Source organism: Lichenostomus cassidix, chromosome 2 (assembly GCF_008360975.1).
Source record: "Lichenostomus cassidix isolate B80296 chromosome 2, HeHo_3.0, whole genome shotgun sequence".
NCBI lineage: Eukaryota > Metazoa > Chordata > Aves > Passeriformes > Meliphagidae > Lichenostomus > Lichenostomus cassidix.
This window is the reverse complement of record NC_139482.1, coordinates 80,330,696-80,388,554: the sequence shown is the minus strand read 5'-3', so window position 1 is coordinate 80,388,554 and position 57,859 is coordinate 80,330,696. Positions and strand designations below refer to the sequence as shown.

At 43.0% G+C, this 57,859-nt stretch overlaps 2 protein-coding genes across 3 annotated transcripts; both read right to left on the bottom strand.

The window, feature by feature from the left end:
• Positions 1–14,282: 14,282 nt before the first annotated feature.
• LOC146441670 (serine/threonine-protein kinase SBK2-like) lies at positions 14,283–25,436 on the bottom strand. The gene is made up of 6 exons (XM_085049843.1): positions 25,348–25,436; positions 24,661–24,764; positions 23,073–23,128; positions 17,622–17,820; positions 16,746–16,948; positions 14,283–16,488 (listed from the first exon to the last, which is right to left on the bottom strand). Exons 1-6 carry the CDS (start codon positions 25,434–25,436, stop codon positions 15,934–15,936), a joined length of 1,206 nt encoding a protein of 401 aa, XP_084905969.1. The 3' UTR covers positions 14,283–15,933.
• Positions 25,437–38,706: 13,270 nt separating this feature from the next.
• On the bottom strand, positions 38,707–46,602 carry LOC146441669 (carboxymethylenebutenolidase homolog). 2 transcript variants are annotated; one of them, XM_085052153.1, is made up of 7 exons: positions 46,321–46,602; positions 44,128–44,171; positions 43,579–43,801; positions 42,685–42,792; positions 41,438–41,580; positions 40,210–40,301; positions 38,707–39,200 (listed from the first exon to the last, which is right to left on the bottom strand). In XM_085052153.1, the coding sequence occupies exons 3-7, from the start codon at positions 43,791–43,793 to the stop codon at positions 39,021–39,023; spliced, it is 738 nt and encodes a 245-aa protein (XP_084908279.1). In that variant the 5' UTR covers positions 43,794–43,801; positions 44,128–44,171; positions 46,321–46,602; the 3' UTR covers positions 38,707–39,020. The 2 variants fall into 2 exon arrangements, with proteins under 2 accessions (XP_084908279.1, XP_084908278.1); XM_085052152.1 differs by lacking the exon at positions 44,128–44,171 and having other exon boundaries at positions 46,321–46,601.
• Between the last annotated feature and the right edge of the window lie 11,257 nt (positions 46,603–57,859).

Below are 57,859 nucleotides of genomic sequence, written 5' to 3'. Positions count from 1 at the left end.
TTTCCTGTGAACCAATGGGCAAGAAAAAAGTGGTAGACCAGAAATAATGTACAATTTCTTTGAAAGATTTCAAAAGTGAGGGAAGTGTTACAAATACCAACTCAGCATTACTTGAGTTACGTAGGGCAGAGGGAAGTCTTTACTGGCCAGTTTTTGCTTGCAGGTCATGTTCTGATTGGTTTTTGCTGTGACTGTACCTCACTTGAGTCAAACAAAACCCTTCAGTGAGTGTTGATAGAGGAAGAAGGGTAGAAACAAGTTTACTGATTACAGGACTAGTTACATTTGTAGAACTGAGGACAAATCGTGTGCAGCTTTATTGTCACTGAGAAAATTTGTAGTGGGTATTTCATTATTACTCTTGCCTTTTTCCAAATGAGCTTCATTTACGTGCAGTTTAGTGGACAACAGTTAATCAGTTTTACTGCTGCTGAACTCTGGCATTCTGATTCTGTTCAGGTTGTAAGTGTGACTCTAAAAACCCATAAATACCTGGGCTCACATAGAGCCATCTCTTACTTTGTTCACTAACACAAAAGGAAAACAGGTGTAGCTAGAACATAAAAGGGAATACTGTAGTTGTACTAATGTACCCCTTTCGTCTCATAGTGAAGTTGTGCATGTGATAGAAAGGAAGTGAGAAAACAGTTATTCCCATTTTACTGGTTTTTCCTTTCACCTGTCCCCTGATGCGGTTTAACTCCATTTGCCGTCTAAGCCCCATGTAATTACAAGTTTCGACTGTAAACTGCTGCTTAATTCAGAAGCCCCTACGAACACAGGATTAATTACTTGAAATTATGGCTTTACAGATGTGATTTACAGAAGTAAACATTTTGTGCTCTGTATATAAATATTTGTTAATGTTCAACTAAATCTTAAGATGGGAAGTCTGAAGCTTGGTAATGGATCTTTGATAAAATTGTAAGAAATGGAAGTGGTTAATTTTTCAGGGGCTTGTATTTCTGTTCTTCCTCATAACAAATGTATAGCATTAGCAGTGTCACTCATTGCTGCATAGAGGTAATTGGAGGACGAATGGCCTTCATCACAGCATGCAACATGCAACTGGAAGTATTATGCCAAATTAATGAAACAACCCCAGCTCAAGCTCGTACACTTTCAGAGCAGGAATAATTAAATTTGTGCTTTGACAGAACAGTGGAAATACTTGTATCAGGAGTTTGTGTGCTGGTCTGGCTCTGGTCAAACAAAACAGGAAACATCTCAGTAACAACAACGTTGAGGCACACAAACACTGGCGTTCAAATTAATCATGGTGCATTTGTAACCAGTGGGAAATAAAAGCCTGGCCTGGTGGTGTGTTTGGAAATGAGGGCCACAGGCCCCACAATTCACGCACTCCTCCATGCCTCCTGGGAGAATGCAGGGTTCACCACAGGAGGGCAACATCCACCCATCACTGCTGTGCAGACTGCATCCAGGTATTTTAAAAGTGAGCTGAGGCACCTGGCAGGCCTTTCCCATCATCATTGACATGACACATGGATGTCATCAGCAAGACATGAATCTTTACAACTTCCCCTCAAAGCCTCAGTTGAGCTAATTTCATAACTAGTTCCATGCACCCTCTTGCATCCAAGTTTTCACATCTTCCTTGGACCCTTGCCCTGGCCCTACCTCTCTGTCCTACTTCTAGTTCCTTTGTTACCAGCTGGCTTTTCCTAGCCTCGTCTGTTGGTCTCTCCTGCTGCATTCCCAAGCCTGGGCTCCTTTCCTCCTCTGATTTCTCACATCTCCATGCTGACACACTTGCCTTTGCAGGGGCACAAGTCAAGGCTGCCAGGAAACCCCTCTTGTTCCCTCTGTGTCACACTTGGACCACAGCTGCTGTGGGAGGCCGTGCATCACAGGCTTTTGACTTCAGGTGCACCACAGTCTGGATTTTTTCAGCAAGAGGGTTAAGCAGAGCTGTAAAGCAACTTACTTGTTTCTCTACAGACACTTTTTAATACAAATGCATTCCTTGTTTAGAAAAAACTTGATAATTTCTGCATATTCCATGAGGAAAGATGCCTTTTTAATATGCATGGTTGTCATCCCAATGACCCAATCAAACAAGTTTACAGATAAGGTCATAAGTGGAGCAAGTCAAGCAGGTCTTGCTAATGCACAGGTCTGTTAGTACTTTCGCTAAGGTCAAGACAATTGGATATTAGGATACCTAGGCCAACCTAATCTGAGTGGCTCCAGAACCTGCCTGGGTTGTATGTCTTTATGCTAAGTCTGCACAGAAAAGAGGGCACTGTGGTAGCTGCTGTCCTCTGTGTCAGGCTGGCAGGACTGTCCCTTGCAGTGTTAAATACTGCTATTACATCGGCCATGGGGATGGTTATTACACCCTCTGGACTCTTATCATGATCTGAGGAGCAATGATTCAATTGTGAGGTTTGGGTCTGGGAGACTAGCCTTGTTTGCCCTCCCTGCACAGAAGTACCTCTCCATTTCACATCTTGGAGGGTTTCCCAGGAACTCTCTGCCAGAGAACATTTCTCACCATGTTAAAGAGCTAATTAAGTGGACTGACAGTGTTTGCTTTATAAGCAACTCATCTCTGTGATACAAGAGAGATACTTTGCTAAACTCAAATGACTATGGATTAAAGTCATTCTCCATAAGACATGGACTCTGTGATACCTGCCTGGTGTACGTGCACTAGGATCCATCTTCCTTGTGAGATTTCTCCCCAGGCTATTTGGGACCAGTAGTTGTGTGGTGAGGCTCCTGGCTCCCACAGCTCAACGCAGCAGGCACTGAGAGAAACAGGTCTCTGCCAGCTCTCTGGTGCCTGGGTGCTCATTGAACATGGAAAAGTGCTGGGGGTGTGAAAGCTGGGGAGAAGCTCTCCCACTTCTGCTCCAGAGCTGCATTTAAGCTCAGCCTATGCCCTTGCTCCTTGCCTGAGCTACATCTCAGCTATGCCTTGCTGATAATTGATGCTGGTTTGGCTTTGCAGCTTCTCCTTAGTCTTGTCAAGTTGGACTTGTGTGGTGATCTTGACTTTTCACTGACTCTGGGCACTGTGGCTGAACCTGCTCTGCTTTTTTTTTATTTGGGTACACTGAGCCAAGGACCTCTGGAAGAGAACAGTGGCCAGAAGTTGTCTGGAAAGAGAATTTCAGAAGGCCATTGAAGGAGTCCTTACTGTTTGGCATGGGCAGCTCTCCTGCAGTGTACAAGCAAGAAGGTCTGTTCAAGTAAAAGTAGAGTGAGCAAAGGAAAGATGGGGAATCTCAAGGAAATCAGCACAATGTGATAACTTGATTAAGGGAATGGTGGGCACTTGTAACTTTAGTCAGGATGTAAAGAAATATGAAATATTAGAATTAGGAAAATAGATGTCATTATGAGTAATGCTGTCATGGACTGCTAAAGACACCAGCACTGAGGAATGGGGTACTAGCAGAAGCTCTCTCTCCCTCTCAGCAAAGTCAAGCAGCTGAGTAACACAGGGTTTTAAACATTCGGTGTGTATTCTAACTCTTTTTCTGTTTGAAGTAGGGCCCATAACGGGAGACAATGGTTTTTTACAAGAAAATACAATGATTCTTTCAGTGTCATCTCCAAAGTATTCCAATGCAGTGGCTAAAGAGGCAGCAGCAATGAGGAGCTTCCTCCTCTGCACGAACCAGCTGTGCTGTCAAGGACAATATATTCCCTTCCGCGGACTACAACATACAGTTTCCCTCTCAAATCCATGGGGGAGGGAAAAATATCTATCAAGGACCACTGCATTTCAAAGTCTCCACCCATCTGCAGCCTCCTTCTAAGTCAAAATCTGCTGAAAGCTGGGAATTGTCTTTGAAGAATTGTGACTATATGCTTGCCCTGTTTTTTTTTTTTTTTTAAGAGACAGGATATTGGATTAGGTTAAACCCTCAGTATAATGTGGAAGTATCACTATGTTGAGACAAGCTCTTCAAACTTTGTGCTATAGATAAAACTAGCTGATGTAAAGAGCAAGGAGTAACTGGCTAACACTGGTGAACTGGCAGATTGTTTCTGATTCTCACAAGGCAATTGTCAACATTATGTAGCTGTCGAAGACCTTTAAAGAGGCCTTTAGATGTCCCTCTTTCCCTGGAACACCATCCAAAGTTACAGGAAGAGTACATTCTTCCCATAGCCTAATTTCTGTGAGAAAACAAATAATTTTTTTTTTATCTCTGGGGCAATCTTGTACAAGTTCAATAACAAAAAATACTTTAAGTCATTAAATCTTACAGAGATGACAGTGAAGCAGCATTACTTTCCGTCTTTAAATCTTTTGATTAGTTGGATATTAAATGAACTGTCTTGAAAATATTTCCTTGAATTCACATTTAATTTGAAAATATTTGGTTTTAAAGGAAAAATAAATATAAGTCAAATATTTAAAAATCTGTTTTGAATTTAAATATTTTGTGATTTCTGATGCACTATGGTGCCTTTTTATACCATGTGAACAAAATCATCTGTTTCTCTAAAACTCGTAAGTAACCAAGCTGATTCCTAAAAAATGTCATTTATTTTTTCACTCCAGATCATGAGGGAGTGGTTTCCCTGCTGGGACATACAGAGCTCATGTACACAGGGAACTATCTAGTGTCACCTCAGCTGCTCTGATCTCAGGGCATCAGGGTCTCACACTGTCTCAGTTTCAAGATTTGATTTATGTGCCTTATGGCACCTAGTTCTCAGAGTATCATAAAAAAACTGCCCAACATTAAAATCGCTGAGTTCCCACTCTCTAAACTGAACTGTCTCGTGGTGAAATTCTCTACCAGCTGCTCGTACTCATCACTCACTGGCTGTTCTCATCACCCAGCTCACAAGTGAGAAGCCCTCTGCAATCTCCTGTCCATTTCCCCACGTGTGCACCACTGACTCCCCACCTGCCTGCTGCCAGGTGTACCTAAACCCACTGGCAGGAGCTGATGGTCCCCACACTCAGCTGGGTTTTCCAAGAACCCTTGAGCCATGTCTTGATGTGCTTTCCTGAAGTGGTCATGGATTCTCCCTGCTCTCTTCTGCTCTTTGAATTTGAGTCTTGCTCTGAGCTGACATTAGCTGGTTTCTTTTTTCCACATCCAGCTACTGTGCTGGCTGGCATTTTGCAAGTGCCTTGACTAGACAGTTAGATATGAGTTCTGCTCATTAACGCGTCTGTTGTAACTGGAAGAAGGCCAAAGGCTGGGAAAGGCAAGTTTCCAGCACTGCCTTTGATTTAAGGGCAGCACTTACAGTTCAGGTTAAGTGAGTGCAAGTGCTAGTGGCTGGGAGTGAGCACAGAGGGACAGAAGGTGATGTATGGCGAGCAGTGGGGAAGAAGGAGTGACTGAAATGACTGAAAATTAGGAAACATCCTTAGCTGAGTAACTTCAGCACAAGGCTGCAATAGTACATCCTCTTAATACTTGCTATGGTGCCTCGTTTTTCAGCTACATTGACTCACTCCTAAGCAAAGCTGCTGCTACAAATCCCATAGAAGCTCCATTTCTGACTCCCCAGGATCTGAGTCAAGCTCTCTGTCTTGTGGTTGCATGCAGGGATCATGCAAGTGCACAGGAGATGGACAGATCAGCACAGCCTTGCCTTCTCTTCCTTGACAAAGAAAGTTGGCAGAAATTTCTTCTCTTTTGGTAATACAGAAGGTATGTTACCTCCAGCTCCTGATTGTTTCAGAAGAGCAGAGAACAGAAGATGTAGCTATTCCAAAACTAAGCAGTGAATATTAATGCTTTTGAGCAGAAGTGCAGAAGCTAACAGGGACAACCAAGTTCAGTGGCTGTCGCAGTGATTTCATTCCTTGGCTGAAACTAAGTATGGGAGAAGATGAAACTCAGTTCTGGAGGGAGCACTTTAGAGCTGCTGGAAAACAGGTCATGTTACTAAGTCCCAGGCAAATCTGGATTCCTGAGGCAGGAGTTATAGTGGGTATGGGTGTTTGAATCCTTGGCACACTCCCAGCACTGGAAGCTTCAGCTACTGCAATGCAGCAGTGTGAGCATCCAAGGGACTGAGATGTGGCCTTGAGAATCCCTGTAGTGAAGCAGTCCCTTTAAGGTAATGCAAAAAGCAGACCATACCTTGCTCCAAGAAATTACTCTGCAGATAAGGCAGAATGGGGGCAGAACCACACACCACCAGTAGTTAGTGTGGGAGTATAATCCTTACTTCCAGCCCTGAGCTGTAGTCTCTGCACCAGGTCATTGAAGGAAGGTGGGCCAGATCCTATGAGGGTTTAAGTAGTGCCACAGATGAGCTAGCAGAGATCTTGTGGACCACACAGTGAGGTTAAATCAGTGGATCTGGTGTCTTGATGGTCCACATCAGAGACCTGGTCCTGTTGGCTTCTGCTCTGTGTGCCAGAGTTTCTGTGGAAGTCAGGGCCTGAGTGACCAGCAAAGTACACACCCAGGCTGTGCTCCATCATGGAGGAGGGATAGAGAAAGGATGTGCAGGAAATCATTGACACATACCCCAGTTTACATGCTACCCCAGTTTACATGCTACCCCAGTTTACCAGCCCCTAATCTAATGCTGAATTTATCTAGTTCAATTTACTCACCTACAGAAACATGTACATTTATCCTCTCTGCATTCTAACATAGTTAAATCTCAGGGCAAACCTGTAGGCCTGAAAAAGTGAGAATATTAGAGAAGGCTATAAAGCCCCTTCTCAGCAACTATTCTCAGCTATTCCCTAATCACTAGCCTAGTGACAACACTATGAGGAAAGAAAATGCCGGGGGAGTGAAGGCAATCCAACAAATTCCTCATCTCTGAGGCTGTGTAAACATGTATTGGCTGATTTTCTGTTCTTAAATGCTTCTTTTCAGCCCCATGATACAGGCAAGAAATTATCTGCTCTAGTAACTAACTACCCAGATATGACTGGTGTGCTGGTGCTTGCCTGACAAGCTATACATAAGGGTGAGATTTACTCCTTTAATCTAAACTTTATGTGTTTACATAAGCTCTTCCCTTGTCTGCAGCCTGCCAGGTAGTAGCCCTTCGCTCCAAATTGCAAAAATATTACCTATCACTGAAATAGTGACCAGATTGATTTCTGAAGTAAATACATGTTCAAATCACAAACACAATGAAGCTGAGGCTAATGAGGGAGATTTGCAAAGCAATAGCTTTGTGAACAGCACGGAAATTTCTTCCAGGATCTCATGATACCCCAGAATAAAGGGAAGAGCTGGAAAAAAGAGCTGAACACTATCCAACCTAAAGAAAGCCAGACTTGCAAATGCTCTGGTTTTGCTCTTGTTAAGGAAAGGTTTCTCTCCTCTAGCAAAGAGTTTCTAATTTCTCTTTCTTTTTTTTACCATCATGTAATTCGGATTACCTATGGGAAAATAACAGTTTCTCCATGCCATTCTCCTCAAACCTTAAGAAGAAGCTGAAAGTTTAGAAGCAGGGATGTGAAATCCAGCCTAATCCAACCTGAGCATTGGTCCTGGCCTGCTACTCTCCCCTGCATAATTCTAACATATGCATGATAGCCAGCCATCCTGTCTCTGCTAGCAAGCTGAAAACAGTCCCATGAGCCACTAAAGAGCAACCAAATGTGTATCAGAGCTTGGCAAAATGAGTAGCCGTGCCAAAAACTGGAAACACAGGAAACAGGACCTGGGTCCACACAGGTATTATTGCCCTGCTTTCCCTAACATGGGGTAAGAAGGGAATGAGTGGAAAGGACAATGAGCAGTCAGGGTCAGGACCTTCAATTCTTTGCCTAACTCTGGGAGAACAGTGATACGTCTAATGCTTAAGGGGACCTGAAGCCAGGATTACTGAAGTATTGTTTCCAGTCTGCTAGGTGACCCACATTGCAGCTCAAGGCTTTGCTTTGTGTCCAAACTTCTTATCAGTGAGGTTTCCACTCATTGAATCAAACTGCTTTGTGGTGGTGGGTGGCAAGCTATCCTCTCGAGGTGCCACCATTCCTTTCGCCAGTGCCACTTGGCAGCCCCCACACACCACATGCCATAAACTCATTTCTCTCCTGTCACAGAAAAAAAGGAAAGGACAGGGGCATCCTGTTACAGCCAGGTCTCTGCCAGCCCAATCCAATTCCTGACATGCCCTCGTGTAGCCAGGAACCAGTGGGAGGGTGGCAGGCTCAGGGGCAGGGCAGAATCACTGCCTATCATGCCTCCCACTTCATCCCCAGATTTCCATTGTGGAGCAGTAGGGAAGAGACCAATCAGTTCAGCAGTTCCTGGGGCAGCCCAGCAACAGTAAACTCAAACAGAGATTGACAATGGATACCTTCAAAGATATGCAGAGAATCACCAGGAGGTCCAGCTTCCCTCTGCACTCATCTCCTCCGGTGCTGGGAATAGAAGCCAAGCAGCCTGTCTGCTGAAGTCCCCTCCTACCTCACTACCAGCAGTATCCAAACAGCAGCTGCTCTTTGTGCAAGTGTTCTCTTATGTTTCCAGCTGAGGGATAAACAGTCCTGTTGGGATAAAGGTACTGCAGCCTTCTCTGAAGTACTGTGAGCACTATGGGTGTGAGAGGGGGAACCTGAGGACACAAGCTCATGCTACCTCTTGCTACAGTCCCCAGCTCAGTGGTTCAAGGAGGTGAACTGATCCCAATGAGTGGCACCTTTCCCAGATGGGTGAGAGGAGCCACTGAGCTGTACACAGAGTGCCCTGTGCTGCTTCTTGAGAACATAAAGTCTTCCAGGGTTAGGTATCAAGGGATATTTCTTTTGTACCAGGATGATCCCAGCAAGGTGAAAATGTGTATGGGCAAGTGATACAGAAACAGAGCTGAAGGAGTGAGAAAGACAGAGTAAAAAGCAAGAAAAGGTGAGTAAATAAACTGTATCACTGAAGGAAAATCCCTGGAAGTTCCTCAGAGCTGAAGGAGGAAGAGTCCCTGGTAACTTCCTTTCTTCAATGTATGGGATGTTAGTCCATAGCAGCATGAGCACGGTAATCTTACCAAACCTCCTATCCATGGAGCAGCTCTCAACACCCACCCGGGATAATCTGTACCTTTGAGCATAGCACAGCTATTCCTGTCATGGCTCCATGATACATGTATGGCTGTATGAAACAATGCTGAGTCCTGGACTGGGACAGATGTGTCTGTCTGTAGTTCTATCCTTCACATAAATCTGGTGTATTGTGAAATTCACTTAATCTGTATTGTCCAGTTTAAAGGCATGGAGGTTTACCATTTGCTCATCTTGCTCACTTCCAAGGGTTTGGACAGGTAAACAAATCCACACTTCAGGGAATTGACCTGTAGTCAACAAAGGGCTTATCATATGATAATACAAACAGTTAAATGTGTTTTGGTTCCTTCCAAGAGGGCTGAGCAGCCAGAAGTTGTTCAGCAGCTGCAGAGAGGAGTGCAGGGTAAAGCAGAGAGAAGCTCGGCTGAAGGAATTGTCAGGAGTTATGACTGTACAGGATGCCCCTGGGGAAGACTCTTATGAGTTAGCTCTGCATTTGGCAACCTCTGTGAGATTTACTGTCCTGAAGAGGAAGATAAAATATTATTTCAAGGCAAATGTCAGCTGCAACAACTGTTAATGGCAGAACAAGGTGATGTGAAAGCTGCCACTTTTTCCCCACCTGAATTTGGAAAGAGCAGATTCAGCATACGTCAGCCAACATCCGGACATTTTTGTCCTTGCTCTGTTTCCATATCCCACTGCACCAGTGGAAGGGAAGATAAACAGCTGAACCAGGCACTGGGCAGCACTGAGGACAAGGACAGAGGACTATTCAAGCCACAGTTTGAAGATATCTGTACAACCTCTAATCATGGTGACATGGCTGCTTTGCTTGAAGCCAGCTCTGTATAACTAGAAGTCAGATACACACTTTAATAAAACACTGTTTTACCACTTAAGAAAAATTTTCTCCTAAGCACCTCAACTTACATAAATTTGTCCAGTCATGCATTATTTTTTTCTGCTATGCCCTAAGAAATATGTCAGCAAAGTTCAGGTGGAAGCTGCACACTGAGTTAGCACACAGAAGGTGGCTACCAGGGAAGCCAGAGTCTTGTGTGAGTACCCTGAGACACAGGTGCCAGCCAGAGCCACGAGTCCTTGGTGGGGGGCAGCTTGTAAACAGCCAAGAGGGTTACAAGTGCAATTAGTCAATGTGACAACTGTGACCGCCTTCTGTCACCACCCCAGGCCAGGCCAAATCCCCTTTCCTCCCTCTCTTGCACAAAGCTGAGCCAAGGCACAGGGCTTATAAACATGCCCAGCTGCCTGTCAGCCCAGGACAAAAAAACAAATGCACCACGGCAACAGGCAGACCTGTATATGGGCAAGCCCAGATTATTGGCTGGTGTGCCTGGCTGTCAGACTTTGGTGCATCCTAAGTAGGGAAGTTTAGGATAGTGGCTGATATTGGCTATTAGGGGATTTAGAAGTGGTCACTTCTTGTGGTCAGCAGCAACACAACACAGCACAGAACAAGGGGAACTTGTTAAAATTACTGTATGGGTAGCAAGGTACTGTGCAGCCCAAACTATGGGATGTAAAAAACACTGAGACAGTTCCTTTGATCTTGCTGTGTAAAGCATTTCTCTCTGGTTTGGTCATCTCCACCCAGGGATACAGGATAGAGGTTAAAAAATGCTAGAAGGTGAAACTCTATGTCATGGACCAGGTATCTGGTGATCCAGTTCCTTTCCATCCTGCAACTCTTTGGCATGACAGTGGTACTTTATGACTTCTCAGCTACAGGCAGCTCTAGAAGACATCAGCTGGGTTGTAATTGTCACCAACAGGCCCCTAAATGAGTAACAATGAAAGGTAACAAAACCACCGTTTTTATTCCCCAACTTCTTTCTCTCTCCATCCCTGTGCTCAGAAGGAGAGTTGCTCATAACAGGGCCATGTTTTATGGTTTCTATCAAAGCTCTGGCCTGATTTGTCTTGGAAATGAAAGTCAAAACTTGAGAACAACTAGTGTGGGAAGAGTCAGGCTCAGGCACCATGCAGTCCTGCATCTGTCCTGTCATATTCCCTGGCCTGAGATGCTTTCCCCCACTCATTTTTGGTAACTGGTGCTCAGTCCTCTCGCAGTCTCAAGACCTGACATTTGTGTGCAGAGTGGGAAGGGTCACACAGGGTGGTCAGCATGTGGTCTTGTTCAGGGAATGCTGGGGAATGCCACCTTTCCTAAGAAACCTCAGTCACAGTAATGATACTTAAGGGGGATTAAGTGGGAAGGGATGGAAGTAACATAGTGTTGGAGTTGATAAGGCAGATGGAAAGTTATATGCAAGCATCTAGAATTTACTCCAGAAGCCTAACTGCTAAATTCCTGAAGGCTGAGCCTCTCCCCTGCCTTTAGTCACTGCTCCAGCATCCAATAGGGTGATTTTCATTATTCTTCTTAAAGAAACAGGAGATAATATTACCTCCACTATGCAATCTGGCCCTACCCTGCCTTTTATGTCCTGAGTCCAGCCAGTATCACAACACAGTCTCTATGCTAGGGACACTACTGACCTGTGGTTAGCAAAAATAATTTGCCTACAGGCTCTCTTTAACATTCAGTATTTTAATTCTGAGATTATTAATCTGGGTCACTGTTAAACCATTCTCACTACTTGGGTCATCACTTTTAAATCTACCTGAATTTTCACATCTCTGTAGCAAACATCTTTCACTTTTGCTTCTTCCTAACAACACTTCCTAAATCAGAGAAGAGTTGCAATCAAGGTATTTGTTCAGTTAACAGATCCAGGCTCAACCCATCACCCATCCCCCTGCAATACTGAAATGCTGGCCCATGCCTTCCCTACAACCTGCAGTCTTTGAACTGTGCTATATTCCCCCGACTGCTGCTGAGTGTAACTATTGAGGAGCTGTGTGGACTGTACAGAGCAGAAGTGGAAGCAGAATCCATAGTGAGGGGCACAAGGGGATCCAGAAATACAGACCATATGTCCCACCAAAAGCCACAGAATCCATGCTCCCAGCCTGTCCATGCAGTGTGCTGCAGCAATCAGGGCACCCAGGCCTGGATTCACACTTCTTGGACCTGCAGTCAGAACTCACATAGTGTGGTGAGCTCAGTAATTACCCAATTTATCTCTTCATTCCATCCCAGAGAGGAGTGAAGTGCCACATTTTTCCCTCCCCTTCAGAGCCACCTGATGCTCCTTTGGGGATGACACCAGATCCAGCCCATCCCTACATGAGCTGAAATGTTGCCCTTTAGGGTGCTGGGCACCTGGCCAGCCCTCCTGAAGCCAGAAGCTGCGCGTGCAAAGTGCCGGCGTGTTTGCACACAGCTCTGTTCCATTCAGCCTCTCCCAACAGCTGCTCCGGGGGTGATGGGGGCAACCAGATCCTTTTCCAGATCCCCTGGGTGTAGTCTTTGCCAGATCTGTTTATTCATTGATTTAAGAAATCCAGCTGCAGTTGTGATCAAGCCACTGAGAAAAGGAGCCCAGGCTGGGAACTCAGCTCAGGGCAGGGCTTTTTACCACAGTGCTCAAATCTGAACTTGCTTCACTGCTTCCCTGTCCCCACCACCATCCCAAGCATGATGCAGTCACTGTACTGATTTCATCACTTTGCTACGCAACACACAGCTTTCTGGCAGCAGAAACCTCTTCTACCAAAATCTCAAGGCTCTGTGACAAAGGAGACAGAGAAACAACCCTGGTCATGCCACTTCTCACTGCCATTAGCCTCTGTCACATCACCTTTATCAGGCAGCACTGAATCCCTGATCCTCATTGACATAATTGGCTCCTGCAAAAAAACAGCCTGGGTCCTGATGGCATTGGGCAGCTTGATCTATTTCCCCGAAGATGTCAGTGTTCCATCAGTTCAGGCTTATTTTAATTTGGAATAAACCCTAAAATCTTGCCAATCCATTCTTGTCAAGCCAGTTTTGCATGTGGTGCCAAGCTCTGCTGAGCCCATGCTGAACAATTCCAAAGGAGAGACATTTGGGAGCCCTAAACATCCTTAGCTACAACACAGAGTGTCTTCAAAATGAAAAATGTGGAATCACAGCATGGTTGATACCACACACGATGTTTGACGATTGCCTACACCAATCTCCCCAAAAAAGAGACAGCTAGAGAAAGCTCACCAGAGCCTTGTCCAATCATCTTTTGAATGTCTCCAAAGACATAGACACACAACCAATGTTACGAAGTTTGGCCACCACCGTGGTAAAGCCATTTTTCTTATGTTTAAATACCTCTCCTTTCCCCATTTGTACTTGTGCCTGAAAGTATAAAGAAGTATAAGATCCACCCTGACTCTTCTCCTCTCCAGGTTGAATATTCCTCATTCTCTCAGGCTCTGTTCATATGATGGTTTCTTTCAGTAGGCAAGAGCCTCACTACCAGAGTAGTTTGGTTCAACCTCTCATGGTTGCTCTTGGATTGTTCTTAAATTAAAATAGGTCATTAGTAGGTGGTATTTTCTTCTCAATATTCCATACCATAATCAAATCACCATCCAGTCTTCCTACATTAGATATTTTAGCTTGTTGCTTTCTTTAAGGCTTTCTTACAGCCTTAAACCACAGTCCCACTATGGTTCTTTTCTGAGCTGTCTCCCATTTTCCAGCTTGCCTGCAAATGTGATGCCACACCCAGGATCTCCCCAAGAGATATCAAATACTGATCACTCACTCCTACTTCCTACACACATATTTAGGCCAGCAAGAATCTTCTTAGCTGCCTTTCCTGAAGATTTGACCATCCCTACTGTCTACCTCTCTTCAGCTGTTAAGGAGCCCATTTGCCTTTTTTGACAGGTCAACACAATAAGAACTCATGTAATCTTGTGTATACTCTGTGATGTGGCAAATTTTTAGGGGCCCTTCTATAAGGATGGCTTTTATTCCTATGTGCTCCTATCTGATTATTACTCCTGCCTGTAAGAAAATGTATTTTGTTTGAATGTAGACAATTTATCGAGTTATCCAGACCTCTGAGTGGCCTGTTCCTCTTGCTACCACTCTATTCATGTTTGTGTCGTTTGTAGGGTTTTACCAGCAGTGGCTTTGCATTTCCCTTAAAACCATGGTTGGAAATGTTAACCAGTTTTCATTTAACTGACCCCTGGAGAAACCAGACAAAATAACCAAAGAGCATTCCAAGCACAAAATTCTTCTGTCCATTGAAAGTTTTCAATCCATGTAATCTATATTTTATGGACTTTTCATAGTTTATCTTCTGAATCAATACAAATACCATAATTCTCTTTTTATAAATAGGTCATGCCTTACAAAAACTCTGTACCATAATACTATCAATTTACTTTATCAAACACAATTTTAGTATAAAATTGAACATCTCATTCCAAAAAGCCGCATTGCTGTTCTGTAGCTCTCTATTAGCAAACATCTGTAAAAAATTTTCCATTATTTTCCACTGGACAGCTGCCAGCTACCTGGCCTTTAGATCCATTGTTCTTAAGGCTTCTCCACTTTAAATACAGGGAACTGTGCTGGCACTTTAATATTCCTCTGCTATTCCAACAGTAATCAAAGAGTAATTAGAGCCAAATCTCAGCAGGCCAGAAGTGAGCAGCAGTTATGATTTTTGGAACTGAAAAATTGTAAGAGAAGCAAGCAGAAAAAAACTATCTTGGACAGTATGAGCATGATACTGGTTGGTAAGGTAGGTTGTGGACTTGGAAGGAAGACACAAGGCATAAGTGACATAGAGAGCAGGAACAGGACAAAATAGTAGTAAGGAGGTGATGTTACAAAGAGAGGAGTGAGCAAAAGGTGTTTACCAGGTGATGGGCAGTAAAAAGGGAATGTCAGTAGGGAAGTTAAGTAATGCTAAAATGCCAGTGGGTGAGAAGAAGCTGGAAAAAAATAGTTAGAGGCTGGGGAAGCATAGAAGAAAGAGGGTGTGCAGGAAAGGGTCTGAGATGAAAAAAAAGCTGAGATGCCAGAAGTGTAGTGCTGGGACACCGCATTTTTAGAAGTTATGAAGACCCTGAGAGTGGAAATCAAGCTGGGAATGTTTCCAGCAAAAGGACGAGGTTAATTCTGGAAGGGGTTATTACCAACAGCATAGTCCTGGGGATTGGGAAGAGGCAGGAAAGTAAGAAGGGCTACTAACTGCTAATTCTCTCTTTGCTACCCCTTTTCAGGATTAAAACCTGCACCTAGGAGGATATTAGGGCATTAGGAGAGGTGTGTGTGTGTAGGGAAGGGTTAAAGAAGTGATAAGAAAGTGAAGAAGGAAGGTCTTCTAGAGGGGTATCCAGGCCTCTAAAAGAGCATGAAGGATATTGTTTTAGGATCCAAAAGCAGTACAAGGGAAGAGATGTGCTTGGGCTGGGGTGAGATAACCAACACCACAACCATTCCCCAACCACGTGCTGGGGGCTCCCCAGCACCTCCACCCCACCAGCCTGAAGTGACCTTCCAAGGGTCCTGGTGCAGACCCAGGCAGCATTCAGAGATGGCCCCAGCCTTGGACAGCTTGTCCTGAGATTGCTGCAAGCTCTGTCCCGCTCCCTGCTCTCTGACAGCAAGGAGGTCCCAACAGGCATTTATTATAAGGGAAAAAGAGCCACATACAGAAACACAGAAGTATATATTTTGCTCTATTTTGAGACAAGGCAGAATGCTGCAGTCTAGCAAACTCCCTGGAGTTCCTGTGGCCAGGCAACAAGTGGGTGCTTCACACGACAGTTATCTCCAAGAGAAAGGAGATGTTTTAAAGCCCTAAAGAAATACAAGGAGGTGGCACTGGGCAATACCAAGTCATGGGCTGAGAATCATCAGCTGGGGAAGGAGATTGACTCTGTGGCAGCAGGGACAGTGCTGCAGAGAAGTTGCTCTCTGGGCCACCACGGCCTCTCACACCCAGGCCACCACGGTGCCCAAAACCCTGAAGCCCCTTGCACGCTGAGATGCTCCTTCCCTCCTGCTGTGGGAGCAGGCTCTAGGACTTCACAGCAGCCTCTTCACTGCGCCAGGGACAGTCGACATAGCGCAGCACACCGCTGACAGGGCCGCGCTTGGCAGGATCCAGAGCCAGCAGGCTCCGCAGCATCCCTGCAGCCTCGGCTGTCAGGCGCTTCCAGTGCCGGGGCACGTCCTTCTCCAGGCCTGTCTCCTGCCACTGCATGAAGTCCTCAAAGAAAGGGTCATCTGGCAGGCTCTGCTCCCAGGGGAAGTAGCCGGTCAGCAGGCAGAAGAGCAGCACCCCGAAGGCCCAGGCGTCCATGCTGGCATCGATGGGCACCCCCTGGGCATCAGCAGTGTTGCTCAGCTCGGGGGCAGTGTAGGGGATTACCCCAGCCACCAGCTTGAGCTTGGTGCCCTTGGGCCGCGTGAGGCCAAAGTCAGTGAGCTTGACGAGCCGGCAGTCGGGATCGAAGAGCAGCACGTTCTCAGGCTTGATGTCGCGGTACACCAGGCCCCGGCTGTGGATGAACTCCAGCGCGCTCACCAGCTGCTTGGCACACTGCTTTGCGGCCGGCTCGGGGATCCCATCCTGCATGGGGAAAGACATAGGCAGGATGGAACACACCAGGCACCTCGGCAGCCCTGCCAGCTGGCCTCTCACCAGGATGCTCTGCACTGGGAAAGACCTTTGCATTTCTCACCTTGCGAGCCCGAGGCTGCTTCAGTGCTGCAGACCCCAGATGGACCCACAGCCCATTGCCTTTATCTCCCTCCCTCTGACCCAGCCAGTCTTCAAAGGGGACAAACGCTCAGCCCCAGTCCCCATGGCCTTGTAGCAACACTCACACGGGGTTTGATGATAGAGATAAGGTCTTTGTGCAGCGCTGGTTCATAGAGGAAACCATAATACTGGCTGGACTCAATGGCAATTCCAAACATGCCGATGATGGCAGGGTGGGTGGCAAGGGACAGTGCTACACAGTACTCATACAGGAAGGTCTGCAGCTTGGTACTTGCTTTGGGTAGCAGCTTGAGAGCCATAGGAGTCCCTGGGAATGGGAAGAGTGCGTTAGACTCCTCTGAACATCACTCACACCAAGGCAGGACAGAGCAACCACAGATCTGGACAGTCACAGCCACAGGGAGGTCTCTAGTCCAAAGTTTTTGTGGGTTTACCCTGTGGACACCAGGTCTGGGAACAGGAACTGCCACTGGTGTGAGTTTTGAGCCAGTCAGTGCATGCACAAGAGCCCTGAGCAGAGTACAGACATTCAGGACATGTGGGCCCATCAGTCTGAGCTGGGATTGCTGGGAAGGAGCAGTGTCAGGGCACTCATATGGCCAGCCCATGACCTTCATGCACACCCTCTGTCCATGGGCCTTAGGGCACCACTTCAGCTCAGGCTTGGGGCTCCCTGACTGAGACCTGTGGTAGGACTGCTGGTTTCTACCTATATCACATCCATGCTGCTGCCTATCTGTGAACTCTATTGATCCTGACTTGTGGATTAACTCCCTGCCTTATCACTACAACCTTGCTGGATGTTCTGGGCTGCCCCCAGCATCACCTGCTCCCTGGCTGGATGTAATGGGATGGCTCCTGGCTGGAAAGTCTCTGTCCTGACAGCCTCCCTGGGGATCCCCCCAACATGGTGCCTGGTCTTGAGATGAGTGAAGAGGAGACAAGGCACAGTAGTTCACAGAGCACAGTCAGTTCCTTACCTCTCTGCCTGTGGGTCACCAGCATCACATGGCCATACTTGCCCCTGCCCAGCTCCCGAATAACCTCATAGTGCTCAGCCACCTCAGCGCGCACCAGGCTCTGAGCGGTGATCTCCAGGAGCTCCTCTAGCTTGGTTGGTGCTGCTCTCTCTGCTGCTGCTGCTGCTGTCACAGCTGAGCTCTGGGCCATTGCTGAGAGCTGCAGAAACACCACAGACAGAGTCAGGAACATCACAGCATGCACAGAGAAAGCCAGATCAGACATGCGGCACAACCATGGCATGGCAGGGTATTTTTCTGCCACTTGGAGACTGAGCACTCTTGCAGCTGTGCTGGAGTTGAACTTCCACTTTTATACAGCACATTTCTGGGCAAAGCCCCTCATCATAGTAAAGGTCTCTGTATTGAAGGGAACCTCCTTCAGCCCTCTAATCCTTTGACTAATGTTAGGCAATAGACAAAACATTAACAAAGTCCCAGATTTTCAAGTGTCACCCAACTCAGCTCACCTCTGCTGCTCAGTGAAGAAAGCCCTTGAGCTAGCAGCTGAGACAGACCTGTCCCTTAAGCAGAGGCACAGCTAGCATGTGGCAAAAAAGGCAGAGTGCCCTGAGGAAGCTGAAGGGAGCTCAGTACCTCACATGCCTGATGACATTTCTGACCTAAAGCCACTCATCTGTGCAGCCAAGAAACTTATTCAGGAAGTAAGCTAGGACTTCAATAGCATTTTGAGCTATAGACAGCTGCTTCTGACCCATTTCAGAGAAGTGCTTTTTCAGTTCCCCCAGCCAGCTACAAGCCAGCATTTTAAGGCCTCTGTGGCAGCACTATCTCCCTGTCTACCTCCTTGTGCTCTGAACAATGCACCTTCTTTCGGCCTAGGAGTCCCTCCTGGCTTTGGAGCAAGGTCACAGAACCAGTCACAGGACGGTCAAGGCCAGAAAGTACTTCTGGAGATGACTTACTGCAACCTCTGGCTCAGAGAGGGATTAACTAGAGCGGGTTGTCCTGTGCCCAGCCCAATTTTAAATATCTACAGGGACATAGATCACAACTACTGTGGGTAACCTGTTCCAGTGATCACCTTTGTGGTGAAGTAAAAAATATTTTACTTATGCTTAAATAGAAATTCTGTTTCAGGCCCACTGCCTCTTGTTCTGTCAGTCAGTATCATTTGATACTGTGATCCACCTGGCTGTGTGTTTTTGCAGATATTCATCTGCATCAATCAGATGATCCCCTCAAGCCTTCTCTTCTTGAGGCTGATCAAGTCCCAGCTCTGTTAGCCTCTCCTCCTATGAGAGACACTCCAACATGTGAACTATCTTCACAGACTGGATTTGTTCCAGTATGTCCACATCTCTCTTCTGCAAAGGAAGCCCATTGCTGCTAAATCCAGACATTCTTCATAATAAAGAAATATAGAAAAGTGGGTATCTAAACCTAGGAAAGCTACAAAAAGGCTGGATTTGTTCAGAAGCCTGGGACTATTTGCAGGAAAGTTCCCCTTCTCTTCCCTCTCTTCTAGACTGCATTTCTAAATCTTATCCAATTCAGAAGTGCCAAGTAATTGGCTCTACTTTTCTGCAAAGGCTTTGGCTTGGTGTAAGAGCCAACAGCAGTCAAAAATAGTAGAGTCAGTAGGGAGTACAACAATGAACAAGTGCTTGCATGGAAGGGGATAAATGGAAGGCTGGGGAGAACTCACAGGGAAAGAGGGTCTGGAAAGTATTTTAGAGATTTTGCTTTGATGTCCTTCTGTTTGTTGCCCAGCCAACAGGACTTGTGAAGTTCCAGACAGCAAGGGCATCTCAGAACCCGCAAATGGACCCACCAGGCCAACAGAATTTCCAAACTGGTGCTTCCACATTTAGGTGCTATAGAGAGAAAGGTTTAGGCAGAACATAGAGAAAAAACCTAAAATTTAATAGACCTGGGAAAGGCATAGACCTCCCTTTGATATTAGATAAGCTAAAGCCACATTAAATAGGGAATGGAACAACAGGGGAAATGCCTGCTTGTCATTTGAAGAACACGTTATATCAATACTTGTGAAAAAAAATTGAAATATCTCTTCTGTAAGAGAGTGTTTCTTCTATATCAAATTCATGGTCACTTAAAAGTTCTTATCAGAAAATTGTTCACAATCTTCTTAGACAACTGAAATTCTCACTCCTGAGTTAGATAAAATTTCTTCCCTTGTATGCTGGCCACTTGTTACTGCTTATTTAGCCCAAAGGTTACAATCTTGGTGCATCAACTTTAAGTACTATTAAATAGTTACATGCTTTTCAAATATTTATTAATTAGTATTTTTTTATTTGCATTGAATTATTTATAGCATGATTTATCCATTTTATATGATTCATTACTTCTTTCCTATTCACTATGTGAAAACTTGTTTTTGTGAATGGGAGGATGTGTCTTTCTCTATGTTCTTGGTTCCCACTTCACTTTAGGGAGTCAAAACATTTCAGTCCATAAGCTTTTGCAATAGAAGAACCCAAAACAACCCAAATCCCAAAAACTCCTGTATCTTTCCACTCCACAATTCAAGCCAACTGCAACATAGGTGGAATGGATCCATACTTCCATTCATGGCCCCACTGGCATGGGAGGGCAAATGGTCCAGGTTCAGCTTAGAGCACTAAAGTGAATGAGCCAGCTAGGAAGAACAGATCATCCGGAGGATATGGGTAGAGTTTCTTGACGGCCTGTGGGTCTGATCAGGGCTCCGTATGAAGGAAGCCCCAGCTGCAGTCACTCCAGAACAGTTTGCATACTTTGGCCCTTGCTACTCTTGAAGTCATTAATTACAAGACAAAGTCCACACTTGAGAAAATAGTCTACATTGTCAGGTCTTTCTTTGAGATGCCACTGCGATTAGCTAGGTAGGTAAGTGAGGATCAAATTTGGGTCACTGCTGAGTAAAGTGTGCCTGGGTGCTCTGCACCTACTTCTGATACCTTCTAAAGTGTCATTTTCCCTTTGCAGATTGACAAGCACTGAGGAGGAGGTCACCAGGGCCTTGGCCAGGATGCATTCACTATTTGGCTGTGCTGTACTGAAGGCAGCAGGCAAAGTCCTATTCAAAACTGTTCTTTCCTCCACTATCCTTTCTGTGCTTCATCACTGCTAGACATCTTGTTTCCAGGCTGCTGACTGTGAGAACCCTTAATTCCGCAAAAGAATGTCTAATTACGGCAGCAAAAAGCTCACATCCTTTACGCCATCACAAGATGTTTCTGAACAACCTCAGAAACTGAGGAGGATCTAGCCTATGGAGATACAATGTCTTAGTCCAGGTAATGTTATTCTGGGTCTTCAACCGAAATATATTTAGTACAAAAAAGCATTTCATACATGTCAAAAGCCAAAGCCAGTGTGATCTCTGTATAACAGAGACAGTGCTTTGATGACAGAATCACATGGGTGTTTAGGTTGGAAGGGACCTATTGAGATCATCTAATCTAATTCCCCTGCTCAAGCAGAAGTGATTGAAGCAGATTATCTAGGAAGGCGTTCAGCCAGGTCTTCAATATCTCCACAGATGGAGACTCCCATCACTGATCACTGCTTGGAAGAGTCTGGCTCCCTTTGCTTCATTCCCTCTCATCAGATATTTATATACACCAATAAGATCCCCTCTGAGCCTTCTCTTTTTCAAGATGAAGTTTCAGCTGTTTCAGCCTCTTCTCATATCAAAGATACTCTATTAAAAATGGCCTTCAGCCTATGGTGTGTGGGCTCCACTTCCCTGTCTGACCTTCTACAGAGCCTTAACACAAACCAAATAACAAATAGCATCTGGGGCATCTCTTACAAAAAGTCGTTCAGGCTTGATCCAAAGACAGTTGGTCAATTATAAATGCCAATGTGAACATTCTGGTTACACATTTATATGATACCCTAATAGGAATTTACCTAACCTGCTGCTGAAGTTTCTCAGATAGAGAAAAGAGGTTTTTAATACCTGTTAAATTTCTTGAGACTCTTCCAGTGTTAATATCCAGTGTAACATATTTCCAATTAATTACATTGAGTAAAACTATCAGACTGAAGCTCAGGCTATGCATTTAACCGATGTTTTTCTTAGGCTTCAGAAAGCACTGTGTGTCTGTAGTGTCGGCATTAATTACTTGAAAAACAGATGTGATGCTTCCAGAAGATGTGGGCACACTTTGAATTGAGAATAAGCATCTCTATGCTCTCTGATCAAGACACCTCTCAGTCTACTTATTGGTTCAATGCCTTCAAATAACCTTCTGTCTAATTGTCAAACTAAGCTCTCAGATTGTCCAACCCAATCATCCAGCTCTCAGATCTGTTTCATGGCTCTTTTTTAAAGCCTCATCATTTTTCTTTCCCCATACCCCATGCGAAAATCCTGACTGTCTTGGAGGCAATGCCTCCTGTCACACATTCAGCTAGAATTACCCCCTGCCTCATGCTGTGGCCCCAAGATCTCTTTTTGCAGGAATGACAAACAGGCTGCACTACCTTATATATCCATTATGAGTCCAGAGTTTTTCCAAATTATTTCCAAATTACTGGGAAGTGTTGGGAAAAAAATCCACTTCCTCTTCATGTCCCCAAGGCTGCCTGCCTTGCTTCTACCTGAATATTTTTGCACTACCTTTAGTAAAGCACATTTTGCTCAAATGGATTTAGTGTACCAAGTAATTCAGATCACTTCACTCAGCTGTTATCAAACTCCTGCTTAGGGGCTGCGTAAGGACCCCACCTGCAGGAACTTCCCACCAACCTCTGAATTGTTGGTTTGAAGCAGTTCTCATCCCGGTATTGGTTCATAAAGCACCTGCCAGAAATGTCCCGTTCACTGGTTGTTTCCTGAAAGTTATCTGTACAAATTCATCCTGGCATTGGTCTAAATCAATAAGCCACATTTTTTAATTAATTTTTAAAAGCTCAGAATATAGTGGAAAATATTGTATTTTATTCTTGTTCTCACCCTATACAATTGATTTTTTTTTAATCCTGGACTCTGTTATAATACTTTTACCTTTGTCAGTGACCTAGAAGAAAACACTGAAATCATCCACAAAATATTTGCAAATGGCACAGAAAGGGTTTGGGTAGATGATGTACTGCTTCATAAAACTAGTGCATGCACACACACACACACACACACACACACACACATACAAAGGTGTTTCAAATGACCAAAGAAGTCAGGATTTTAGTCTGATATTGGATGCGTGACAGGAAAAGAAAAAAAGTCGTATTAATCAGACACATCTAGGCTCTTCATGCTGTTTAATGGGCACTATTATGATAATAATGGGCACCAGAAATGTAAATCTGGTATAGCCTCACCTCCTTTGCAGGCCATAAGACATTGGATGACACAGAATTGCAGTAGAAATAATCTACAGTGATATAGATACACATCTTAATGATACAGATACAAGTCTAAGAGCATAACAGTACTAGGGTTACTGATGTTGCAGATTCCACTTTTGCATTCACTCTCCTGAAGAGAATGCCTGAAAAGAATCAGATGCAGGAAACGTCAGTATTGAGAGGCAAACTAGCATTTTCCAGATGCTAAATTAAGAAAGTAAGCTTCACTGTAAACAAAAAAAAATAGAGGCAGCTGTTCAGCTTTACGTAGGCTAAGATGATTGTAACAAAAGAAGAGATCTGTTCTGAGGCGATGTGCCTCTTACAGTGAACTCCACTTTCTGCAGAGGTTCCTACATACAGATGCCATGAGACAGTCTGAAATTTAATCTCTGAAAATCAGCTGAGTTAGGGAAGCTGTATTTCTGAAGAGCTGGCCACCTGTTAACAGCTTCTGCACTACAATTGAGAATATCACACACCAGTGGAATTTGCATTTTTATAATAAATGCATTTTCTCCATTTGCTCTGCTTTGCATTCTTTTTTATCAACCTTTTTATGATGTTTCTTGAAATGTTAAATATATATTGATGTGAAGAAAGCCTGAGTAAATTTCCTGAATTCTTCCGGACGCCAGTTGATAGATCAACACAACCAGCTACTGGATGTTTTCTACCTTTTTAATGATACCGGTGAGCCCACAGTTTAACAAGCTAACAGTGCTCTCCCCAGTTTGATGGAAAAAGGACCAGAGAAAGTCATGACAACAGGGCTGAAAATCACAGGGAAAACTTCCAGGAGAGCTGTCTTAATATCTTACCAAACTGATAGTGAAGAAGTTACTCTATCATCTGTATAAACCTTTCTGAGTACTAACATTTTAAAAAGGGCTCTCCCAATCAGGTAAAAGCATTATTATAAAACCAAGAGAAGAAGCTGAAGTGAGGCCATTTTAGACCTCCGTTGTGGTGCAGATTTTGTGAAGAAGGATATTTGCCCCTAAAAATCTCATCAAACAGTGTGGAAGAATATCCTTCAATCTCCATAAATTTTGTCTCAAGAATGGAACTTTTTTCCCCCCTAAAAGGTCCACTCTGGTGTAAACCACGTTTAATACGTCAAGGGATAAGAACAGATTATCGCAGTGTTTGCTTCTGGCCTTACTGCTAGTAGATTTATGAGCTTCTTTCTAGAACTGGTCAGCAGGCTAGTGCTTAACCTCGCTGCAGAGAACGGCAGGACTGTCCCGGCAGCAGAACTGCGTATTGCTCTTCTGGGGCAGCAGCCTCCCCGGAGAGCCCCGTAAGGCTCTCCCCACCAAGCAGCACCCCTCAGCCTCCGCACAGCAGCCTCCTGGGGCAGAAACCGGCAGCAATCTCACTGCCACCAAGCCCCATCACACCTTTCTCCCAACCAACCCGCCAGTACCGCAGCACCAGTCCACCGGACACAAGCGGACATAAAGCAACCTTCCTGGGCAAAGCCACCAAGGAGCTCTCCATCAACCCACCGTGGGAAATGGGTGCATTCCGCACTGTGCAGGCACACTACGCTCAAGTCTCCAAAACCAGTTTGAGAGGGGTGCGTGCCCTTTTATATGCCTGTCCAGCCCCTCTCATCGTGCCACCGCTGTAACTTCCCGCTCTCCTTTCCCGGCTGCACTAAGCCTCTCACCTTGTCCAGCAGCGCAGCACAGGCAGCCAGCCGCGCCTGCCTCGCTCCCCTCGCCGCAGCCGCCGGGCTCAGGCTGCGCCAGCAGGCGGAGGGGCTGCCAGGCGCTACGGGGCTAAGCGTGACGCTCCGCCCCGTCCCCATGGCTCTGGGCCTGGGGGCACACTGCCTCCCGCTGAAGGTGACCTCCGGGAGGGAGGGAAAGAGGGGGAAAGGGGGGAGGAAAGGATTAGCCATCTACCCTCTTAATGGAGGGGGATGTGTTTCAGGAGTCGGAGTGGGATTGTTTCTGCTCTAGCCAGAGCATTGTAAACCCCCAGGGACCCATTGGCAGACCCACCTTGTTCAGCCCTTTGCTCCAGCTTGTGCTCTCCTTACAGCTGAGGGAGCAAAGCAGCTCCCTGGGCTGGAACATGGTCCTTGCTCTGGGGCTGTGCCAAGGAAGAGTCCTTTCCTGATGGCAGGGATCAGAACGACCGCGGGCTGCCAGTGCTTGTCCTTGGCTACCAAAGGTGCCCGTGTCAGTGAGCATCAGGGACCAGGCACAAACCATGGCTGGGTCAAGGACCTCTCTTGGGACCTGGTGAGGCAGGGTCCTCACACACACCAGTATTACAGAGCATTATGGTGAAGCTGGAATTATTAATGATAACTACAATGACTTGCAAGCATGTCATGTATTCTCAGTACCTGCCCCCAGAGTACACTCCTGTGCCAAGGTCCTCCTTCTTCCAGTTGAGCATGGAGATGAAAGCAGCTCCTGGGTGCATGGACACCATGAAGGTCCTAGATCTTGGTCCTTAAACACTGCTTTTTTTCTCTCAAGGCCGTGGATCAGTTTGTGTATCTGAAACAGTGGTGCATGCAGCTGTGACGTGTATATGTCACAGCACTGGCCTCCCTGCTCCTTAGAGCCAGAGCCATGCTGGGTATCTCTAGTGATGAGCCTCGGCACTCCCTGAGGTCACAGAATTGTGAGGAAGGCTGGGCGAGGTGGCAGATAGTCTAAGAGAAGAGAGAAGAGCAGCCCCTATAAACAGAAATACTCTGTGTCTCCAGCACAGGACTGAACCTTCTCACCTGATCTCAGAAGGGAGAATGATTATACCAAGGGCTTGTGACTCAGTGCTCTGCCCCACATAGGGGCAACAAGGTGAGATGCACTGGACTCAGTGCCAGCACAGACATGTGAAGAGCCAGTCTGCTGCCACTCAGAGATGATGCAAATTAGAGGGCAAGAGGAGTAGCATAGTCAGGCTCCCAGCTGTCCCTGTGCTTCTGGATAAGAGGTGGGGAGACAGATTGTTTTGCTCATGGCCTAAAGGTCTTGAGCCCTTCCAGCCTGCACCTTCACACCCATTCTGGAAGGTGTGATTGGGAACAGCCTTCAGTGTGCAAAGTCCCTACAGGCAGGAGCATTGCAGCTAGGGGTGATGTGAGTGTACAGAAGAAACCTATCCAATATCCAAGAACACAGCACTGGTATGAATCGTATAGTGTAACCACTGCTCTCCAGGAACAGGGACCCAGTATAATCTAGTCTTCAGTGGAAAGTGTGAGACTGTTGCCTCTACTTGAGAGACAAGTCAGACCTGAAAAATGTCCCTGGGGACATGCTACAATTTACATTTACTATGCAATGCTGGGAAAGGAGCCCAGGTTCCCTGACTCCCCCTGTCCCTCTCTCCTTCTCTCCAATCACTATCTTAAACATGTGATATCTTAAACATGCTTCCAGATCTAGGAACAAAATACAGTAGTCTTTCTGATTTTCCAGTTAATTTTTTGAAAGACAGAATTCCTTTGTTATCCATTCCTATTGAGATGGGCACCTGCTGAGGGGCTTGGTTTAGAGAAGAGACCTCTTCTACAGCCTTACCTGCAGTACTCTGACAAGTAGCAATTTCACTGAGGGCTTGACCCTGACCTGCCATTCATCTGACACTACATCTGCAAGGCTTGTCCTGCATAACAGGGAATATGTCACGTACTGTGGATCACATGTGTGTTTGAGAATCCCTGACCTCCATTCCCTGAGCACTGGGCACAGGGCAGCTGTTGGAAGCCCTAGAGCTGCTGCACCACTAATGAAGTCCACACTGGTGCATTTCAGGACCTCCGTAATTTAACACCTACACCTCTCTTACCCATGCTGCACATGTTTTGTCCAGCTGGCAACCAAGATATTGGTCAGAGTCAACACTGACAATATGGACGTGTGATGTAACCAAAACTGCCTTAGTGTCTTGGAAAGTTTGGTCCCAGGCTGTGAAGGAGGCAGAGCTGGGAAGGAGAGAGGGGTGTGGGGAGGGTGTTTTTTAAGGTCTTATTTTTCTTCTCATGATCCTGCTCCGATTTGTTAACAAAAAATTCAATTACTGTCTCTAATTCCAACCTGTTTTGCCCATGACAGTATTGATGTGTGATCTCTCCCAGTCCTTATCTCAACCCATGAACCCTTCATTATATTTTTTCTCCCCTGTCCAGTGCTCCCCTGTCCAGTGCTGGAGGGGGAGTGATAGAGAGGTTTCAGTGGGTATCTTGACATCCAGCCAGGGTCAACCCACTACAGTAACACACACAAGCATTGGGGATAGCCTGTGATAAGTAAAAAATACTGTATGAAAATGCATCCCTTTCCTCCTCTGAATTGTGTTTGGTTTAGCATGATGAATATCCTGTCTCTTGCATGTCTGGCTCTGTATATACAATACACAGAATAATAATAGAACATGAACATGAACATTTCCAAGTGCCAGACATGGCAGCCGGTGTCACAAAGTCATAGCAGTGACAACTGCATGAGGAACAGCTGGACTAAAGTAGCGACAGTAAAGGGACATAGTCAAGAAAGGCTCTCCTTTTCATCCTTCTTTCTCTTCCCTTATCGCTCATCCTCTGCAGACACACAGCAGGCTGTTTCACTCACATCACAACAGTAGCAGCTCAAGTGCAGCTGTACACAGCTCTAAAAGATCAAGTTTGATCTTCTAATAGTGAGTGCTCTACAGTCAGATGATGCCAGATGTATGGATGTGAAGGAACACTGCCCCTTCAAAGAGAAATCCACCATACTCCAGCAAGTACCTTAAGAACCACAGAAGGAACTAGCTGTTCCAACACACGTTCAGCAGGACACTTAGTTTCTCAAGTGTTGGCTTTAGTGTGAACTCTTTGTCACAGTATCCCTGGCTAAGAACTCTGATGATTTCCACAGGAGTTGAGTGAGGAAGTCTCTATTCCTTTTTCAGAGTTACCCAGCCCCACATGGCTCTTTAGCTCCTGCTCTGTACTATCAGAGGCACCAACAATATCTACAAGGATGGAAGATTTGATGCCATTTGACTCCAAAAGAGCACTCTGGAGGTATGGAGGCTTATCAACAGGGGATCTGTGAGAGAAAGTTGCTGAAATATGAACATCGAGCTCCTTTACTAGAGCCTAAAATGGCATTGCTCTTTTAATAGTGTAGTCTATGGCAATGTTCAGTTTGTCTCTACATTTTCAAACTGACCATAAGCATTTACTCAGAACATCTCTGATAGCAGCTTTTCAGAGCAGTCATGATCTCTTCATTTCCAGCACTAAATTTTGCTCAGCCTTTTTCAGATCCAGTTTTGTCCTTGACACTGGGGTGGCAATCACTCTTTGACTTTCCCTGTTGCCATTCTGCTTCTTCTGTTAATAATTGTGTGAGCTGCCAACACTTTCCTCCCCCCAGCCCCAGCAGGGGAGGGTACTGCCAATCTGTGGGGTACTACAAGGTGTGGGCTGCCTCCCAGGAGAGCTGGGGCCCTGAGCTCTCCTTGGCACAGGCAGGGTGCTTGGAGGAGTCCACCAGCTGCACAGACCATTTGTGCTCTGAGGTCATTCAGTGCTACCCCATCACTGAGGAATCTGCTGGCTGTCTTCCTGACAGTGCCGTACAATGTCCCACCTCACTTTCCAGCTAACACAACACTCATACTGAGCCCAGGCCCTGCTCCCCAGAAGTGCTTCCCAGCTATATTCACCATCTTTGTCAAAATCCTCACACATGAAACCTCTGGTCACCCACTGACCACCTGGGTATTTGCTTCAAAACATTCTGCTCAGTCCCACTTCAACCTACTCCCTTCACGTTGCTGTTGGGTGCATTGAGGGCAGAATGATTGCAAGAGGCAGTGATAATCCAATGGAATCCACGAGCTCTGATCCCAGTGCCTCAGAGCAATGCTGGGGCAGTGCCCTTCCAGCCCAGCACAGGGACAGGGATCCACAATAGCTGTATTTTTAACCTTTCCATCTCTCCCAGCCTGTCCTCCAAGGCTTAAAACAGTGTAAAATATCCATTAACCATGGTGTACATCAGCACTCTCCCTGAAACTTAATGACTTGTTTGTTACTACAGGTACATCTAGGGACTGTTCAGGAAGCAACTCAGCTTGCAACTCCCACCCTAGCCTGGTAAGATGGTGCCATTGCAGGAGGCTGAATTGGTTGGGGCTACAGGTGACTTGGAGACAGATATTGGGAAGGGAAGAGTTGTGGTGATGTCTTGCAGCAAAAAAAGGCTGAACTTGCAGAAAAAAAAGTGGGACTTCAGTGGTGGGGCAGGGATAAAATATTTTACTGGGAAAGCTTTTTTCTGTCAGGGCAGAGAGGTGGGCCAGCTGCATCAGGGATCTAGGAGATAAGGGAGAAAAGGATGGCAGGACAAGGTCTCTTCAGCCAAGTCTTGTCTCATAGTTTCCCACAAGGTGGTAGAGCAGACAGTCCCAGGGATGGACTCCATGTTCACTGAGAGTCCAGAGTATCAGGTGAGCTTGTGGTGGCAAAGCAGATCCAAGGTCCAGCCGAGAAGTTGGTTTGCTAGCCAGGGTCAGTCCTGGCAGTGGCAGTCAGTGCCAGCCACAGTCCAGTTATTACCAGGCAGATATGAGGTCAAGCCAGGAAGTCCGTCCAAGCGCCAGGGGTCAGACAAATAATGTCTATGGCTATTGGGAAATGGAGACAGACCACAGTACAGCTCAGGCAGGGACTAAAAACCCAGGGCTGAGGTAAAATGGGGTTCCTGATCCCATAGGCAAATGTTGCAGATGGAGACTCAGGAGAGGCTGGTCAGGGCCATCAACACTTACCAGTACCCTTGGAACAAGGCCAAATGATGGTTCCTGCCTACCTCTCAATTCTTCAGCAGTCCATCAGTGCTCAGGCACAGAGACTCTAATGACAGACAACTTACACAACTTGGCCAGCAGTTCACAGTTTCACATTTGAATTCTTTCAGGACTTTCAGGCAGATGTCATGCAGTCCAAGTGACTTATTAACATTCAAAGTATCTGTCTGGTCTTACTTCCAACTAAGTTGTTTTCTCTGACCAATTTGCTACAAATACGGCATCAGGAGTGAAATTGTCCTCACCAAACATTGCTCTCCACTGCTGGAAGGTAGAAGAAGCAACTGTATTACTGTCTGTACGTGCCTATATGTCTGACTTTCAGACAGACATAAAAGAAACCTGTAAAGATTCCTTAACTCCCTGGGATAAACATTTAAAGTCTGATGTCCTGGCGAATTCACATCTTGAGCTCAATACTGCTTTGTCACTTTCCCAGGAGCATGGCTGCTGGCATGTCTCTTGCTACTGGGGGGAAGAGGTAAGAAATCAAGACTGGTCTGGAAAAATGTAACTGGAAACTGGACCCAAATGACACTAGGGGGTGATATTAAACTGAGGAAATGTGCGTTAATTGTACAGATTCCTTTAGCCACTTTGAAATTCAGTTCAATAGAAGTGATCTGTTACATTCAGGACCTTCAAGACTTCATATTTCTGAACCAAGGAGCTTCCAGAGTCTGAGCTGCAGCTTTCCTTGCCGCTGTGTCCAGTGATCAATCTATGGTATGAGATGACACTAAGTGAATACCTAGGTACAGGGATGGCTGAGGACCTGGGACAAAGAACAGCAGGCAGACATACAGATATACAGGCAGAATCAAAAAAGGCAGAAAAATCTCCTCAACCTGGATAGACACACATGGCAGGAGTTGGGATTTCAAGTCCAACATCCCTGCAGCCATAAATCTCCACAGAAACAAGGAGGCAGGACAGCTGTGGCTGACTTGAAGGGGACCATGCCATCTGCTAGCTTGGGCTTACCTTCTTACTATCCTGCCCTGTGGGAGCTGTAGGATCTGTCAACTGCTGTGGGCTCTAGAGGTTTTCAGTTTGCACAGCCCATCCAGGGAACCGCCTTCGGGGGGATGATCTGTGGGCATGACACAAGCTAGGTTGCCCAGCTGTCCTTCATTCCTAGGGGAGCTCAGATACTGCTTAAGTCTTCTAAAGAGTTTTCATCAGCCTTGGTAATCACATGGAAACAGGCTTCTCTCAGGGGAGACTGAGAGCCCTCCATCCTCAGAGGGCTGGAGAGAGCCACTGGTGTGGAGATGTTAGCAGGGATTGTTCCAGACATGAAAGGAGCTCCACCCCAAAAAAGGGCTTTTGATCAGGAGTATTATCTTGTCCATCAATCCATAGTAACTACACTAACTACAACACGATTGCTTCAACTTGCAGCACATTTTGGCTAAAATTGTATTTATATTCCTAAAGAGATAAGTTCAGAACAAAAAAAAAAAATTACATGCAGTATGAAGAGAAGCTGGACCTAGAATAACAAAATTTTTAAAAAGTAACAAACAAAAATCCCCAACCCATAAAAACAAAATAAAAAACGCCAACCAACTAACCAATGAAAAAAAAATCCCACAACTAATGCAAAATAGTAAGACCTGGAATCCCCTGTTAATTTCTTAAAGGATCTTACTTCCTGGACTATTCTAAAGACATTTTTTCAAAAATTGGAGGGGGGAAGATGGTGGAGCAGAGAGAGAAGAGGCAGTGTCCTCAGTCTTTCTAAAACCACAGATGTCAGTAATTCCTGAAGGAACCCAGAGCACCTAGAGTGACTGTGGATTATTGCCCAACCATCTAGTTTCCTGAGATATTGCTGCCCTCCATCACTGTGCACATTTAGTTCAGTACCAGTAGAACCTCATAGCATGGCTGAGCTAAAAGAGATCACAGACCTGCACTACAGGAAGCTGATCTTCCTGTAGTGGGCACATCTATATAAGTTCATTTGGGGCATCCCTATCAGCATCAGTCTTCTGCTCAGATGAAATTCAATGTGATTTTCTGCACAGCCCCTGACTCAGATTTGCGACCATGGCCAGCTGTCAGTGACAAACCAGGACATTAAGTAGATAATTTTCTCTACTAGGAAAGACACAAAACAAAACCTCTTCCATTACAGCCAAGTAAATTCCTCAAAACTTTGGGGTTCCTGCTCTATACTCTGTTATTTCTTCAGAGGAGGAAATGTCTGGGGTATTTGTGATGATCTGGCTGGACAATGAGAGTGGTGTCTGTGTAACGTTGTCCAGTGGCTCTCTGCTACAGCTTGGAAAGATGAACACTCTTCAGTTAATGCGTTATTTTATTTCAGTGATCTCATGTTTAAAGCATCATTTCCATAGTCTTAGGCCCTCCCACGGGGTCAGTAAATTCCACATTCAAAGAAGATTTTAATTCCTTGGTGAGTGACAAGCTGGAATGGCTATTTAAGCCCTAATCCCTTTTTTGAGTGGTGAATGAAGCATCTTGTCATTAGTACATCAGACAGATGCTATCAGAGATATCATGGGAATAGCAAACACCATCAATCTGAGCCAGCTGGAAAGCAATAAGGCTTGGAATGGTACCCTCTCCACCCCATCAGCCTGCAGGGATCTGCTAAGCCCTCCCCACCTCCCTCTTACTGGTATACCATAAACCAGTACAGACGTCTTTCTTTTCCTTTCTCTTCCAGCTCTTCTCCTGCCTTCAGACTCATCACTCCCCAATTTACATGGGGAAAAGAAATAATTAATTTTTCCACTCTATGCATTCCTGATTTATCTCTTGCTTTGAAGTGCTTTCCTTGACTTTCTACTGAAACATCCTGACATGTTTCTCTTCAGTCCCCTTCGCTTGTATCACTTGGCACAAGCCTAGCAGAAAAAGTACATTTGGAGAGCCAATGAAGCTACAGCTCAGCAAGGGACGGGTGGGTGAGAAAAATCCCAGGGGGCAATTTTTCCCAAGAAGCTTTTGTCTTAATGAGGAATAATTTCCATCATCTCACCAATTTTGCTGACTACTTCCTGGCATTATCTTGGGTTGAGCAATTCCTGGGAATCTAACTTTGAACTTTGGCATACGATCTACAAATCACCCAGCAACGGCCATGAAGCAACACAAGGCCACCTGTCTTCTACAGTGCCATTTTTCGCAGTGTGATGGAGAAAGGCTTAGTGACAGCAAGAAGTGTTTATCTCCTCAAATCTCTAGGGCACCCAGCAATAGAAATGTCCCCTGCCTTGCCTCTCCAGAGCTGCCTTACTGCCTCTCCTTCGAAGCAGATCTCCCTTTATCTCTCTCCACTGAGAGACTATGCCTCCACCTAATACTGCTGAATTTTTGCTCCTCTCCAAACGAGGCACCTCTGCTAACATTATCTAGTGTTCAGTCTGATTCCTGGCTCAGGGCTGATTCCTGGCTCATTAAGTAAGGAAAGTGGAGCAGATGCGTGGGATAACATTCAGGAAACACCATCACTGCCAGTGTTGCTCCCCACCTGAACACCCCACATCTGCCTTACCTCTCTCTTTTACTTTTCTATTTTCTTTTCTATACCACCTTTCATTCACCTATTTGATTTTTCAGCTGGCTGTCATCACAGAGAGATTGGACTTATTTAACAGATTCCTAAGAAAACTGGCACAGGTAGGATGAACATGGGCTTGTGAAAGGGATCTCCAAGGGTCAGTCACAGGTCTCCTTTCCTCTTGTTCAGTGTCACTTTTGCTTCTCTCTGAAGTTCTTCAATGCTCTGCCTTTCCCACAACTCTAATTTTCATCAACCAACACCACTGTCTGCTCTCTTCAGTGCCCACCTCCCACGCTTTTCCCTTTCACAGCCAACTTTGTGCTCCCTTTTCATCCCACCAGGTAGCTCTTCACTCTTTCTCTGTTACAGCTTTATCAGACTCCTGCTTCCTTCTTCCCAGGCCTACTGGAAAGATCCTAAAACTGTGCCATCTCTTCCTGGTCTGTGTTCTCTGTTGCTCTGCATGGAGTCACTTGCCACAAGTAGCTGCTCACAGATATTTAATCTGCAAAAAGTGACAGATATGCAAGAGTGAGATGTTATGCACACAGACAATTAGGTCTGGGCCTCAGCAGTATTTTGCAAATATTATTTAAGCAAATCACCCATTTGACAAGGCTATGCAGCTTTATCCCAGCAAGGGCTTGGAGCTAAACAAGTTCATGGTTGCTTGCAACAGCCTTGACATGGTCAAGCACAACAGTGCTACCCTCTGCCTTGGTGCTACGTAGCAAAGTGTGGGCTGGAAAGGAACAGCAACAAATAATGTTGCTGCAGGACATTGTTACTCCCATTTTTCTGCCTTAGAGGGATTTTAATTATGTGATTTCACAGTTATATTAGCAAAGAAGTCTCCATAATTGTATTAATTTAATTTTTCTTACACTATTTGTTATACTCCACTATAAAGGGAGAACATTCTTCTGGTTATCACGTCTGAAAATACAGGTGGGATATACAAACTGTACACATCAGAACTCCCCTGAACAGGAGGCCAGCTCTACTTTATCTTGCTCTGTGGAGCCAGAAGTTGATTTCATCTGTAGTGGATAACAGATGTGAGTGAGCCTGTCCCTTTAATTTCCATCCAAGGTATCTCTGTGTCTCAGGAAGAAAAATTCTGAGTGAAGTTGGAGCTAAACCAGCTGGGTGAGGAAAGCAGGGGAATGGGGAGACAATAACCAGCTCTCATTCTATTGAAACCATCCAATGGGATCAACTTACCTTGCACTGCTAGCTACCCTGAGCTGCTACCTGCTGTCCTACTGACAGGGAGAGCTTTCACAGCTCATTGCTCTCCAAAGCAACAACACAGATGCTACAAATGCAAAAACTACAGTTTTTGCAAATGAATACAACAACATGCAGGGTATCCCTTTTCCCTCCATCTCTTTCTTCTTGCAAACACCCCTGCTTAAAAATTACCTTTTACTTTTTTCTCAGAGGAGTCAGAGGAAGAAATAATGTTTTGTCTTTACTGAAGGACAAAGGGTTTTACTTGGGGTTAGCCACCCATCTAAAGTATCTTAGCAACTTTCTTGATTTTCTAAGGATTCTGGGAGAAAAAAGAAAGAACTTTAAACAAACTTCAACAATCTGTAAGCTCAACACCTGGAAGTAAAACGAGGAACAGGTTATTAGTGCAGTTGGAGTAACTTGCAATCCCCCTAACAAATTACATTATCATAGCTTTGCTGGAGTTCCAGGCAAACTGCCAGCCCAGATGCAAAATTTCCTCAGCAGCTCCTAATAAAGCAGTGGCAGGATGGGAAGGAAAGGAAATGTATTGCCACAGGTGTCACCATCTGGTCCACTGCTGGTGTGAAAGAGGAACTTTGTTTTGGAGCTTTATTAGCCCATTCCACTCCTCACTTTCTGAAATTCAGCATTCTGTTATTCACTGGGCTTTGATAAACTTCAGTGCCAGATATGAGAAACCAGAAAATAAGTAAAATGTGCTGGAGGCTTCTGAAGGTATAAAGAGGAGGTGGAGACTAAATTCCCATTGCTCTTCCCATGGGAGCTCTGACTAAAGTGCTCTCAGTGGGTCTACCTTTATTTTTTCATATCTAAAATAAAATGGAACTAGATTGTTTTATGTGCCTGTGACAAAACAACCTACCTGAAAAATAGTGTCCTCAGTGCACCTTTCTAGAGCTTAAGCTACGACTTCTGGTCTGTGGTGAAACAAATTTAAATGTCATTAGTTAAAGGTATGGAGTCCAGCTTGATCACAAGCTATGTAGGCAACTACAGTCTGAAATAGCAAACTTAGCATGCCTGTGAATGTGGCCAAAATGAGTTACAGCAAGGCATTCAGATGAGCTGGACTTGAATCTATTTGTGTAATCATCTCTATGACATCTTCCATCAATTCCCCAAATTCCATCAAGTTCAACTCCTGGTCAGGCTTCTAGCCCTGAAGCCTCACTAATCCAGCACAGCAATCATTCAGCTCCTTCCCTAGGGCCCGCTCTGAAGAAAAAAGTCAGACAAAAAAGCCCCTTCAAGACCTAGCAGCAGAGTTCCTCGGGGTCAGAGGTTGCAGCTGAGGAAGGAGAACTGCTCCCCACTCTAGTGCAGCTGGTGCTGTGCAGAGGGACACATTTTTAAAGCAAGTGCACTGTCTCTTATAATGTACCATAAAGATGCCCTCCTGCCTGCAGGCCAGAAGATAGGAGGCATGATTTTATACTGACTGAATGCACATTATTTTATGGGAATATTGGCACTGCTGTGTGTGCATGCACTGTGGGGAGCAGGGGAGGTGGCGGGGTGCTTTTCTATGTCCTTGCTGTCTATAGCCTGTATGCTGAAAGCCCATTCCTGTTTGGAGTTTAGGAGTCAAAGGAGCTGAGAAAAATTAACAAGCTCAAAGAGTGACTATTTGGTTTAGACACCACAGTAAAAAAAAACCCCAGCAATAAATGTGAACTTGACAGAGGGCAATGCAGAAAAAGGAGCACAGCTAAAGACACATATTGTGGATTAAAAATTGTTGCCATAAAGATTAAACTGAAACTCATAAAAGAGCTCCCATTCAGCATGTAAAAAAAGGTAAGCAAATTAAGGAGTAGGAGTTAAGTCAGTGTGATATTAAACTGATTAAATATAAGAGATGCTACCAAAATGATTGTTCCAGTGATTTGAGTTTTCTGAGTTTTTCATTTTAGATATTGTATTTCACAGAATCAGAAAATTACTGGTAAGGTTGGAAGAGACCACAGTGGGTCATCTGGTGCAACCTCCTTCCTCAAGCAGAGTTATCCTAGAGCTCATTGCATAGGATTGCATCCAGACAGTCCTGGAACACCTCCTGTGATGGAGACTCCACAACTTCTCTGGGCAATCTGTCCCAGTGTTTAATCACCTACACAGCGGAGTTCTTCCTCATATGCAGGTGGAGCTTCTTGTGCAACTGTTTCTGCCTGTTGCCTCTGGTCCTGCTGCTTGGCACCACCAAGAAGAGCCTGGCTCTGTCCTCTAGACACTCTCCCTTCAGATACTGACAGACATTGATGAGATCCCCTCTCAGTTGTCTCTTCTCAAGGCTGAACAGGCCCAGCTGCCTCAGCCTTCCCTTGTAGGAGAGATGCTCCTCAGCATCTTTATTGCCCTCCCCTGGGACCTGCTCCAGGAGCTCCCCATCTCTCCTGTACTGAGGAGCCCGAAACTGGACACAACACTCCAGATGTGGCCTCACCAGAACTGAGTAGAGCAGCAGGATGACCTCCCTTGACCTGCTGGCAGTGACCTTTTCTAATGCACCCAATTTATTTTTTTTCCCTATAAAAACAAATAGATAATCAAATGCAACCTGTCCTACAGCAAGTGACTCTGAATTCTCCAAGGAAAATGAATTTTGGCAAAATACTCCTCAGTTTCACAATCTTTCCCTGTCTCACAGAAAATTTGGCAACTCTTTGCCCTATTCCCTAAGACATCTGTTCATTCACATAAAAAAACAAGCTGGACAGGTTTGCCAACCAAGATATCACCTTCAGAGAAACCAAGACTCTTTTATTTAAAATCCATGGGAGACAATAGCTGTAGAGAGTTCAATTTTGTTACCTCTCTCTGTTCTCATAGCAACCCTGATAAACTGGGCATGAATCCAGAGCTGGGAATTGAATTTACACTTTACAGGTTATCTGAACCAAAAACCTGCATTACTTCCTTCCAGGAAGGTTTGTGCATTTTTGTGTTCCCAATCCCTAGAGCTGGGCAGGCACACACATCCAATGTACCTGCGACAGCGCACGGAGGTGTCTGCAGTTCTCTCATGGGAAACTGTTTCTCCTCTACATGCTGAGTATTGAACCATGGCAGGAATAAGCATGGAAGTCACTGTCTGGGCCTTCCTTCTGTACATGAGTCACTGGGAATCTGCGCAGCTCAAGCACAAGGGCAGAATCAGGGAGGATATCATGGAACTTACCACCTCCAATGCTTGGGAAACTGTTTCTTCCAGCATGACTCTTGGCAGCAGTGCCCTGTAGACCTGGAGAGGCTTTCCCTGCACTGGCTGGACCCACTGAAAACTGAATGCTCATCTCTCCTGAAATCATTCAGCAAAAGGATGGAAACACAATGTGCAGTGTGCCAACCAGGGAACAGCAATGATTGCCGACCAAGGGCATGAACCAAGGAGCAGGGAAAGATTTTGCCTCTTTTGCCTCTGAGGTCTGCATGTAATTTTTTTGAAAGATAGGAGATTTCACTGAGGGGAAAATGGGCAATGTTCAGTACAATATTTTAGCCACATCTATTCCCTCAGCATCACAGGTACAGGCAAGACCTCAATACTTGGTTACTGGGAATTACACTGGGAGTGTCCAAAGGAACTGAAACACAGCAATGTTCCTCTAGTTACCAGGGATGGGGAAGGGCTGTGCCTTACCAAAAATAATACCCAATTAAATCACAGCAGAGAGAAACTTGGTGATACAGGAAGGGTTTGTGGAGGTAACACTGTCATCCATGTTGGTTTAGATTCCACTCTGAATGAGGTTCAGAAGGTAGGACAACTGCCTGCAACCATGAGAGATTAAAGGATTTATATCAAGATGATAATGAAATTATGTGATTTTCTCTAGTCTCTTCAGCTGTGGCTCCCAACTTTTTGCAGCTCCCCTTCAGTTTACATATATTTCTTTCTATTGTCCTTCTCCTTCCTTTTTCTAGCTCTCTTTTCATTAATTCTGAATAGGATATTCTATTTCCAAGAAAATGTCCCAGCCTTCCAACCCAGAATTATATTTACCTAAAAGCTGAAAATCTCGGAGCTGAAAATCTCACAGATAAACAACTCTAAACAGAGTTTCAAGAAGAGAATTTCTCAAGTGTGGGCAGAGTTTCAATGTTTTTTAATCAAGGTGACATTGATATAAAAAAAAAAATTCATATGCCAGAAAATATGCTACATGAAATTCTAATAATTTTAAGATACACAAGCTCAATTTTAAAAATCCTCTTTACATTTATAGCTTTTAGCATTTGAAAAGCCATTTCTAAGCCTATACTTAGAAGATAAGTGCAAATAAGTAGTGTTATTGCAGAAGAGTTTTACAAAATATTATTAGGGTTGTAAAAACATTTTAAGCAATATAGTCTGTATTATTTTCTGATTTCCTGCAATTGATATTGTTTATTGACATTAATCTAACCTAAAGATATTTATTCAGCCAGTTGATCATATCCTTTCTTCCTTCCTCAATATAAGGTTTATCTTGAGGATTGATATCTTCTCTTTTGCGATGCACAAACCCATGTGTCTGTCCAGGGTAAATTTTAACTTCATAATCAACTTTACAGTTTTGTTTAAGCTTCTGCTCCAGCAAGGTGACCTGTAACACAGAATATTCTATGTTGACTGAGTACAAAGTTAACACATTCTATATTTGCAGTCCTCAACTTGTCCTGGTTTATACTTTTAGAAAAGACAGACATAATTCATCCTTGCCACTGTTTTCTCTGCTCCTAATTTTATACCTAAATGCATTTCTGTTACTACCCTTGCTTTATTTAACTAGGGTTTTTTTTTTTTTGCCAGTAAAATACCAGCATGTGACTGTATAAAATGTAAGAAAAATTATTTGGATTACTATAATAATAATAAAGTTAAAAACACCTACTACTCAGTATCATGAGAAGGTTCACATGTAGTGAACACTGTATGAGTTACTGCTGATAGAGCTCACAGGAAAAAAACAAGGGAAGGGTTTGAATTAATTTGAAGTTGAGGGAGGAGGGGCACAGATAAAATCAGAAGTTCAAAGCAACTGGCATTTTTGGCAGGAAAATTAAAGCCAACACCACTCAGTAAAAATGTGTTTCTCTTTGATCCCCTTGGCAGATAATCATCTTTCTCCAGTCATTCCCCACTCAAGCTCCAGAGAAAGGCTGTTGGCAGAGTAACAGAAAGGAGAATCTCTGCAGGACATGGGGAAAAAGGAAAAGGGTAGCCATGGGTTTTTTTAAATTCTCCTGCAACTAGTGATTTCATTGGTACAGGTGGTGACTTTCTGCTGATTTTATGGACCATCAGTATCACTAAAGATAAAGGTCTCCTATCTTAAACTTGTCAGAAGCCTTTCTTTGCATTCTTGCTCTTTTCCTAGGAGCTGATGACAATCATCCCTATTTTCAAACAGGAACAGAAAATATTTTTAGTGTCACGGTAAAACTTTTTGATTTGGGGATAAACAACATAAATTTGTGTAGAAGTACTGTAAGGGATAGTGAAAGAGAAAGAAAAGTGCAAATTAGTTTTCTACTTTGTCCTCATTAAAAACCAAATTACAAAGCAAGTGTGGAAAGCATTAACAAGACAAATATCTGAGATGTGAAACTCACCTGCTCCAATGGGATGATGTCATCCTTCTCACCGAAAATGAAGAAGGTAGGATGCAACAAACTGTATCTGTCCTCAAAACGCCTGATCACTCCTAAGGAAGAAGAAAACATATATACAATGAGTTATGCTACCAAAAGTAGCTAAAACACTACAAAATCTATACAGTGAAACTACAAGACATTTTCATCAGTTAGAGCTGATCAGTTTGTAATGGAATTAAATACACTTTGCTTAAAAGTCCTTTTTGTTGTGGAAAATTCATGATGTCATTAAAGATGAAAAGACCAATTCTGTGTGAAAAAATCAGGAAAGAATTGTTACACTTGCCCCATTTTTGTGGTTTTCTTTGAGCAAATGCTTCTGACCACTGTCAGAGACAGGGTTCTGTGAAAGATGGACACTATGGGACTGCTCACCTCAGTTTGGGGAGGCCATTTTTAAGATAATTGAATATTCATCATTCCACATACATGGTTAGGATTTCAGTGTACATATATTTATATCGATATGAGTTCATAACAAATTTGCCTTTTGACTATTAAAATACATTTTAATTAAAGTTACAGTAAAACTAACCAGCTGCCACCCTGGCTACTCTTTTCATTCCTGAGATAATTATAACAGAAAAGTTAAAAAATTAGCAAGTAACATTGAAGAATTGACTCACCTGATCAGCATAACAGTGCAACAAAACAGGACCAATAATCTTTCTGGAAAAATACCTTCAATTTGTTTTCACCTCTAATTAATATAAGTTGGTCTGGGTTATGTGGAAGTGCAGAGTTTTATAAGAAATATATCAAAGGTAGCATAAATGCATTGAGTACTAAAGTGTGAAAGTGAAAGGGTTAAAACAGAGAGTTAAAAATGATTCCTATTAGTAATGAGGGATCACTGCCTAAAGGATGTAAAAATGTGCCCAGAAGCCCTTTTGTCATCACCAGCCAAGAGGAACCTCAGCCACAGTGAGGCCATGGCATGTGGTGTCCCTCATACACCATGATCACAGATGTGATTCTGGTCATTCCACTCTTTTAAATACATAGATCTTGCTAGCTACACTTAAGTGTAAAAATGTGAGTGTGCAAAATCAAATCACTTATAGATTATTTGGAGTAAAATCACCTTCTTCCACTAGATGTCACACTGAATTTTGTTAGAGTAACAGCCCTACAGAATTCCTGCACTGGTATTCTGCTCAGAACGCAGTAGGAACTTCAGGCTTACCATAGAGGGACACTCCAGTCTTTAAATGAGGATTTTTCAGCATCAGATGTTGCACTGCTGCTCCACCCCAGCAAAACCCAATGACACCGATCTTCTTTGCACCACATTGTTCCCTTAGATACTTGAGGACGACATCGATTTCTCTGAGACATGCAAATGACAGTGAATTAAGGCTCTAGCCTTGCTCCCCTGCCCTCCATGGTGGCTGCTGCTCAGAGACTGGCTCAGCATCAGTCTGCTTCTGGGATGGAGTGACTGTCTTTGCATCACACCTGGTTTTTCTCTTTCCCTTACTTATCAAATTGTTTTTATCTCAACCCATGAGTGTTCTTACTTTGTTTCTCTTATTCTCTCCCCTGTTCCTCTTGGGGAAGTAAGGGATTGATGGTACAGGTGCTTGGCTGCTGGCTGGGGTCAACCCACAACACTGCTTTACTATAATTCATTTCTAAAATACAAGAGAAGTTCCAGTGGAGTAGACAAAGGAGAAAATCAGTCTTCCTAGATCACTGTTACTCGGACATGAGGTGATTTTATGAACAGCACCCCAATTAATTTCACAAATAGCAGTAGTTGTCAAATAGGTTAACACAAATAAAAGTTTGAGACACACAGCCAATCAAGAGCATTCTGTTATCACAAATGTGGCATACAGGTAAATTATCTCTCATGAGGAAGACAGATATTGCATAAAATTTTGCAAGCAAATTTAAAATTGGTTTTTCTAAATCAGCAGTAACTTTATGCAATCAAGCTGTGTGTCAGATAAAAATGGGGAAAATACAGCAGAGTGGGAAAGCCCCATGCTTTGGACTAGCTGTGAGCTGATGGAGAGCAGAAGAAATGTTCCCTAGCTACATAGTGTTTGCTGACTGCATTTGCACTCTATCTAAAATCCATGGAAGTTGTGCCTCCCTGAGGGAACTGAATCAAACTGAAGTGACAGAGAGAGCTGTATTTTACAGCCTTTGCTGGTTCTCTTCTTTTGAGTTGTCCATTTCACTTCTACTCTCTGCACAGGTAAACAGTGGGCACTTTAATTCTTGTTCAATCATCTACTTTTATCCATAAAGCACCACTCACATAACCATGGGCTTGTCCCAAAAGCTGCATGAAATTTCTATTTGTGGACATCCAGCTATATTTGACCCTCTAATAATTTAGGATCTAATGTTACATTTTTCCTGAGGCAAACGTTCTAATGAAAAGAGGATGTCCCCTCACTGGACAAGGAACAAGAGTTGTACTTGTCTATTTTGCCGGCATCTCGTGTTTTCGCCCAGTCCTCAAAAGTTGCCCAGTCATTAGAAGGTTTCCAAGCTTCTTGTCCCACAAAACAATCTGGGCAGATGGCTCTGCAAGAAAAGTGAAAATATTTTATGCTCATGATATAATACTGGGAAAGGATTAAGGGGAAGACCATGTGTACAACACAACAAATTAATTTCGCTGAATACGTAGTACTTAACCTACATCAAAGCATTATACCAGCAACCCTCAATAATTGTATACATCTAATATGAAGACTTAGGATAATTTCCAGTTACATTTTGCCGTTAAAATTCATTAATTAATTTGATAAATAGTTAAGTGTAACTGAAAAACCTTGGTGGTTTCCCACCAAACATAAAAAAGAAACCCAAAACCCAAAACCAAACAAAACAAACTACAGTTTACACTATATGTACATTTAGGCTAGAAGGAATGCTAACCCAGTAATACAGGAAAGAGGATACTTAATATGTTTTTCATATATTTTAGAATTTGTTTCTCTATTTGGCACAAGCTACACTTTCCCTTCATAAAAATATCTTCAGCTTCTTTAGCATTTTTACCATAACAGCCAAGTTGCACAGTGGGAGGGAGGAAGCAGGCTGCTTCAGGCTCACAGAGGATGATAGATGCAGAATAAGAAAATTTTCTGTTTCTCCTATCTGTGCTTACCTATTAACTTGTTATAGTAAGACTACTCAACTATTTTAGACTCTTTTCATTGTTTTAACAGGAAACTCTTTGGAGAAAGGGGTAAAGAAAGACTGTGGCATTATTTATGTTTATATGGTTTATATGAAAAAAGGATATAGTTGGTTCAACAAACGTTCTTATTAAAAAGACACTTTGAAAACAGTAGTATTTCTTACATGTATCCATTAGCTGTTAGCATATCAGCTATGTATCTGGTGTTTGGGAGCTGCCATCCAAAGATGTCGTGAATCACAATCACGGCTTTGTCAGTGCTGGCAGATGGTTTGCAAACATAAGCCTTGATGTGCTCAACTTGCACCTCCTGCCCACGGCCTCCATAGTCAAACCTGTCTCCGATATCACAGGGGCAGGGCCTCGACTCATTGGCCATGTGTGATACTAAAGAACAAAAAATATTCACTAGTGAATACCAAAGCTTGCCATACCGAAAAATTTCAGAAGACAGCAGGATCACAGACTGTTGAACTTTTAATCATTGCAGTAATAGGGTGAACATGCTCATTAGTGTTTGATCTAAAATGAAGCATTAGTCAATAAGCCCATTGGGTTGTTTTTTATAAATAAGACTCTTGTTAGAGTTACTTATGTTATGAACTCTTCAGCAGGGACCTGGTGCATGCTAGGACTTCCATGGCCTACAGTAAGTAGTACAATAAAAATAAAGTTATGAGCAAGCAGCAAGGCAACCATCACAAATTATTTACATAGCGATGAAGCCAGTCCTTCCACTCTTCATCATGTGTATTTCCTGTCAGGAATGCATAGCCTTCTTCAGTAGACAGGAAAGGCTTAATACAAGACTTAGCATTTTGAAAGAAAAAAAGCCAACAGCTACTGTGTAGGAAGATATAATTACACATAGATTAAACATCATATTTTCATCCAGGGCCTTAAAATATTACATAACTGACTTTTTCAGTGTCAATAAATCCTTTTTTCTAAACAGCTTTAGCCTCAGATGTTGCAGACTTTTGAAGAAGGATACTTAAGAAAGGTGCCAAGAAAAATATACCAGCAAAAGCCAGAGAATAAAATAAATATGCATTAAATGTATAAGAGTAAAAATGCATTAAATAAAGAATGCATTAAAACTTCAAGATAGGAAAAAAGAAAACTGAACATAAAAAAACAAAATCTAAAAGTTGATCCAAATCTTTTATCAAGAAGGTAACAGTAGAGTACAGTTAATTTTTTTCAATATTATTGCTTAAGTGAAAATAAACAAGTAATTCACAAAGGTCAAAAAGTACCAACCAGTATGTAGCTCCTTGGAGCCAAGTTAATGATTTTCTGCCATAAACCTTGGGTTAACCCACTGAGTGAATTGACCTGAATAACTCCTCTGAATATTCACAGGGCATCTACAAATGATTCAAGAATGTGGAAAGAATTTAGATAAAGCTTTACCTAAGCTCTCTACTGACATATCATGTGTACTACCATAGAAACTTTGCTAGTACAGAAACAAGGATATTCAAACTTGACTATGTTGAATACACTCAGAGAGAGAAATAAGAAAAAGGAGAATACTGAACATTCTCTGGACAAATAGGACTTAAGTAGCTGTGGCACTTAAGAGACAGCTTTAGGAAACCAACAAACAACCTTACAGCCAGAAAAATTGCACAAATTTCAAAGGACCAAGACGTTCTGGATTTGAAAATTTTAAAATTCAGAATATCCCAAGAAATATTACCAGGGCTAGATTGCAGATACCAGGAGATTTCATTTTCACAGATAAATTCAAGACAAGGAGTGTTGTATTTGAAAGCTGTATTATCTCTGGGCACACATCTATACTAATCCTCTACTTTTCTTTTTTAAATAAGCCACACCCACTCATGGATGTCCTTTTTTCCCTACATCTTGTGGTCTCACATATAGGACTTGGAATTTAAAATAAGTGTACCAGAAAAGAAATAATTAATAAAGGACCATGCAAGGCAAAATATAGTGCAAATATACAGTAGGAAAGAGTTGATAACTAGTACTTCATTCAAAAACTATTTCCTTTTGATTCGACTAAGTCAGAAAATATAATAAAACCAGGAACTGAATATTAAAGCAACAGATATTTCAGAACTCCAGAAACACAAATGCCATGCCCTTACCAGTATGTCCTTAAAGGCTTTAATTGCAAACATTTCACATTATCTGATAAAATGTAAAGCAACACATAAAACATGAAATATTTAAAGATATAGATATATTCACTGAGGAAAAGAGCTCCAGGAACAAGACTGTGAGGAATAGCATTGGCTGGTATGGTTTGTAAGCCATGTGGACTTGGCTGGTATGGTTTGTAAGCCATGTGGACTTGCAAGTTTTGTAGCATAGGTCAGACACTTCAGTGTTTCTGCATCTCTTGCAGAACATACAAACAGCATCTTTTTCCACTTCTAAGATGCTATGGAAACATCACTTAAGAATTAATTCCCCTTCTCTTACATTCATCAGAGCTATTCTTTCGACAGGATCTGCAAACCCACAGCCTTGGTGTACCAACATTTCCACCTGCAAGCACTTGAGAATTCACTGGAAGAGCTAACAATAACTGATTTTCAGGTACTTGAATCTACAGCCAGAAAAATATAAAGATATTGCTGCGTGGCACCATCACTTTTAACACACTCCCCTGAGTCTTCCTCCTCAGAGGTCTTCCCCACCTCTGGAGAGAAAATAAAAGGTTTCTGAACCATCATCTCAAAAAGGAAAAAAAAAAAAAAGGTAAGAAAATAATCCCCAATTGCATTTACATGAGCTCCCACTCTGCCTGCAAATAAAATGAAAGTCTCCCAAACATGCTGAGTCATACCTCGCAAGCACTTGTTCTACATTTCTCGGGGGAAAAAGCCGTGAGTTTAAAAAACCCAGAAAACCACCAAACCTACACATACCTGCAGCACAGCAGGCGTGCGAGACAGCGGATGCAGGATGCAGGAGCTCAGAGGGGATGGTTACGGCTGAATTGGATCCCAAACAAAGCGCGAAGTCCCAAAACGAAAGGGGTGAGCTCAAGGATCAGGTTTCTCTAAAAGAGAGTTACATAAGCTGCTGCCTTTATCTTTGTGCCTGCGGAGTGACGAAGGCCACTCTTTTAAAGCAGTTCATTTCACTGCGGGCGTAGGCGGGCTGTGCTGCCATGAGGAGATGCCGGAGCTGAGTGCCAAGCCTTCTTTTGGACTACAAGAAATGGTATTCAGCCCTGGAGGGCTTTTTCTTTCAGTTTCAGAAACATGCTGACTTAGCTGAACAATCCACCTGAAAAAAACCTCCTTGTTTTTTTAAGGGTCTTTGTTTTTAAGGGTCGGGGTAGTACCTCTTTTAAACACTATATTAGCATAAACATCTCCTTAGAATAATCGTCCATAGGTAAAAGACATCTTTAAAGTAAAGTCATCAGTGGGGTGAGGTAGTGGAGACGTCATTTCAGAGCTCTATACGAGGCAAAGCTTATATAACACAGGAAAATATATTCTCTTTCAGAATGAAAATAAGCAGAATGTAAGAAAGTAACAACTTTCTAGAATGCTGTACATACATGCTAAACAATAAGGGTTTAAAATACAGACATTTTTATCCTATCACAGGATATTTTATACATTTTTTTCCTTTTTCAGTTAAGTTCTCTAGGTGAGCCTTGCATCCTTCCCATTCTCCTGATTTTCTTTTTATGGGATTATTAGGATTATTTCTTAAAGACCTTTAGCTAAATATATTAGCAATCAAAAATTCTGTTTCCTCAGAGGCACATCTAGAAAGTGTATAATGAATATACAGAATATAAAATATATAAAATATATAAAGAATAAATGAATATTAGTATACCACACTTCTGTCTTACAATTTGTTCCTCATATATAAGGTGTTTATCATATTCTAAGTACCTATGATAGTGCTATTTGTTTGCAATCCCTAAAATAAAGTCAAACAAATGAAAAAAATGCCTACCCAAGAATTCCAGAGTGAAGTCATAAGGCTCAAAACCCAACCCTTTTGGTTTAGGTTTTTGTCTCTTCTCCATCATGCACTATAACTCATAGCATACAAGGTCCTTAGGTACTCCATACCAACTTTAGAGAAAAATTTTGGGTTTCCATCATTGCTAGAAAATGAAAATGACAGCAGTGCTTGCAGAGCCTGCTCTCCACTAGAGCTGTTTAACCATATTTCCACTTTCTTAGTTATGTAGTCCTGGAAATAATTCTTTATATGTAAGACTATTCCACTTTGCCTTAATATTAACATTAAACTTAGGAAACTAAACTGCTTTTAATTTTATTTCCCGTTGTTTCATGTTCTTTGATAGGCAATCCATGCTGGTTTTTCACTTAGAAGTCAAAACTTAATTCAAGGCATCCATGATCTCCACACGTGCAGCTGGCTGCACATTCAAATGCTCACATTTCCAGCTCTTACTCAGGGACTTACAGTTTTATCATGAAGATTTGGCTGTACCCATAGTGACTATAGTAATATATAAATTACATATATATACACATATATATATACATATATATATGTAAAATAATTATGATAATATGGTTATGTAGCGATCTACTCTTTCACTCCAAGAAAATGCTGCATCTCAGTTTATTTTTATGTTTTTGCTTAGTCAGAGTGTCAGTGTTCCAGTTCACATGACGTTCCAGAATTTATGAATGACTGCTGTTCTCTAAATAGATGTCCTGATCGTCCTCTTCCACATTAGCTAACCTTCTAATGCTAATGGAACACCATTAATGTGGAGTTATCCAGGTTTGACACTGGGGTAATTAAGGCACAATATACTTCCAGACTTCTGCATTCTTCTCCTGGAAAATATGTGTTACGACAGCTGTATCACCCAGGTATCAGCTGCATTAATATATTACATATAGAGGGTGTCATATGGAAAGCAACAGTTAATCAGCAGTTTCAGGTCAGAATTTTCTGAAGATCTCCCCACAGGAAAGGTCAGAGGCCATTAGCAGCATGTAAAGGAGAAAAACATGTGAGGAAAAGCAAATGATCTTAAAATATCATTAAGAGAGATGCTGGTCATTAGTACTGCTGACTGTCTTTATATGAGACACATGACAATAAATACTTCTCTGACAGTATATTTAATTTGAGAGACTGTCATTAGTCAAATTAAGACTTCCCTAAATTACCTTTTCTTCCCACTTAAATTACATGCAGTCTTTATCAGTAGCACTGAAAAGGTGAAAAGGGACATACACTAGTTTGGTTTTCTTACAACTTTAGAAGTACCAGCACCCAATGAAGATATGAGGCAGCTGGTTTCAAACTAATGATCATGAGGCCTTCTCCCTCTTTAATTATGAGGCATAATTAAACCCTGGAAGTCACTGTCACAAGACGTGCTAGAGATCAGCATTTGGAGCAGATTCCGAAAAGGTCTGGCAAAGACTCTTGGTCCACCAGTGGCCAATTAATACAAAGCAGCAGCAGCAACACCTAGCTCAGAAATCCCCTTGAAGAACAGGTCATCAGGATGTGTATCAAGGGGGGGATATTCCCTATGGAGCCATTGCTGGCCACAGATGGAGGCTGGGTGATGAGGTGGATGCAGTCTTGAGCAGATGGAACATGGAGAATTTTGTCATATCGTTGATGGAAACACTAGGTAACAAGATACATCATCCAAAAACATGGATTCTCTTTGAAATGTAAGATTTCTTCTTTAGGCAGCAGCCATGGTTGTAAGTCTTAAATTAAAATGTCCTGTCTACTTTTCCATTCCTAAACTGACCAGATCATCTGTAAAGTTTCACAGAGCCACAGGTAATCCTAAAAAGTAGCACCCCTTTGGAATAACCTTAGCCACAAATTTTGAAACAAGATGTGCTCCTTTGCATCACCTGCTAAATACACATCTGCCACAAGACTACAAGTCAAAAAAAGCTTTGTCTCTCTAAATGAGTTTCACCAAACAATGTATTCATGTCCCTAAATTTTGGGCTTGTGATTTATGTGGAACATAGATGAACAAGGGCCATAGTACACTAATTAATTTACCATTAGTCTAACTAACTCAAACATTAGTATGAATCTCAAGGAACAGGAGAATATTTCAAAGCATATTAAAACTTGATACCCACTTTTGCAGTCAGATTCTAAAAAAATTGTTAAAAACAGATTTCACAATCTGCAAAGACATGGACATAACAAAAATATTTCCTATATATGAAATATATGACAGTGCTACATAGACTACAACTGAACAAAAAGTCTCTAACAGAGATGGATGGATGGATGGATGGATGGATGGATGGATGGATGGATGGATGGATGGGATTTGTCACATCCTACATGGTTTATGGGTTCCTAGGACCAATAGAAAAGAATGTCATACAGCAAAAGGTAGGTCCCTGAGCAGATTACTCCAAAACAGCAGTGGAATTTTGATAAAATTTTTTACTTGGGTTACAAACCATACCTTTACAAGAGACTTAAAAAAAATAAATCTACATTTCATTCTTAGCCTAGGTTACATTAGCCCTTCTATGTCTAGCTCCATTTTTCTGCTTGTTTGTTTGATCTTCAAGCACTATTAGGAGGCTGAGTTTTGACCTCCACAATTCAGGATAGAAATTAAAACATGCAGAAATCAAAGATGATGAAGGTTATTAGCACACTTGATGAATGGGAATAAAGTCATCTTTTTCAGCAAAAATGAAAAAGTAGGGTTCATGAGATTGGCTATATCATCAGAATCTTTGATTAGTCCTAGAAAACATGAAAACAAAATCTTCAATTGACATTTTAGGGGAAATCCAGACTCAAATAGAGTGATCTCTCACAATATGTAGCCATACATACTAGCTTTACTTTGAAGCTGCTGGAACCATGGCTCCTCAAACAATACCTTTCTAGATTAAAACTGTATTTAAGCCAGTTTCTTAAGATATAGACTGAATATCTGAATTAAGACCTCGAAGATAGCTTCTGTGCACACAAACTTGAGCCCTTTCAAACTGTCTGGGGAAAGCAATGCTTTAGTAAGCAATCCAAAATGTACATTCAGAGAACATCAGGAAACAGCAGCTCAGCTATCCCAGCTTCTTGAGCAGAGCACAAAAGGAAAGTTGGTGTTTAAATAACTGCAATCTATCTTTATATAGCAGCTACAACAAAAATAACACTCTCTGCTCCCGGGTGAAGTTCTGGCTCCGCAGTATGTGGAGCTGTAGTAAACAGGAAAAAGGAAGCTAAATTGGGAATGTGACCCAAGGACAATATGTATGTCTGTCCAGATCCAAAATAAGGACATGGCTGCTATGACCTGTTCTGAAACTAGGAATTAATATCCCCACCACCGTCTTCTTTCCATGGTATCCTTCCAGCTCTGCCAAAAATATCTCTCTTCATCAGGTGATAGCCTCATTTGAAAAAATAATGCTACATCAAGTGTTTAAGTTACACAATACCCTTAAGCATGTGTACCTGCTTGTAGGACATTCTTGGATTTACCTACCATGGAGAGATACACCAGCCTTTAATTCTGAGTGCGTGATCATCAGGTGATGTACACCAACACCTCCCCCTCAGAAACCAATGACCCCTAATTTCTTTGCACCACACTGCTCCCTTAGGTGTTTCAGGACAGCATCAGCTTCTCTGATATAAGAAACATATACGGAACATATAAGAAAATGCAAATCAAGCAACCACAGTGAAACCAGTATTTGAAAATATGAAAATATAGAGATGCACATAACTGTCACTGTGTCATGCTGCTACTATATTTCCTTTCATGTACTTTAATTATTTCAAGTAAATGTTAGAGGTTGCTAATCTAAAATCATCAGAAAGAGGGAAAAAAAGCTCAATAGGATTCAGTAAAAAAGTGTCATAACTAATATATATCAAAGAAAACCTAAAGAGATGGAAAATACATTATTGATTACACACCTACCTACCTAAGAGTTAAAAAACCTTAACATTCTTTGAGAAGCTGGATGAATTTTTGCTTTGTGAATGTTGATAGAAAAGTAATAAAAACCTCTGTAGAAAATACTATTTATTAGCCAGTGAAAATGCTGACAATAATAATTAGTTCTGATCTGGAATATTTGTTGGAGGGAAGTCCATGTAACAAACAGAGTAGATGTTTTCAGAATTTATAAGGTAGCCTGAAATACATCTTGCCGAGATGCTGTGTTCTGAAGATACCTGTTTACCCCTGAAGCATGTGTCACCATGCAGAGACAGTAAAGAGAAAGTATGGGTGGGAGTGAGGTGTCAGTTCAGGCAGTTTATATCACCTCCAGGCTATTCCCAGCCCCAGCTCCTCATCCCTTTGGGCACACCAGGGAAATTCCCCAGTACACCAGCCTCGCAAACACAACATTATCTGCCAACACACAAACACACACAACAAGCAAATTAAGTGCCAAAAAATTCTTTCTTGACTGGAGCTGACACTTGAAACGTGTGAATTGCCCATAAGAAATGCCAGGCAGCGCCCAGCCCTGCCTTCCCATTGCAGCAGAGAGGGGACAGATTCCAAACTAAAAAGTTTCCAGGACAACTGACCCCTCTGAGACAAGAGCACTCTGGAAATGATTCAGTTATGTCTCCCATAACCTTCTCACCAAATACCCAAGCTCAGCAACGCTCGGTGCATCTACTCCCAGTAATCCAAAATATTTGCTCTCCCAGGAAAGTTAATTAGTTTGGCCTCTAATTAATGTGACCCCTTCTCAGTGTTGTCTTGCCAGCAGCTTCTCTCTCTGTTATTAAGGCGGCAGAGCCTGCTAGTGCCAAGTCTTTGCTGATAAATGTGCGGGCAGTGTTGCACACAGGAGGACAAGATGTGATACTCCTCCTGGCTCCCAGCTCCATGTTCCACAGGGAGCCACTGGCCCTCACTGTGCCCTGAAGATGCAGCCATCAGCACCCTGGGGGGAATTACACCGTGCTGGGAAAGTTCTCTGGCACAACCAAACACTCTTTCTTCTTTCCCTACATCACCTTAAAGGATCAGTCTGTTACACTCTGTGAGACACCAGATCAGAATTGTGCTTTCTCACAGTTTGACTCACTAAGTACTTTTAAAGTGAGCTTTCTGAGGCAGAGGAAGAAACTTGCAGCCCATGTTACCGGCAGTGGATGACAAAAATTCTTCATGAAGTCACTAAGAGAGCTGTCCCTGAACTCTCTTCAAGGCAAGATAAAATGTCATTGATTCCATCCACTTCTAGGGAGTCATTAAAAAGGGCCCCTTTGCTAGTAGAGTAACTGCATCCAATCTCAAACAAAACAAAACCAAGGAAACCTCAAACCAAACAAAAAAAAAGTGGAAAAAGGCACTATCTGATAGCAGCAGGCAATGTGATATCCCTTACTTATTTTTCAGCCATCTCAATTTTTCAGCCAATTCTCAAACTCAGACCATCAGAAGACTTCTAAACTTCTCTTCCTGAAAAAACGTCTGGGCAGCTGGCTCTGCACACACAGACACATTAAAAAAAAAAAAAAACCAACCAAAATTGAACTAATTAATCACACACTGAGATTTCTCTTGGCCTTTCATTGCATTGTAAAAGATAATAAAACTATGTCCTGATTACAAAAATTTTACATTTTGCATAAAATGTATAGCATTTAACATGAACCCATCATTGATGGGTGCCATGTAAACCAAGACACTTACGTAAAATAGTTGTTTACTACAGAGCACATGATGAGGCTTACTTATGAGCTAGAAAATACGAAAACAACAGACGCCTGATGGACTGAAGTCAGCAAAGAACAAATGAAGGGAAACTGCATGGGAAGAAAGGGAGGAGTGTTGTACTCATTTGGTGACTGGAAAAAGGGAAGTGCAGTAAGAGTCCACTCAGTGCTCAAGAGTTCCTGCATCACGGGGTGCCCACAGCCTGGCTCAGATGACCTCGGCTGAAATGTGTCACACGACCAGCAGCAGCTCTGAGTGCACTCACTCACTAGTGGATAGCAGAGTTTCCTCATGCAGAAGGGAAACAAGCAGGGACTCTGGAAGCTGCCATCACTAGGTCACCACCAGGTGCTGCTGTGTGTTCTCCCAAAACCATCTCAGTTGGAAGCAGTGGGATCCCTGGGAAACATCAATCGTCTTTCACTCATTAAAATGTCTTTGGCTCTCACCCTCCTCAGACACACCTCATGGATGTCATTGAACATGGTGAAATGACTGGATCAGTTTGGCCTAAATCAGACTGAAGTATGTTGCAAGCATTTCTTTTTCTTCACTTTCTTTGATCATTTCTATGAAAACAAAACCCCAGCAATGCCATCCAGAGCATAACTGTATTTGGAAACGTATTGGCAAAACCGTGCAGCTTTTGGATAAGAATCTGTCAGAAACAAACACAGTGCTTTGAAAGTGAACCTTCCCAAACCCATGCAGAAAAACAGGTTTTTCCCACTCAAGGTGATCTAATGTAGATCTAACACTAGCCATCAGGCTTAATATGGTCTCTGAAATAGAGTTCCCATACCTCCTCATCCCATACTGCACTAGGAAAAAATCCATCTCTTTTCTTCTCAGTACACATCAGTGCACCAGTTCAGCAGCATCTTGAAGCAATCAGGGAAGACACATACAACTTCCCTTCATTCAGACTCTGCTGCCTGAAAACCCACAGTTCTCATCCTGAAGCCTTCTTGCCTTGACCATTGCATTATTAACATTGCATTATTAACAGGAGGGAAAGAAGGTATCCCGAAAACAAGTATGACACAACATGAATTGTAGGGAGAATTTGCAAGGTGGTATGGAAAAAAACCAATTCATCAGACACTGGATACTTTAGACAGAGCAGACTCTTGCTGTCACAAGGCAGCAGATAACAAAACATTGTCATACCAATGATTTGCCAGTATCCTGCACAGCATGAAGGGTGTGCATCCAGTCTCATGCTGAGAACGTTTGCATTTGGTCACAAGACAAGCATACTTCCAAACACGGAGCAGAATGGGGGTGTCAAGTCCTCAGCAAAGACAGTAGCAAGGAGCAGACTCTAGACCCATTCCTTGTTCCAGTGTACCAGAAAACCCTAATGCTCACAAAGGGAGCATTTCTTTCTCCAGGAGGCACAGAGCTCCTTACAGTGCCACAGACAGATCTCAGCCACGCAGCAACTGTCTGCTGACATCTGGCTTCCCTTGTGCTCCATAGGCTCAGGGCATTAAAGGCACCATCTCTCCAAACTAGACTTCTACAGAATTGCCTGCAGATTGGCTTTTTGGAGCTGCAGCCCCATTTGAACTCTATATGAATGTCTGTAATGTATAAAGCAAAAGGAGTAAATTGCACCATATCCAGTTATTGCAGGATTTTGCTGCATTTTGGAATTTAACTGTTGCAGGAAGTAAAAAATGAATGTGAAAGGTTTGAAGGGGAAAGGAGATTGTATTTAATACCCATATGTGCATTTGAGTCATTCATATGCACATATTCAATATCATATTCAAAATATATGACATTCATTCATATTTCTGCTACTTTCTGATGGCAAGTTTTTAAAATCCCATCATATATCTCAGCTTGAATGACTGCTTATTTTAAAAAGACTTGCAAAAACAGAATAAACACTTGTGTTTCAGAACACACTATTTTTAAAAGCCATCTCACATTGCTGGGAAAATAATCAGAATCACTTTTTTACTGCAGCATATTTTCAATATTCTATGCATTTTACATGTGCAGTCACTTCTGTAAACAGCAAAGAATGAAGGAAGCATGCTGTACTCCACCACATTCCACAGTAATTTTCCTTTTTGGTTTTGTGCAATGGAAATATGCCACTCAAACTGCTCTGGTGACAGTTTCCTTTCATGTACAACAGTCCTAACATAAGTCTAGAAATCATAAAGAGTGGGACTTCTTGGAAAATAAAACATTTCTTACACGCATCTATTAGTTGTTAGCATATCAGCCATGTATCTGGTGTTTGGGAGTTGCCATCCAAACATATCATGAATCACAATCACAGCTTTGCCTGTGCTGGCAGGTAGTTTGCCAACATCCACCTTGATGTGCTCAACTTGTACTTCCTGCCCCACAACACTCATAGTCAAATCTGCCTCCAGTGTCACACGGGCAGGGCCTCATTCATCAGCCATCTAGGAATCTGCAAGAAAGCAAAAATGAAAATCAGTTGTTATCTGCAATAACAACCATGCTTATGAGTCAATCCTCATGCAGTCCTCCCCAGTAATCCTCCCCAGTCCTCCCCTCCAGACACCTAGTAATACCTACTTGGTACTGCAAGATTGGAAGGGAAATTCCAGGTGTTTATTGTAAATAGGCTGTTGACATGTCTATTCCATAAATATTCATGAATTTCTGGTCAGTCAGCATAACCCATGAGTGTGTTAAGGCCAGAGGAAGGGTTTATGTCAGTCCACCATTCCTAGCTTTGTTCCTGGAGCAATCCAGCATGTGATAGCTACATTTTCATGTGATGTCCCCACACACTGTGCTTCATAACAACTCCTCTCATGTGGTCTTACAGTTCCTCCTCACGGGCTGGCACTTGATAACCTCTTGCTGTTACTCCTATGGGACCCCACTGTCAGCATGCTGTTTTTCTGACTACTGTTCCCTTCAAGTTTTCATTCTGCATGTCCCCTTTCCCTTCCTCTTTAGGGAATCAACAGCTGCTGCTGCCTACCAGCACTTTGCTGGTCTCTTATATCCCAGGCCATAAGATATATAATCCTTTCCCAGGGAACCTGTCACTAACTGGCATCTCTAAAAGTTCTAATAAATCAGCTTGAAGAAGGCAAATCAGCAGAGGTTTTCTCTGCACTATGCAATCTGAACTGAGAGTGGTCAGAAGAACAGAGATACACACCAGTGCTGTGCATATGACGCATCCTTGTACAAACCAATCTAACATTTGGTGCTCCCTACTCTTCCCCTTCACAGGCAGTAAATAGTCATAGAGAGAGCATTTATTCTACCCTAGTCTGAGAAGCTGTTTAACCTTGCTCTGTTGTCACTCTTAACTAATCAAAATGGAACTGTTTGCTTCTTAGCATGAGGTAGTCTCTGTTCCCATGTAAATGCATGTACTGGAACAATATTCCTTGGTCTGGCTGGTCTCCTTACTAAAGTGAAATGCAGCATACTGGCAATAAAAATCAAATGCACTCTTCAATGCTTAACTGTTTTTTGTTAGGGATATATCTTAGTCATTTTCCCCCTTCTAGATTTTCTAACTAATTCAAATAGATGTCAAATAAGACCTTCAATACACTTTCAATAATCCATTTTTAATTTCTCTGCTACAAGTGTAATGCTGTTAATGGTATTAAAAACAGTTTCAAGACTTAGTTTATCACATAAACCCTCTCTAGAAAATAAAACCAAATAGTAAAACAATTTGGGTAAGACCTAGTTTGGGCAGAGTCTGATCTGTGAACTCCTAATATTGCAGCCACAGCACAACATCATCTGTGCTGTTCTCCCACCCACAGTGGTGAGCCTGGAGCTATAGCATCAATGCAGAAATAGGTAACAAGACTCAAACAGCTCTAGTCTGAAATGCTTCTGTGCCTTCTCCTTCATCCATCTATTTATTCTTCCCACTGGTTGTCAGCCCTTGTCCAGAATCTTCTATCCTGCCATGCCATCCTATCTGTGCCATCAAGGTGGCAATTCCCCATTTTCTCATGCAGAGAGCTCTGATCCTCAAGTTAAAGGAGTGCCAGGCACAAAACTGGCAAAAATGGTCTCCACAATACTCCATTCTATAGTAGAGGCTCCTCCTACCTCTAGTGAGCACTGGTGATGTTTGGATAGCAGAAATTCAGATTTACTAGTTGCTATTCTCTGTATACTCCTTTTTCAGTGATAAATATTTGGGCTGCTCCTCTCAATTGCATTGTAGTTTGCCAAGTCATTTTAAAGTGATTTTGTGCTATTTGGCCAATCAAGTTTAACAGGGAATTGCAAGGAGATTAACTCAACATTTTGGAGCTAATGCTGTTTGCCTCAATTAAAATTCCTTTAAGCAGCTTATTATAACTCTATTTATACTTGCTTATATGGGAAAAAAGGTCTTACTCATGATGAGCAAGCATGAACAGAATACCCTTGGGTTAAAATTCAAATCATGCTTCTTCCAACTCCTTGGCTTATCAAGCTCTAAAAATATCTCACAGCAATCTAATTTTGCTTCGTACAGGAGATAAATTGATAAATATTCACTAGTGCAAAATAAAATGCAGGGTGTGACAATGCTGTATGACAACCAGTGTTTTCTCTGAATAACTACAGATTGCTAAGGAAGGAGGAGGTGACATTCCGTCTTTTATCAACCAGCAGGTTGGTGCCTTGTTGCACACACAGACAACATCAAACAGCTTCGCTTGCTACAGTTTCCCACTTACTAACTAGGAAGCCAGGTTTCCTCTGACACTGGTGTACTTTTACTGCAG

Bases quoted from the DNA above. Each gene is read 5' to 3' on its own strand.
- LOC146441670 (XM_085049843.1), bottom strand. From the start codon at position 25,436: ATGGTGTCCATGCACCCAGGAGCTGCTTTCATCTCCATGCTCAACTGG. The intron at 23,129-24,660 runs GTGAGAGGCTTA...GATTCTTTTCAG, and splicing joins GTGCTGCGCTGCTGGACAAG to GCATTCTCTTCAGGAGAGTG. The intron at 16,949-17,621 runs GTAAGGAACTGA...TCCCATTCCCAG, and splicing joins GGTGACCCACAGGCAGAGAG to GGACTCCTATGGCTCTCAAG.
- LOC146441669 (XM_085052153.1), bottom strand. From the start codon at position 43,793: ATGGCCAATGAGTCGAGGCCCTGCCCCTGTGATATCGGAGACAGGTTT. The intron at 41,581-42,684 runs GTACAACTCTTG...TGCATGTCTCAG, and splicing joins GATGCCGGCAAAATAGACAA to AGAAATCGATGTCGTCCTCA. The intron at 40,302-41,437 runs GTAAGCCTGAAG...CTTCTTCCTTAG, and splicing joins GACTGGAGTGTCCCTCTATG to GAGTGATCAGGCGTTTTGAG.